Here is a 72,089-nt window from a genome sequence, read left to right on the forward strand (position 1 = left end):
CATTCTCCCTTTTCCACTCCCAATGTTCTCTCCTTCCCCAGAGCATTATATTCCATCTTCTTGGGTAAGTCATCCTGGGCAGTAAGCCAATATTCTTTTCCTTCTGGAATATTGCATACAAAGTTTCTAGCTCCTTTATACAGGAGGCTCCTAAATTAAGTGTCATCCTTATTATGCTTCTTAGTACTTGAATTTTTTTTTTTCTGGCTGCTTGCAACATTTTTTCTATGACTTCAAAACTTTGGAATTGGGGTATGATGTTCCTGAGAGTTTTCATTTTGGGATTTCTTCCAGGAAATGACTAGTGTGTTCTTTCTATCTCTACTTTGCCCTCTGGATGTAAGAGATCCAGGCAGTTTTTCTTTTAAGATTTCCTTAATTAGCATGTCTAGAGGCAGAGCCAAGATGGCAGAGTAAAGGTAGGAAGTAGCCTGAACTCTCCCAAATTCCCCTTCAAATAACTTTAAAAGAACATCTCAAAATGGATTCTGGAGGGGCAGAGCCAACAAAAGGACAGGGTGAAACAATTTTCCACCCCAAGACAATTTAGAAGGTTGGCACGAAAGGTTTAGCTCACTGGGATGAGAGTGGAGTGCAGTCTAGCACAGGTCATTCCTGATAAATGAGCAGCAGGTTTTAAGGTTGATTGAATTGGCAATGGAAACTTCCTGAGATGGTAAAGGGATTAAACAACTGGTCAGTAGAAGATTGCAAGGACTGTTTACTGGCACTGGGTGCAGGACTCTATTGCATTGCTTATATGCAGTTCTGGGTCACAGATCCAGGATGAGGAGGAGCATGACTACAGGGCATCAGGGACAATGGTCACAGTTCCAGGGTAGAAAGGAATGCTTGTGGTCACTCACAAGCCAAAGTGCAGGCCAGGAGAACAGTGACCATACCTCTCCTTAGACCATACCACCTGGGAAAAACTGAAAACTTACAGAACCCTCAATCTAGCTCTGAAAACAGCTGCACAAAAATCCTGAAGCTTGGAACAGTTCCTCTTCCCCACCCTCACCCCCTACCCCAGTTTCCTGGAAACAGACTCCAAATTTAACATTAAGTTAAGAGTCAAGAAATAGGCTAGAAAAATGAGCCAACAACAACAACAACAACAACAAAACCCTGACCACAGATAGTTATTATGGTGAAAAGAAAGATCAAAACACAAACTCAGGAGATAACATTGTCAGAACAGCTACATGCAAAGCATCAAAGAAGAAAAATGTGGATTGGTCTCAGGCCCAAAAAGAATTCCTGGAAGAGCTCGAAAAAGAGTTTAAAAATCAAATGAAAGAGGTAGAGGAAATATTGGGAAAAGAAATTAGAGTAATTAAAAAAAAGATAAAAAAGTCAACAACTTAGTAAAAGAGACTCAAAAATACTGAAGAAAAATACATTAAAAAAACAGAACAGGCCAAATGGTAAAAGAGGCACCAAATCCGTTGATGAGATGGAGTACTTAAAAAGCAGAATTAGCCAAGTAGTTGTGCAAAAATTCACTGAAGAAAAGAACTCTTCAACAAGTAGAATTGGCCAAATGGAAAAGGAGGTACAAAAGCTCACTAAAGAAAATGATTTTTTAAAAATTAGAATGGGACAAGTGGAAGTTAATGACTCCATGATACATGAAGAAACAAAAACACCCCCCCCCAAAAAAATCAAAAGAATGAAAAAATATAAGAGAATATGAAATTTCTCATTGGAAATACAACTGACCTGGAAAATAGATCAAGGAGAGATAATTTAAGAATTGTTGGACTATCTGAAAGCCATGATAAAGAAAAAGATTCTTACCAGAATATAAAATGGAAATTCAAAAAATCCACTGATGACCTCCTGAAAGAGATCCACAAATAAATATTCCCAGAAATATAATTACAGAGGTCTCAGGTCAAAAAGAACATATTGCAAGCAGCTAGAAACAATTCAAGTATTGTGGAGCCATGGTCAAGATAACACAACATTTAGCATCTTCTTTATTAAAGGATCAGAAGTCTTGTGATTTGATATTCCAGAGGGCAAAGGAGTTAGGATTACAACCAGAATCACCTACCAAGCATAACTGAGTATAATCCTTCAGGGGAAAATGGATATTTAATAAAATAGAGGACTTTCAAGCATTTCTGATGTAAAGACCAGAGATGAATAGAAAATTTGACTTTGATGCAAGACTCAAGAGAAGCATAACAAGATAGGTAGGAAAGAGAAATCATAAGCAATTCAATGAGGTTGAACTGTTTACATTCCCACATAGGAAAATGATATTTCTAACTCCTAAGAACTTTATCATTATTACTCTAGCAAGAATGAATATACATACACAAAGGACATGGACATGATTTGACTATGATGATATGATATCTAAAAAAAATTGAGGGGTGAGAAAGATGCATTGGGAGAAGGGGAAAAAGGTAGAATTGGGTATTATCTCACATCAAAGAGGCACAAAAGAGCTTTTGCAGTGGAGGGGAAAATGGGGAAAAGGTGGCTGACAATTCATGAACTTTACTCCCATAAGAATTGACTCAAAGAGGGAATACACACACACACACACACACACACACACACACACACACACACACACACACACATGCTCAGTTGCCCTACAGAAAAGTAAAGGGGGAAGGGTATAAGAGAAAGGGGGCTGATAGAAGGGAGGGAAAATTGAGGGAAGTGGTGATCAGAAGCAAAAAAATTTTGAGGTGGAACAGGGTGGAGAGAGAGAGAGAGAGAGAGAGAGAGAGAGAGAGAGAGAGAGAGAGAGAGAGAGGTACAAATGGGGGGAAATGATGAAGGGAAATAAAGTTAGTAAGTATAACTGAAAAAAATTTAAGTGCTATTTTATTTTTCCAATTACACGTAAAAACGAATTTTAGCATTCATTTGATAAAAACTGAGTTCAAAATTTTCTCCCTTCCTCCCTAAAAGGGTAAATATTTTTAAAAATAGTATTTTACCCCCCCCAATTACATGTTAAACAATTTTTAGCATTTTAAAAAGTTTTGAGTTCCAAATTCTGTACTTCCATCCCTTTCTCCCCTTCCCCCTCCCTTAGATAGCAAGGATTCTAATATAGTTTATACATGTCCAATCATATAAAACATTTCCTTATTAGTCATTTTGTATGAGAAGACTCAAACAAAAACCAAGAAAAAGAGAAAGAAAGTGAAAAATAGCATGCTTCAGTCTGTTTTTAGACAATATCAGTTCTTTCTCTGGAGGTGGATAGCATGCTTCATCATGAGTCTTTTGGAATTGTCTTGGATCATTGCTGAGAATAGCTAAGTCATTCACAGTACTTCATTGTACAATATTGCTGTTACTGTGTACAACATTCTTCTGGTTCTGCTCACTTCACTTTGCATCAGTTCATTTAAGTCTTTCCAGGTTTTTCTGAAATCATCCTGCTTGTCATTTCTTATTACACAATAATATTTCATCACAATCATATGCTACAGCTTGTTTAGCCATTCCCCCAATTGATGGGTATCCCTCCAATTTCTAATTCTTAGCCACCACAAAAAGAGCCACCATAAATATTTTTGTATAAATAGATCCTTTTCCTTTAAAAACAAATCTCTTTGGGATACCGACCTAGTAGTGATTTTGCTAGGTCAAAGGATTTGCACAGTTTTATAGCCCTTTAGATTCAATAATAGGTAAGAATTTTAAATAGGTCATACAAGTATAATCACGTAAAACATATTTCCATATTAATCAGGTTGTAAAAGAAGAAACAAATGAAAAGGAAAAAAACCATGAAGAAATAAAGAAAGCATAGATAGTATGCTTCAATCTACATTCAGACTACATCAGTTCTTTGTCTGGATGTGGACAGCATTTTCCATCATGAATCCTTTAGAATTGTGTTGGATCATTGTATTATTGAGAAGAGCTAAGTTATTCATAGTTGATCATTGCACAATGCTGCTGTTACTGTGTATAGTGTTCTCCTGGTTCTGCTCATTTCACTTTGTTCATGCAAGTCTTTTCAATTTTTTTCTGAAATCCTTCTGCTTGTGATTTCTTATAGCCCAATAGCATTCCATTACTTTCATATACCACAACTTGGCCAGCCATTCCCCAGCTGATAGGCATCCTCTCAATTTCCACTTCTTTGCAACCACAAAAAGGGCTGCTATAAATATTTTTGTATGTGTAGATCCTTTCCTTCTTTTATGATATGTAAAAAATTTTTTTACAGTATGTTTCTCTGATAAAGGCTTCATTCCTCAAATATGTAGAGAAATGAGTCAAATTCATAAGAATACAAGTCATTCACCAATTGATAAATGATAAAATAATACGAACAATTTTTAGATAAAGAAATCAAAACTATCTATAGTCATATGAAAAATAATCTAAATTACTATTAATTAGAGAAATGCAAATTAAAACAATTCTGACGTACGACCTCACACCTACCAGATTAGAGGAGATGTGGGAAAATTAGGATACTAATACACTGTTGGTAGATTTGTGAACTGATCCAATCATTCTGGAGAACAATTTAGAAGTATGCCTAAAGAGCTATAAAGCTGTGCATACCCTTTGACCCAGTAATACAACGACTAGGTCTATGAGCCAAAGCGATTGAAAAAGGGGAAGGACCTACATGTACAAAAATATTTCTAGCAGCTCTTTTTGTGGAGGCAAATAATTGTAAATTGATGGGGGTGCCCATCAATCGGGGAATGGCCAAATAAATTGTTGTGTATGATCATGACGGGATACTATTGTGTTATAAGAAATGATGAACAAGATGGCATCAGAAAAACCTGGAAAGACTTCTGTGATCTGATGCAAAGTGAATGAGCAGAACCAGAAGAACAGTAATAGCAATATTGTATGATAATCAACTGTGAATGACTTAGCTATTCTCAGCAATATAATGATCGAAGACAATTCTGAAGGACTTATGATGAAAAATTCTTTCTACCTCCAAAGAAGAATTGATAGAGTCTAAAGGCAGATTGAAGTGTATTTTTTCATTTTCTTTTTTCGTCTGTGTTTTCTTTCACAACATGAATAATATGGAACTGTTTTGCATGACTGCACATGTATAATCTATGTTAAAGTTCTTGCCTTCTAAATGAAAGGTGAGAGAAGGAGATAGGGAAAGAATTTGCAACTCAAAAATTAAAAAAAGAATAAAATTATTTTACATGTAACTGGAAAAAAATATTAAAAAGAAATAGCATGTCTAGACTCTTTCTTATTGCATTCAGATTGTCCAATGATTCTTTTTTTCCCTCCTAAACCTGTTTTTCAGATTATTATCATTTTTCTATTAGGTACTTTATATTTTCTTATATTTTTTCCATCTTTAGACTTTAACTTTTCCTTGTCTCATGGAGTCATTGGCTTCTGTTTGATCCATTATGATTTTCAGGGGGTTTATTGCTTTTGTACCTCTTGTGCCAAGGTATTCAAATCACTTTCCAATTCTTTCTTTCATGGCTCTTATTTCTTTTCCATTTCCCCCATCAAGTGCTAAGAATTCTACTTGAATTTCTATCTAAGCTGTGCTTTTCTGCTTGTTAGATATTTTGGAGTCATTCTCTTCTACATTTATGTGGTGAGCTTCCATGTCACCATAAGTGCTCTTTAAGGTGGGATTCTTTTTCTGCCTGCTCAGTATTCCAACCTACTTTCTGACTTTGCAGTTCATCTTAGAACTGGGCTCTTTGGCACTTGTAAAGGGAAGGTCTGGGCTGATTGTGTTGCTCCTTTCTTGGAGTATTAAGTGTTGTGTTACTGCAGGTTGGGGTACCAAGGCTACAAGCTTTCAGTGCTTCAGACAATTTCTGATTGAGGCCATAGTCCACAGTCTACCCTTGTCTGAGCTCTGCAAGTTCTTGAATTGGGTTTGGTTCTGAACAAGAGGAGATTGCTGCTGACCTCTGCTTCTATGAGCCAGCTGAAAAGCTCTGTTCATTCAGAGTTATAATATTGTAGGTTTTCCTTTTGTCTGGATTTCTGCCCTGGTTATTCTTCTGCAGACTGGACTTAGATACTAGAACTGAGACTTCTCTCTTATTAGACCTCGCAGACTATGGTCTGAGCCATATGGCTACTGGGACTTTGGAACTTCCTCATTTCTTGATGTACCACCTAAGGCACCTATTCCTACCTGGAATGCTACCCATATATGCAAGTCCCCTCCTCATTCCAGTCTGCACCTGTGTCTCAGAAGTAAGTAGTAGGTGACAAAGCTGACAGTTCAATCCTTTCTCTGTCTTAGTACCCTAGTAAGAGTTTAGAATGACTGGGTATGGGTCTCAGATCTCCTCTTGCTCTCATGCATAACCTTTCCCTGGGCGCTAGATTGCTCACAGAGGGCATGCTCCTGGCCCCGTCCTGGCCCCAGTGTCTGTAGACCTGCTTATCTGTGTCCCTATTCTGAGCTGGATTGGACAAATGATTCACTGACTTTTTCTGGATTTTCCCATCAGGACTTATTTTAGTGCATTTCCTAGAACTGTTTGGAGGAGCTTATGGATGGGAACTTGTGTAATTATTCCTACCACTTTGCCATCTCGGCTGTCCTCACTAGCATTTCTGGAATTACCTAATAGTTGGGATATGGCATATTCTGACTTTTCACTTGTACTTATTAGGAAGGCATCCATTGTGATTGTGCAAGACTATAACATCTTTATGTTGAAAAACTCAGCAATGGTGATATTATTTTCTGGGCTTGCATGGTTGCCCAGCTTGTACATCTAGATTGAATTTATAGTACTCCAGAGTTGGAAGGTACTTTAGAATTTACCCAAGCCAACCCATACCTGAAGCACCAATCCTCCACATAGCTGTCAAAGCAATTAACAAACATTTGTGTCACAGTATTCAATAGAATGTAAGTGTCTTCAGGACAGATACTATTTTGTTTTTGTCTTTTTATTCTTAGTGCCTAGCACAGTGGATGGCACAGAGGAGATAATAAATGATTGCAATGACTGTTTAAAAATCATGATCAAAGGGGCGGCTAGGTGGTGCAGTGGATAGAGCACCAGCCCTGGAGTCAGGAGGATCTGAGTTCTTGGCCCCAAATGCCTCACTTAAAAAAAATCATAATCAAAAAGGGAAAAAAAACCCACTAGATTAGGTAGAATTGTAGGCATATTTTATCAAATGTTTAAGGAACAATTAATAAGCATTTGCATAAATTATTGTTAACTATTAAAAAAGAAAATAGTCCTTCAAATTTTTTTTGTTAGAGTAATATGGTATTGATATCTAACCCAGGAATAGAGAAAAAAAAGAGAGTTTTATATACCAAAATAATGAATGAATATTAATGGAAAAAATAGAAAGCTTCTCAAAAATACTGGGACACTAGTTCTAAAAAAATTCATTTTGTCCAGGTTGGATTTACGCCAGATATGTCAGAATTTCAGCATTAAGAAAACAATTTATACAGTTAGTTAATTATAACCCCAAATGAAATGATAGTATCAACAGAGGCAGTGACTTTGAAAAAGTACAATGCTTATTTATGTTAGAAAGTCTAAAAGCATAGCCAAGGAAGAACCATTACATACAATGAAAGCACATATTTAAAATAAAAAATTGGCATTATTTGTATGATGCAAATAGTAGATGTTTTCCTAATAAATATAGGTGTAAAGCAAGGATGCACTCTACCCAATGTATTATATGATGTGGTCTTAGAAATGCTACTTGACAAGAGCAAGAAAATAAAAGCTATAAAAATAAACATTGTAAAAGAAGAGATAACATTATCCCCACTTGCAAATGATATGGGAGTTTATTTAGAAAACCCCAAAGCATCAGCAAAGAGAATAACTGAGACAAGTAGTTGTTTTTGTAATGAAATGAGATATATAATAATCCCTTAAATCATTAGTATTTCTATGCAATTAAAATAAAATCCAGGAGAAACAATGGAAAGGGAAAATAATCATTGAAAAATAATTAGAGAAAGGTGGAGCCAAGATGGCAGAGTAAAAGCAGGGAATCTCTTAAGCTCTTCCTCAAACTCCTCCAAATACCTGTAAAATGACTCTAAACAAATTATAGAGCAGCAGAACCCACAAAAAGACAGAGAGAAACAAATTTCCAGCCCAAGACAACCTGGACGTTCTTAATAAGTGATTTATTCACTCTTTCATTTCACTCACTGCAATCAGATTAATCCTCTCAAAGGTCTCTACCCCTTCAAAACAAAGATCAATGGCTTCCTATAACTTTGTGAAAAGTCCAGGCTTTTTAGCCCAGGATTCAAGCACGTCTAGATCCCTGCCACCTCATTTCTTTGCAGGCATTTCTGCAATTGCCCTTACGTATATATCTCTATCTCTATCTCTATCTCTATCTCTATCTCTATCTCTATCTCTATCTCTATCTCTATCTATCTCTATCTCTATCTCTATCTCTATCTCTCTCTCTATCTATCTATCTGTCTATCTATCTATCTATCTATCTATTTTTTTCCAGGATAACTGAATTTTAAAATATTTTTCACATAAACTTGGTCTTTGTGATTTTGTACATAATGTTCCTTCTGCTAGGAATAGGCCCAAAGCCCAAGCTGTGCTTGTTCAATTACTTCTAATTTCTCAATGCTGAGCTTAAGTGTTACATCTTCTATGAAGATTTCTCTGAACTCAGCAGGAAATGATTAGTTCTTGCCACAAATACTTGACATTCTAATGAATGAGACAACAGGAGCAAATATATATATTCAACACTCATAAAAAGAAGATACAAGGTAAGCTTGGATAGGAAGGCATAAGCAGTTGGGCAGGAATAGGCTCCTGTGGTTAAATCTGGCTGAAAGCCAAGGATTCTATGAAGCTGCAATAACGAGGGCATGAATTCTAGGAATGGAGGAGAGAAAAAATAAGAGACGGAGTGTTCTCTAAGTAACAGCAAGTGGACTAACACTACAGATGTTGTTGAGAGAAGTCAGAAGGCAGACAGGTAACATTGTGTGTAAACTTTAAAGGATGATTCAAATGAGTTCTTTTCTAAAACCATTGGATCACTGGTGTCTTGTCTCTCCAAATTTCTGGGTACACTTCGTGAGGCAGAGGCAATTTGACAAACAAAAATTCAAAATGAAGAAACACTAAAGAAAACTGGAATCTAAAGCATAGTTGGGTTGGGGGCTAGGGACTAGTTGGTGATGTTAATTATTATGAGGGTCAAGAATGGTGAGTTCCTGAGTCATTTGCTTCTGAATAGCCTACTGAAATTGAGGAGGGAGAATGGAACGTGGAAGATACAAGGAACGAGAAGAGACAAACTCAAGAGAGGAGATTCCTAAGAGTGTTCTTTCCTGTATACACATGGAGAAGCATCCTTCTAACTTTCCCAACCAGATTAGCTGGTAGTCTGGGGCTACTTTACATAAGGTTCTTTGTATTCTTTTAAGCTGCATTACTTTTACTAAAGCCCCAAGGCCACCATCAGACAGATAAAACCTTGCTCAAAATGGGACAGACTGTCGGTTTCCCAGAAGCCAACATATTATCCAGCATCTTTGCAACCTTTGGTATATCTGCTGAATTTGAGGTCTTTTCCAATCCCTGAATCTGAAAATCTGATTAGGTAGGAGGAGGATGTAAGAAGTTCATATTTTCTGACTTCTTACTTCAAGACTTATCTGAGTGTTAGACCAAAAGGACCTGCTGATAACCCACTTTGTCCTTGTAGGAAGGGAGAATTTATCCCCTTACCCTGATCATCCATTAATTTAGTACCAGATCTATCTAAGCATTATGAACCTGAAGAGTGCCTTTAAATTGCACCTTCCAAAATAGTATGGAAAACAAGCCTTTTGTTTCCTCTAAACCATAGAGGAATAGATTTATATTCTAAAACTGGAGTGAAGCTGTTTTTTATTAAGGGGGGGGCTTTTCCTCAATGATTTATTATAGCTCGTTTTCCAGTCTCTGGCTTACTACAGGAGTTAGGATTTGGACAATTGGTGTTGGTCCAAATTTCTATTTGGAAGGCTCTATAAGATTATTTACATTTATTTATTATTTTTGTGTTTCACAAGGTACTTTATATGAATATATATGAATATATACATTATACACTCACATATGTACACATATATCTACATGCACACTTATACATACATAATAGTCTTGCTCAGAACAACACCATAAGATGTGAGGTCACTTAGTCAAATAGCATTTCTTTAACACTTATTATGTTCTAGGCATTGTGCCAGTCCCTGTTCACAAGGAGCTCATAGTTTAATGAGTAAGATAATGTGCAAACAACTGGGTACAAGCAAGATATAGGTAAGGTAAATTATAGGTAATCTCAGGGAAGACACTAAGATTCAGGAGGATGTAGACATACATTTAGACTTGGAGGAAGAGACTCTTAGAGGCAGTTATAGACAAAACTCCTCATTTCAAAGATGAGCAAACTGTGAGAGTTTAAGTGATACTGAGTTTCAGTAGATAGTCAGGTCCCATGGGGAGTGACAGACCTGGGATTTGAACTCAAATGATGCCAAATGCAGTATTCTTTCCACCATGACTTCTTGTTCCTCAATACTCTCAAGAAAGTATTGCATGTATTTCCACTCCTATTTTATTGACCAGAAGGTTTAGAATCAGATGGGTCATCAGAGATCACCTAGTCAAATACCCTGATTTTACAGATAAGGAGACTGAGGCCCAGAGAGTTTAAATGACTGTTTTACAGCATTATAGGTAGTAAATAGAAAAATTGTGATTTGATAACCTTTCCCGTGATAAACCCAGTGATATTTCCAAATACTCCCTTGTGGAGAGTTAGAAAGGTTTAAATGACCTGACAATGTCCATTAAGTTAATAAACAAGTGGCAGAAATAGGAATTGATCCCTAGTTCTTTATCTTCACATCCAGTGTTTTTGTAGCATGCAAGGTGGTATCTCCACGTGCTTTGTAGACTTTTTTTTTTCTTGAGAGCAAAGCCGTTTTGATGCTAATTGTTCATGAAGATCACTGACTGGGCATGGGGCTGAGGTTGAGAGTATGCTGTTAAATAATGTAGCAATTTAGAGTAATGCTTCATTTAGAAGTAATCTTGAGGAATCTCACCATGTCAAGAGAAAAAAGAGGCAAGAAGAGCTACAAGTCTGAGTTATATGTGGACCTGCCAGTAAAGCACACTCCTTGGGCAAGCCCAGGAAACAACAAAATAACCACTTAAAACAAAGACCCGATGTGTGTAATTGAATATGAAAAGAGAGTAGGATGTTATCATTGGACACAGAATTAGGATTTTTTAAGCCTCAAAGACATATCCTCTCATCTCTCTCTGTGTTTCCTTCTGTTTCTGTTGCTTTCTGTCTATCTGGCCATCTCTCTCTCTTTCTCTCTCTCTCTTTCTCTCTCTCACTCTCTCTCTCTCTCTCTCTCTCTCAACACACACACACACACACACGCACACACTCACACTCACACTCACAAAGCCCTTTCACTCCATCTAAATCCCTGTTTCTCCTATTTCTCTTCCATGGTATTGCATATTCATAAAGTTCCTTAGTTTGCTTTCCATAGTAAAAACACACAAAACAGCAAGTCATTTGTGGAAGAAAGAAGGCCTAAATGTTGCAGTTTCTATGGAAGGTCTCTGGGAAGGCTTATTGCTTCCAGTGTTTGCACAGAGTCAGAAATCCTTTTAGGGTGAAAGTTATAATTGCCTGATTGTTTTCTAATAAGCTTGGTGCCTTTTGATCAACCGCAAAACAATTTGTCTCTTTCTAAGCACTTTTAAGTTATAAAGATTTTGAAGGATCCTCCATTGAAGGTGTTTAGAGTTGCAAAGGAATTTATATGTTTCATTTAATTTAGTCCTCTCCTCATCCCAGAGAGGTAGTCCAGATATTTGTTATGCTTTACCTTGGGAATGTTATCATCATTTCCTTTATTGTCTCCTTATACTTCAAAACAATGATATTCTTACCATGAAGTTTCAGATATCTGGGTATATGGGTAGCAGTAGCACCAACAAAAATGAATAGAAAAAACCTAAACATCATTTTTATGTGATTAAGAATATATTTTATGATACTCTTCTTATTCACCCCTCTTCATGATTCTCTTTCTGTCAGGTTAAGTTAAAAATGAGACTGTAAGTTACTGAGCCTATAGCAATAGATGATGGTCCTGGGGAAGGATGAGACAGTTGTTTCAAGAGTTTGAATAGGTAAGAGACAACCTTTGTAATGCAGAATAAAAAAATAGGCTACTAAAGGAAAACAGAAACATTTATTGCCTAGTAATCTTTTATTATAACTGACTGTATGCATCAATGAGACTGAGGAAAGAGGGGTTATAAAATGTGGGAGGAAGAATAGGTCTGGGAGTCCATCTCACAACAACCATTATCTCAGTGGTCAGACAATATGAGAAAACACATCAGTGAAGTTACTTCTTCAAGAAGGGCTTTTTGCTCTCTTCTTCAAGTTATACAGGTTACTATATGTGTGTTCTGTGTCTTATCTTTCTTGATAGTGATGGTGAAGTCATCCTGTTGGTGTTCAGTTTAATTCAGTTAGTTTGATTAAACTCCAAAAATATTTATTAAGCTTCTATCACTTGTAGAGGACTGAGGCAGGTGCTGGAAGAGGACTAAAGTTTAAAAAAGTCATGGACCCTCTTCTCATGAGGGTCCTGTTCTCATGAGGACCCTATTCTCAGTCTCTAACTCGTCTACACACTGTTAGAGGTGTTACGATTTCTTCACACTACTTGAGGTTGATGTCATGGAGAACAGGAATCACTGTCCCATGTTTTGGGGCCATTTTTAGCAACAGAATTCTAGGCTGGATCAACCACAGGTTATAGACAAGATAACACTTCTTACCTTTTTTATGTTCTTTTGCAGCAATGCCTAACTATACCTCGGTGAATGAGTTTCTTCTTCTTGGAATAACAGACACTCAGGAATTGGAACCTTTCCTCTTTGCAGTTTTTCTCAGCATCTACATCCTCATCCTTATTGGGAATGGTGCGATCCTGGTGATTGTCATCTCTGAGCCTCAACTCCATTCCCCCATGTATTTTTTCTTGGGTAACCTCTCCTGTCTGGACATCTGCTACTCCACAGTAACACTGCCCAAAATGCTAGATGACTTCCTCTCCACCCACAAGACCATCTCCTTTGTGGGCTGTATTACTCAGCTCCACTTCTTCCATTTCCTTGGTAGCACAGAGGCCATCCTTCTGGGTGTCATGGCCTTTGATCGCTTTGTGGCCATCTGCAATCCGCTCCGCTATACAATTCTTATGAAGCACCAAGTGTGCCTCTGCTTGGCTGCTGTAACCTGGATCACTGGTTTCTTCCATGCCTTGCTCCATTCTGTTATGACTTCCCACTTGACATTCTGTGGATCCAATCACATCCACCACCTCTTCTGTGACATCAAGCCACTACTGGATCTGGCTTGTGGGAATACAGAGCTCAACCAGTGGATGGTCGAAACAGTCACTGGCACCATTGCCATCAGCCCCTTCTTCTTTATACTCCTCTCCTACTTCTACATTATCAGTTTTCTCCTTTTCAAGAGTCGGTCTTGTAGTACGCTTCAGAAGGCGTTATCAACCTGTGCTTCCCACTTTATAGTGGTTATATTTTTCTACGTACCTGTTGTTTTCACCTATATTCATCCTTCCTCAGGCAGCTCCATGGATCAGGACCAAATAGTGGCCATCATGTACAGTGTGGTCACTCCAGTTCTGAATCCACTGGTCTATACCTTGAGGAACAAGGATGTGAAGGGGGCACTGAGTAAAGCCTTTAGAAAGAAGATGTGGCCTGAACACTTTTAAAGAACTGTTCTGGAGACATTTTTAATTTGTAGGGGAGAAGACTAATAAGCCTGATTGAATTTCTGATTTCAGGTATATAATGCATTTGGCTCATCCTGAGGTACTGATTTTTTGAATTATAAGACAGATATGATAGAGGTGCTTTTTATGGTTTAGGAACTATAAATTCAAAGAGTGTGGATGTCAGTTGATTCCTACTCTAAACCCTACCCTTCTCTTCCCATTTCCCATTAATGTTCAATTAGAACTTTATGACTTTTGGAACATTCTTGCCTACTCTGGCAGTTATGGTGTATTAAAAAACAGAATCACAATACAATTTTATAGTAGAGCAAGAATGGACTCTTCAAGATCATTTTAATCCACACTTCTGATTTTTCATGTTGGAAAATGGAACCCTGAGATGATATGTGCTTTGTTCATGGTTGAGTAAGTGGAAGAACAGTGGTTTGAACCCTTGTCTTTTGTTTGTAACTCTCATACTTTTCCCAGAATGTTACATTAACTTCTTCAAGGACTCTTTCATTGTCATTTGTAACAAAAACTCTGGCTCTGACAAAACATCAAAAATATAATACCCTTCTAGATGGAAAAGTTCCTTTTTTCTTTTTCTTTTTTTTCTCCCCCTCTTCATTATTTATTATGTAATTAACAAAAAGTCTGGAGGACCAGAATTTAGAGTTGAAAATTTTTTCTTTTTTCTCCCCCACCCTCCCCAACACAGCGCACAATCTGACATAGGCTTTACATTTACATACCCATTAAACATATTTTCACATTCGTGAAGTTGTAAGTAAAAATTAAAACCAATAGGAGGAACCATCAGAAAGATGAAACAAAATCAACAAGGTAAAAATAAGTGAGAGCGATTCGACTTCCATAGTTCTTTCTTTGGATGTGGACAGCATTTTCCATCCCGAGGCCTCTGGAGATGTCTTAGAATTCGTAATGCTGAGAAGGTTCAGTTTAACAATTAGTCATTGCATAACGTGGCTGTTATTGTACAAAGTCCTCTTGGTTCTGCTCACTTCACTCAGCATCAGACCATATAAGTCTTTCCAGGTTTTTCTGAAGTCAGCCTGTTCATCATTTCTTATAGCACAATAGTATTCCATTACATTCATATACCACAACTTGCTCAGCCATTCCCCAATTGATGGGCATCCTCTCAATTTCCAATTCTTTGCCACCACAAAAAGAGCTGCTATGAATATTTTTGTACATGTGGGTCCTTTTCCCATTTGTTTGATCTCTTTGGGATATAGCCCTAGAAGTGCTATTGCTGGATCAAAGGGTATGCACATTTTTGTAGCCCTTTGGGCATAGTTCCAAATTGTTCTCCAAAATGGTTGGATCATTTCACAACTCCACCAACAATGTATTAGTGTTCCAATTTTCCCACATCTTCTCCAACATTTATCATTTTCCTGTTTTGTCATGTTGGCCAATCTGATAGGTGTGATGTGGTACCTCAGAGTTGTTTTGATTTGCATTTCTCTAATCAATAATGATTTAGAGCATTTTTTCATATGACTATAGATGGCTTTAATTTCTTCATCTGAGAACTGTCTGTTCATATCCTTTGACCATTTATCAATTGGGGAATGGCTTGTGTTCTTATAAATTTGTCTTAATTCTCTATATATTTTAGAAATGAGGCCTTTATCAGAGAGACTGGTTGTAAAAATTCTTTCCCAATTTTCTACCTTCCTTCTAATCTTAGTTGCATTGGCTTTGTTTGTGCAAAAACTTTTCAATTTAATGTAATCAAAATTATCCATTTTGCTTTTCATAATGTTCTCTATCTCCTGTTTGGTCATGAATTCTTCTGTTCTCCATAGATCTGATAGGTAAACTATTCCTTGTTCTCCCAGTTTACTTATGGTATCAGCCTTTATATCTAAGTCTGAACCCATTTTGACTTTATTTTGGTATATGGTGTGAGATTTGGGTCTATGCCTAGTTTCTGCCATACTCTTTTCCAGTTTTCCCAGCAGTTTTTTTCAAAGAGTGGGTTCTTATCCCAGAAGCTGGGGTCTTTGGGTTTATCAAATAATAGATTACTATAGTCATTGACTACTGTGTCTTGCATATTTAACCTATTCCACTGATCCACCTCCCTATTTCTTAGCCAGTACCAAGCAGTTTTGATGATTGCTGCTTTATAATACAATTTAAGATCTGGAATTGCTAGGCCACCTTCCCCTGCATTTCTTTTCATTAGTTCCTTTGATATTCTGGACCTTTTGTTTTTCCAAATGAATCTTGTTATTATTTTTTCTAACTCTATAAAATAATTTTTGGTAGTTTGATTGGTATGGCACTGAATAAGTAAATTAGCTTAGGTAGGATTGTCATTTTTATTATATTAGCTCGGCCTACCCATGAGCAACTGATGTTTTTCCAATTATTTAGATCTGATTTTATTTGTGTGAAAAGTGTTTTGTAATTGTGTTCATAGAGTTCCTGGGTTTGTTTCGGGAGGTAGACTCCTAAATATTTTATAATGTCTACAGTAAGTTTAAATGGGATTTCTCTTTCTATCTCTTGCTGTTGGGCTTTGTTGGTAATATATAGAAATGCTGATGATTTATGTGGGTTTATTTTATAGCCTGCAACTTTGCTAAAGTTGTTTATTATTTCAAGTAGTTTTTTACTTGATTCTCTAGGATTCTCTAAGTATATCATCATGTCATCTGCAAAGAGTGATAGCTTTGTTTCTTCTTTGCCTATTCTAATGCCTTCAATTTCTTTTTCTTCTCTTATTGCTAAAGCTAAGGTTTCCAGTACAATATTGAATAACAGTGGTGATAATGGACATCCTTGTTTCACCCCGATCTTATTGGAAATGCTTCTAGCCTGTCCCCATTACATATAATGCTTGCTGAAGGTTTTAGATAATGCTATTTATTATTTTAAGGAAGACTCCATTTATACCTATGCTTTCTAGTGTTTTTAATAGGAATGGGTGTTGTATTTTATCAAAAGCTTTTTCTGCATCTATTGAGATGATCATGTGGTTTCTGTTTTTTGTTGTTGATATGCTCAATGATGCTGATAGTTTTCCTAATATTGAACCAACCCTGCATTCCTGGTATAAATCCTACCTGGTCATAGTGTATTATTCTTGTGATAAGTTGCTAATCTACTTGCTATATTTGTTTAAAATTTTTGCATCTATATTCATTAGAGAAATTGGTCTATAATTTTCTTTCTCTATTTTGACTCTTCCTGGTTTAGGTATCAACACCATATTTGTATCATAAAAAGAATTTGGTAAGACTCCTTCTTCACCTATTTTCCCAAATAGTCTATATAGTATTGGAATTAATTGTTCTTTAAATGTTTGATAGAATTCGCATGTAAATCCATCTGGCCCTGGAGATTTTTTCCTAGGGAGTTCATCAATGGCTTGTTCAATTTCTTTTTCTGAGATGGGGTTATTTAAGTATTTTACTTCCTCTTGGTTAATCTGGGCAATTTATATTTTTGTAAATATGTATCCATTTCACTAAGATTGTCAAATTTGTTGGCATATAGTTGGGCAAAATAATTCCTAATTATTGTTTTAATTTCCTCTTCCTTGGTGGTAGCTTCACCCTTTTCATTCTTGATACTAGTAATTTGGTTTTCTTCTTTCTTTTTTTTAATTAAATTAACCAAAGGCTTATCTATTTTATTGTTTTTTCATAAAACCAGCTCTTAGTTTTATTTATTAGTTCAATAGTTTTCTTAATTTCAATTTTATTAATTTTTCCTTTGGTTTTCAATATTTCTAATTTGGTGTTTAGTTGAGGATTTTTAATTTGTTCTTTTTCTAGTTTTTTTAGTTGTATGCCCAATTCATTAATCTCCTCTTTTTCTATTTTATTTATGTAAGCATTTAGAGATATAAAACTTCCCCTAAGAACTGCTTTGCTGCATCCCATAGGTTTTGGTATGTTGTCTCATTATTGTCATTCTCTTGAATGAAATTATTGATTGTTTCTATGATTTGTTGTTTGACCCAATCATTTTTTAGGATTAGATTATTTAGTTTCCAATTATTTTTTAGTCTATCTTTCCATGGCCCTTTATTACATATAATTTTTATTGCATCATGATCTGAAAAGGATGCATTTAATATTTCTGCCTTTCTGCATTGGATTGTGAGGTTTTTATGCCCTAGTACATGGTCAATTTTTGTGTATGTGCCATGTACTGCGAGAAAAAAGTATATTCCTTTCTATCCCCATTCAGTTTTCTCCAGAGGTCTATCATACCTAACTTTTCTAATGTTCTATTCACCTCCTTAACTTCTTTCTTGTTTATTTTGTGGTTAGACTTATCTAGTGCAGAGGGGGAGGTTCAGGTCCCCCACTAGTATAGTTTTGCTGTCTATTTCTTCCTGTAACTCCCTGAACTTCTCCTGTAAGAATTTGGATGCTATACCATTTGGTGCATATATTTAGTAATGATATTACTTCATTGTCTATGGTGCCTTTTAGCAGGATGTAATTTCCTTCCTTATCTCTTTTGATTAGATCTATTTTTGCTTTTGCTTTGTCTGAGATCAGTATTGCTACCCCTGCTTTTTTTACTTCAGCTGACGCATAATATATTCTGCTCCAGCCTTTTACCTTTACCCTGTATATGTCACTCTTTTTCAAATGTGTTTCCTGTAAACAACATATTGTAGGATTATGGTTTTTAATCCATTCTGCAATCCGTTTCCATTTTATGGGAGAGTTCATCCCATTCACATTCACAGTTATGATTACTATCTGTGTCTTTTTCTCCATCCTTTCCCCCATTTATGCTTTTTTTCTCCTTTTTCCTTTCTCCCCTTCACTAGTGTTTTGCTTTTGACCACGCCTCCTTCAGTCCCTTCCCCCTTTTATTATCCCTTTCCCTTTTCTTCCCCTTTTCTTACTGCTTCTTCCCTCCCTTCTTTCCCCCTCCCTTTTCTTTCCCCCTCCCTTTTCTTTCCCTTTTCCCTCCCACTGCCTATAGGGCAAGTTAGATTTCTATACTTAACTGATTATATTATGCCCTTCTTGAGCCTAATCTGATGAGAGTAAGGTTCAAACAATGCTTGTAAGGTTCCTGTATCTCTTAATAGGTCAAAGAACTTGGGCAATATTTTAAGACTCACCTCTTATACTTACCTCAACAGGCTTCGGACGTCTCCAGCACCAGCTTCTTTAAGCTGGAGAACACCCTCCACAGAACACAAGGGACAAAACAACTTTCAGTAGCTCTTCTTTATTCTCCTTTTTTCTCCTTCCCCTCTCTCCCCTTCCCTTGCTCTTTTCATATCTTTTTCTCCTCGTAAGCTCCAAATAAGCTCCCATTGGTCACCCTTTCTTACCTCTGCCCAGGCAAGCCACTGTATGCCGCCCCGAAGATCTTGGCCTTGTGAGGAGCGTGTATCCAGAGTAGTGCTGACCAATCACTTACCCAGGAATGCCTCCTTCACCTCATGTCTTTTACATGATACCAGAGGTCCTCAGGCGACTACGTGCACTCCCTTAGGCTAAAGGGGCAGGGGAGTCCGGGTCAGTCAGAACACACCCTACAAATGCTCCCCCCCCTTTCTCTCTGCTGTGATAGGATTTTGTTTCTTTTCCTATAATGTAATTTACTCTTGTCTGCCTCCTCCTTTTTCAGTACCTTTTCTAAGATTAGATTGATCCACTTATTTGGATCCATTTAAGTTGATCAGATTTTTTTTATCATTACATCAAAGTCAACTAATATCCACCCTCTTTATGTATACTCCTTTAACAAGGTGTAATAACAATACAGTTCTCAAGGGTTGCAAATATCATATTCCCTTGTAGGGGTTTAAACAGCCTCCCCCCCCTTATTAACAGCATATTGTATCCTTCTGTCCCATTTACCTTTTTAAGTCCTTCTTGAGTCCTGTACTTGAAGATCAATTTTTTTTTGTTGAGCTCTGGTCTTTTTATCAGGAAAGTTTGGAAGTCTCCTATTTCATTGAATATCCACCTCCTCCCTTGAAAAATGATGCTCATTTTTGCTGGGTAATTAATCCTTGGCTGCATTCCAACCTCCTTTGCCTTTTTGGAATATCATGTTCCATGCCCTGTGGTCTTTTAACGTAGAAGCTGCAAGGTCCTGTGTAATCCTGACTGTCTTTCCATGATATTTAAATTCTTTCTTTCTGGCTGCTTTCAGCACCTTCTCTTTCATCTGGTAATTTTGGAATTTTGCTATTATATTTCTTGGTGTTGTCAATTTGGGATCTCTTTCAGGTGGTGATCGGTGGATTCTTTCTATGGTTATTTCCCCTTCTGGTTCTAGGACTTCTGGGCAGTTTTCCTTTATGATTTCCTGGAACATACCGTCCAGGCTCTTTTTTTCATCATGATTTTCAGGTAGTCCAATAATTTTTAAATTGTCTGTCCTGAGTCGATTTTCCAGGTCGGTTGTTTTACTGATGAGGTATTTTACATTTTCATCGATTTTTTCATTTTTTTGTTTCTGTTTGACTGATTCTTGCTCTCTCGTAGAGACATTAGTTTCCATTTGTCCAATTCTAGTTTTTTACAGATTGTTTTCTTCTGTTAGTTTTTGTACTTCCTTCTTCAATTGGCCAATTGTGTTTTTTAGGGACTTATTTCCTTCAGCATACTCTTCTGTTAGATTTTGTACTTCCTTCTTCAACTGGCCAATTTTGTTTTTTAGGGATTTGTTTTCTTTAGTGTATTTTTTTCCAACTGGCCAATTGCATTTTTGAAGGACTCTTTTACCTCTCTCATTTGACTATTAAAATCCTTCTTCAGCTCTTCTAAGAAGGCTTTTTGGGCTTCAGACCAGTTCATATTCCCTTTTTTTGTTGCAGATGTGGGTTTGTTGACAATGTTGTCCTCTTCAGAATTTCTGTCTTGATCTTCACTCTTCTCATAATATGAGTCTATGGTACGTTTCTTTTTACTCATGGTGTTTCCTTATTACCTGGCCTTTAAAGAGATTGAGCTCTCCTGCTGGGGAACAAAGGGTACTGGCCCAAGCTTCTTGTGTTGGGAGCCTAGGTCTTGGTCACTGGCTTTGCGTTCTGGGGCCTCTTATGCTGGGATTTGGAAGCTGTAGGTTTCTGGCAGCTTACCTTGTGTTGGGCTGGAATCAGGAAGGCTGGAACTTTCAGGCAATTCTAGGTTGCCTGCTTTTCCTTTACTTTCGCTTTCTTCTGCTCCTTTTAGATGGCTGCTGCAGGATGTTTATCTGCCTGGGGCCCCCCTGCAGTGTTGTCTCCCTCGGTTCTGCTAATGCACCGGGAGATTCCTTTGCAGTGGAGTGTCGAGGCTCCTGGTGGTTTTCTGAGCTGGTTTCCACCGGTTCCCCCACCCTCACTGAGGCACTCGGAGGTCCAGGTGTTGGTGTTTGCCTGCTCTACCACCTGGGCTTCAGGATTTCTTCACAACTGGGGTCTTCAGGGCTCCTACAGCTCACCTGGTGTTGGGTTGGAATCAGCAAGACCCGGGCTTTAGGAAGCCTTTAGGTTGTTTTCTTCACCTCCTTTCCGATGAATGCGGCAGGGTACTTATCCGCCTGGGGCCCCTTGTTTTTGCTGAGGCACTGAGAGATCCGTTTGCTGGGCTACTGCACTGCTGTTCCTTGTCTTTCTTCTAGTTCAGGTGTTCCAGGGTTTTTTTTTTTTCCTGGGCTGATATTTTCTGGGTTTGCAGAGGTTGATAGGGGAGAGAGAGAGCGACTACCTTTTCACTCCGCCATCTTGGCTCCCCAATTTGCTTTTTTCTTGACAGATATTCAATTCTTATTTTGTTTTTCTTTTTTTATATTACTGTCACCACTTACCACAGAGATCCTGTCCTTGCAATAAATAAGTATACTTAAGCAAAACCAATCAACATATCGATTATATTGCAAGGTTTTTTAAAAAAAACAATATAATTTATATTTTAAGATGTAAATAAAAATATAAGCCATTAATATTGCTTCCCTTTTATTTTTAGATTGTGATGAGTACTTATAAATTGAGAAGAAAAAACTAAATTCAGACACTATATGTATCAGGTTAGAAAGGAATGGCTGTGCTCCATTGCCTGCATGTGTAGGCAATATTATGAGATATGGCTAATCTCATTTTTATGTCATCCCTAAGCCTTCCACTTGACTCATTTTTCTATTTACTGTCATCTTCCTGAGCTTTAGAGTGATCCAGGGCTATTTGGATAATTTATTTTAATTAGCAAATTTGTAATGTTTCACATTAATTAATTTAACCATCATCTGAGTTTATTTTAATAATTTTTTAATATACCAGAGAAACCTTCCTATAATTATTACTCATTTCTCCATAATGAAACAAATAATAAAGAACTGAACATATACAATTTATTAACAAATGAAATCAATAAAAAACCAGACACATATAATTATTTGCAATATTTTGTCTTTGAGAGAGTTTATAGCCAGAGTGACCTTCAAATCTTAATGTTGTCCTTGAGAAAGTTTATAGCCAAAAGACCTTTAACTCTTTTTCACTTATCTGAAAATTCAATTTCACACCATTCAATTGAACTCAGAAACTGATTAAAGTCTCTTAAGAACATAAAATTTTTTTTTCTGAGAAAAATATCAAATTCAGTTTCTTGGCAAATAAGCTAGCTTAATTCTTTCTCTTTGAGCTCTCATAACTAAGGACAGGAAATAATTTTTCTAGAATATACTGTATTTTCTAGCTGTTCATAGAGTCCTCACAGAATTTTGTTTTTTTTCTATAGAACACATAAACTTCTTAAATGAACATAATTTTATTTATAAAGTTTCTTCATAACAAATCAAAACATTTATGACCAAAAAGAAATTTAATTCACCTTCTTTTTCTTTGTCTTCTCCACAGATTGTTCATAGAACCTCAAAGATCACAAATAAAATACATACATTCTCCCTGGTTCCATGGGGAGAAGCACTTCATAATTGTATATTTCTTTTTTTTTTTTGTTTAATCTTTTTATATGAAAATATATTTTATACAAAACGCAAACTTGATAAGATTAGCAAATATAGAGGGATTTAAATTCAGCAAGGTGTTCAGCTATATCAGTACAGACCTTTCAATTTATACCCTGTAATGTGTATTTCAAAGGAGTGGTGTGTTTATAAAAAAAAAAAAAGAACAAAACAACAAACCTGTGGTATTAGCTTCACACCCTGTTTGAATTTTATGCATTGGTATTTCCATATGTACAAATGACTTATAAAAATCTTTGCATCTGTAGCATAAAGCATGTTGTCCTTAGGAAGAAGGTCCTGGATCTGAGTTGGTTTTTAGCAAGGTCAGATAAGAGGAACTCTGACTTGCCAGTTAGTGAATTACTAGACATTTCCTCAGTTATGGAAGGCAAAAAGTGTTCCAAGTAATCTCTTGTGGCCAAGTCATTGTGACAAGGCCCTTCCTTCGTTCCTGGTGAGATGAGAATCTTGAAGTAGAGAAACTTCCAGTTGTGACAAGCTAGGTGTCAGAAGCATAGAATCTGTAGTGGTGCTGGTAACCAGTTCATGTAAAGCATCAATTTGTCTCTTCAAACTGTGTAAGGTGCCTTCTGTTTGTTGTTTGCCTTTCATTAAAACCTCTGCTTGCTTAGATGTAGGGCAGTGAAGTTGGGTCTTGAGCCTGTCTTCATGGTAACTTAGTTACTCTCTTATTGTTTCTCCATGTCAGTGCTCCTCCACAATGTGAACTTTGAATAAGTTTAGCTTCTCTTCAAAAGACTATTGACATTCCTTGCTGGTGGAAAATTGAAAGTTCTCTTTCAAACTTTCCAATTCATTGTCTAGGGTTTCTGCTTTTTCAAACATGGTTTCTTGATCTTCTAGCAACTCTGCAAGAGACTGGTTGAAATTCTTAATGCCAGTTCTGAGTTCACTTTTCACTTCTAATTATTGTTGCTTCATTGTGCATTAATTTCCTTATGTTGTTGATCCAAATCCTTTTGATTTTTCAGTTGCTTCTTGAGCTGCAGATAATCACACTCCATCTGACTAAGCATCTTCATTAGGCACTTGGCTGGCTCATGGTTATTATGTGCAATATATTCAATTGCTGCCATTTCCTTCTGTGTACAGCTGTTCTTATATTTTTGATCAAGAAGGACTTTTTCCAGTTGGGCCTGCTGGGTTCTGATTGCTTCTTTCATGCCTGTAATTTATTTTTCAGCTTCCTCTTTCTCAAACCTGAAACTATTTTGAAGGTGGGTCATATCAGTCTTGGAGAGGCCCATTTTTTGCTGTAGAGCCGAGTTCACTCCAAATTGCCAGTACAAACTGCCTTAGTCAAGATTTTATTTAGCTTCTGTTCTCTTAAAGAGACAACAGTCTCTGCAGTGTTTGTGAGACACAGACATTTGAAACAAAGGTTACATATATATATTAAACAGTAACAAATATTAAATTAAAGGGTAATGGAAGTAATGTTCCACAAGGGCTCAGTCCTTGAAACTCAGGCATTCTCTGCCTGATGCCAATCCAACATGTAGAACTTTGGAAGCTACCTCTGGCCATGATGAATTCAGGAGTCTGTACTATGTGGTATTAAAAAGTATTGTGATTGGCTTCTGAGTGCAAGGACTGATGACTTGGAAAGCATGGAGATGGAATTGAGTTTGCATACAAAAGGACAATAGACTCTGCCTTTGGTCCTTTTTTGCTTTTCTCTTTCCTGGAAGCAAGTGAAGCAAGATCTATTGTGAGCTATCTGCGTAGAAGTGAGGTTGGGGGCAATGGCTGCCTTATCTCTCTACCTAGCTATCATATATCTGTGAGCACATATGCTTCTTTTTGTTTATCCTTTCATAATCTTAGAGTGAGTCTCTAGAAATATCATCAATCAGGTTACGACCTTGTGTGCTTTGAAAAGTCAGAAGAGCCATTAGAGTTTCCCTCATCAATCTGAGTCAGCAGCAGAGACCATTGGAAGCAGAAGCAGCAGTAGCTAAATCTTGTGAGGAGCTAGAACAGTAACTAGGTGATCTGCTTGAACCCCTCCCAGAAGTGAATTGATCCATTGTGTGAGACACCATATCCTAAAAGGAGATAACCCAGATGAGCAAGGAAGAGAGTCTTCAGTGATACTATTTTGCTTTTGTCTTTGGATTCCTACTGCCTAGCACAATGTACGGCACAGAGGAGGTACTTAATAAGTCGTGGTAGTGGTTCTTAAAGAGCTGTGATAAAAATCCAAAGGAAGAAAGACACTGGTCTAGATGGATTTGTAGGCAAATTTTAGCAAATATTTATGGAACAATGAATAACCATATCATACATATCAAATACTGACAAAGAAAATGGCAAAGAGGGGCAGCTAGGTGGTGCAGTGGATAGAGCACTGGCCCTGGAGTCGAGGACCTGAGTTCAAATCTGATCAAATCAGTTATTTGACACTTACTAGCTATGTGACATTGGGCAAGTCACTTAACCCCATTACCTAGCCCCCCCAAAAAAGAAAAGAAAATGACAAAGAGAAAGTCTAATAAACTTGAATAAAACATATGTAAACAAAACCCCCAGCACATATAATACAGTATTATTTTAAAAAAATGTTCACTTTGACCAATTTGCATTTGTACCAGACATGTGAGGATGGTTTAACACTAGGAAAACAATTAACATAATTCATCATGTTAAAAACCCAAACCATATGATTACATCATATGGTTTGAAAAAGTCAGAAAAAGACTTCAAAAAGTACAATGCTTCTGGGAGCTGAGATGGCAGAGTAAGAAGTAAGTCACTCCCAACCTCCCTCACTGACCTCTAAAAACCCAGAAAATATCACCCCAAGAAAAACCCTGGAACATCTGAGCCAGCAGAAAGATGGGGTGCAGCAGTCTTGTAGCCCAGAAAGCTTGGGGGATTAAAGGGAAAGGTCCTTCACACTCTGGAAGGGGAACAGTACAGGATGGGAGGTGTCCCAGCAAGTCAGGGGCAAGCCCAACTCATTAAACCAAGGGAAGATCCTGAGCCCTGGGGTGGTGGAGCAGGCAAGCACCAACACCAGGACCCACTGGGTGCCTTGGCACAGGCAGGGGAACTAATAGACTCCAGCTTTGAAAACCAGCATGTGTGCTGGTGGGCAGGCATCCTGCAGCAGCCAAATGTCCTGGTCCTTCAGCACAACTCCAAGAAGCACAACTCCAGGAGGCACAACTCCAGGAGTCACAACTGCAGACAGCCAAGCATCCTCCAGCAGCCAAAACTTCCAGTGCTTCAAAGCAGCCTGGGTAAGCAGGCATCCACCAGGGGCTAAACCTCCCCCCCCTCAACCCCAAGAGCTTCATTGTTGGTGATCCTGGCTCAGTACCAGGTAAGCTGCCAGACCCCTACAGCCTCCCCCTCCTAGCACCTGAGGCCCCAGCACACAAAGCCAATGACCAGGTCCCTGGTCCCCAGCACAAGAAGTTTGAGTCAGTGTCCCTTGTGCTCCAGCATGAGAGCTCAATTTAAAAGCCAGGAAATAGGCAAACACCATGAGCAAAAAGCAGAAATGGACAGTGACCATAGATTCTTACTACGGGAACAGGTAAGATCAGAATACAAATTCAAAAGAGGACAACATTGTCAATATACCCACATCCAAAACCTCAAAGGGGAACATGAACTGGTCTCCATCCCAAAAAGCCTTCTTGGAAGAGCTTAAGAAGGATTTTAAAAGTCAAACAAGAGAGGTAGAAGAAAAATTGGGAAAAGAAATGAGAAATGTGTAAGAGAGAGGCAATAGCTTGCAAAAGGAGGGGCAAATATTGACTGTAAAAAACAATTCCTTAAAAATACAATTGGCTAAATGGAAAAAAAAAGTGCACTGAAGAAAACAACTCCTTAAAAAGTAGAATTGGACAAAAGGAAAAGGAAACACAAAATCTAATTGAAGAAAGCAATTCATTAAAAATTAGAATTGGACGGGTGGAAGCTAATGACTCCATGACATCAAGAATCAGTCAAACAAAATCAAAAGAGTGGAAAAAAAATAGAAGAAAACCTAACATACCTCTTTGGAAAGACAACAGACCTGGAAAATAGAACCAGGGGAGATAATTTAAAAATTATTGGTCTATCTGAAAGCCATGGTGAAAAAAACAGCTTGGAGAGCAATTTCCAAGAAATCATCAAGGAATACTGCCCAGAGATCCTAGAACCAGAAGGTTCTAGTCTTTGAAAGAATCCACCCATCATCTCTGGAAAAAGATCTGAAATTGAAAACAACAAGGAATATTGTAGCCAAATTCCAAAATTATCAGGTCAAGGAGAAAATACTGCAAGCAGCCAGAAAAAAACAGTATAAATGTCATGGAACCACAGTTAGGATTATTCAGAACTTGGAATATGATATTCCATAAGGCAAAGGAGCTTGGATTACAACCAAGGATCCAGTGAAATTGAGCATAATTTTTCAGGGGAGGAGATGGACATTCAATGAAATAGGGGGCTTCCAAACCTTCCTGATGAAAAGACCAGAGCTCAATAGAAAATTTGATCTTCAAATATAAGACTCAGGAGAGGCACAAAAAAGTAAATGGGAAAGAAAAAAAGTTATTCAATAAGGGCATACTGTTTACATCCCTACAAGGGAAGATGATACTTGTAACTCGAGAACTGTATCTTTACTATGACATTTAAAAGGGGTATACATAGACAGAGGATGTGGATATAAATTGACTTTGATGTGATAATAAAAGAATCTAATTAAGTAGTGGAGAGGGATTGCATTTGGAGAAGAGAAAAAGAAGGAGGCAGAAAAGGGTAAATTACATCACATGAAAAGGCACAAAGACCTATTACAGTACAGGGAAAGAAGGGAGGAAGATGAGCATTACTTGAACCTTACTCTCATCAATAGTCAAAGTATATCTAAAATCAAAAGTTAGAACTGTTTGCATTATTCATTTATAGGAACTCTAAGGAAAAATGGAAAAAAAAGGAATCAAGGTGTCCTTATCATATCCAGACCCCAAAGTATATAATAAAATAGTGATCATCAAAACTATTTGGTAGAAGCTAAAAAACAAACAAGTGAAAAAAAGGTCAGTGGGTCAGAAAAGATAATATGGTACTAGTTGTTTCTAGTACACACACCCAATAAACACAACATCAAAATACTTAAACAAAATATTAATCAAATTAGAGAGAAATAGATAGTAATAGTGGAGGATCATAATGTAGTCCTTTCAAACCTAGATAAATCTAACAAAAAGATAAATAAAAAAGCAGTTAAAGAACTGAATAGAACTTTAGGAAAAATGAGAGATGATAGAGCTCTGGCAAGTGACAGAACATTGTACATGGTAATACATTCATTTCCCTTTATAATGCCTTTCCCAACTCCCACACATTGAACCACAATTTCTCCTTTATCTCCCATAACTCTAAGCTCCATGACTCATTTTCATAATGAATATAAACATAAGCTTGAATTTGGAAATAGGAGTGAGCTATCTGACTTGACCCCACATCCTAGCCACTTGATATTAAATAATGGTTACTCCCTTTAACACTGAAGAAAGTAGAAAGCATATTTTAAGTCCTTTAGCAGGGCAAGACTGTGCCCATGTCACATATTATTTCGGTGGGTTGGTTATGGGAGAAGAAAATGAAACTATCATGGAAACAATTCAGAAAAAAATAAAGTAGTTTTGACACAATAGCATGAAATGAATTTTCTTCTTTTTCAATTAAATTCATTTATTTTTAGTTTTCAACATTCACTTTTATAAGTTTTTGAGTTGTAAATTTCCTCCCCTCCCCTCCTCAAGACAGTGTGCAATCTGTTATAGGCTATATGTGCATAATCATATTAAATATATTTCCATATTAGTCATGTTGTGAAAGAAGAATCAGAACAAAAGGGAAAAACCATGAGAAAGAAAAAAAAAGAGAGAGAATAGTATGCTTTAATCAGCATTCAGACTCCATAGTTCTTTCTCTGCATGTGGATAGCATTTTCCACCATGAGTCTTTTGGCATTGTCTTAGGTCATTGCATTGCTGACAAGAGCTAAGTCTGTCAAAGTTGGTCATCACACAATGTTGCTGTTACTGTGTACAATGTTCTCCTGGTTGTGCTGACTTCACTAAACATCAGTTCATGTAACTCTTTCTAGGTTTTTCTGAAGTCCCCCGTTCATTATTCCTTATGGAACAATAGTATTCCATTACATCCATATACTATAACTTGTTCAGCCATTCTTCAACTGATGAATATCCCCTCAATTTTTAATTCCTTGCCACCACAATAAGAGCTACTATAAATATTTATGTACATGTGGATCCTTTCTGCATTTTTATGATCTCTTTGGGATACAGACCTAGAATTGGTATTGGTCAAAAGGTATGTACAATTTTATAGCTCTTTGGGCATAGCTCCAAATTGCTAAATTGCTGAAATGGTTGGATCATTTCACAACTCCACCAACAATGTATTAATGTTCCAGTTTTCCCACTTCTTCTCCAACATTTATCATTGTCCTGTTTTGTTATGTTAGCCAATCTGACAGGTGTGACATGGTACCTCAGAGTCATTTTGATTTTCATTTCTCTAATCAATAGTGATTTAGAACATTTTTTTTTCATATGACTATAGATAGCTTTAGTTTCTTCCTCTGAAAACTGCCTGTTCATAGCCTTTGATCATTTATCAATTGGGGAATGACTTGTATTCTTATAAATTTGACTCAGTTCTCTATTTTTAGAAATGAAGCCTTTATCAAAGACACTGGCTATAAAAATTGTTTCCCAGCTTTCTGCTTCTTTTTTAGTCTTGGTTACATTGGCTTTGTTTGTGCAAAACCTTTTAAATTTAACGCAATCAAAATTATTCATTTTGCATTTCATAATATTCTCTCTCTTGTTTGGTCATAAATTCTTCCATTCTCCATAGATCTGATAGGTAAACTATTCCTTGGTCTCCTAATTTGCTTATAGTATCACCCTTTATGTCAAAATCTTGTACCCATTTTGACCATGAAACTGTTTTTTGACAATTACATAGAAAATCATGTAAATATATAGTAATGAGGTTAGTGACAGTGACACATTATACAAAACCTTGATAATAGCCATGTTAATGATCCAGTAGTAATAAATACTATGCTGTTCATTTTTCAATTTGTATATAGTCTTGTAGTAGTTGCAGATCAATGCCAACCATTAGGTCAAAACCTGCTACATGAGAGAGGGTAGCATTTTTATGCCATTATGAGCAGGCTGTGTCAGAGTTTTTGTTAATTTTTGGTAAAATGAGGTATCGAGATTGTTAAACATAACTTACTGTTGTTCATTTGTTTCGGTTATGTCTGACTCTTTCTGACCCATTTGAGATTTTCTTGGCAAAGATGTTAGAGTAGTTTGCCAATTCCTTTTCAAGCTCATTTTACAGATGAGAAAAAATCAGGCAAACAGGATTAAGTGACTTGCCCAGGGTCACACAACTAGTAAATGTCTGAGACTTGAACTCAGACTTGACTTGACTTGAAGTCAGGAGGACTTCAGGCCCAGTGTTCTATCTACTGCACCACTTAGCTGCCCTTGTTAAACATAATAATCCTTTATAAAAATTTGAATATTGCAAAATGGAGAATTATTAGTATCATGAAAGTTCAGTGTATTTGATACTTGGCATTGCAATGGTGGGAGCAAGGTTGGTGTTTGGATTTTAGAGAAATGCATTCTAATTTAGTCAGGGCTGGTGTTCTCTTGTGGGTGCCTCAGATAATCTGTCTTCAAATCAAATGGCACCTCCTATAAGAGGTACCTGACATCCTCAGTTGTTAGCTTCCCTTTTCATTACTTTGTGTTTAATATATATGTGTGTAACATACATAGATATATGATCAATTATATATTTAACAATATATATATTGTTATATATACACAATAATACATGTAATATACACAATAATATAATATATACAGTATAACATATAATGAATAAATATATAATATAAATACTAGATACATATATTACATATAACATTCATTTATCAATCTTTTTACATGCCACCCTCTATAACCTTACTTTCAGTAGACTATAAACTCCTTGAGGACAGGGAAATTTTCCTTTTTGCCTTCTTATCCTTATCATAATGTCTGGAATTTGCTAGGCTCTTATTAAATGTCTGGTGAATTAAAGTCTTGTAGACACTCCCTCTGCCAATGCACTTTTCAGTCTATGACTTAATGTATGGTTCTTCATGAGTTGCCATGATCATAAACATTCATGAAGTGGGTGACCTTTAGGTGATAAATATCTCTGTACTTATGCTTGTTCTCGGGTAACAGATATCCAAACTCTCTCTGAGCCCTTACTAAAACTCTTTCCAGTCTGATAGGAGTTTCTAGAGCTTGTGCACTCTGGGTATATCCTTTAGAAATTTCCACACCATGGTAACTCATTAGGGTTGGAATTTAGTGGAAGTTTGCTCTTGACATTCCTAGTAATAATATTGACAGCTTCAGCATATGGCTATCGGTAGGCACAATTATGTGACTAATGCTAATAATGTACACCAAAAGTTAGCCTCAAATGTCAATGAATAAAACCCACATCCCTCATTCCAATTATGTTTTTAATTTTGCATCCCTTCAGACTACTCTGTGGTCCTTTTAAACTAAATGTACACTCTATTTTCCTATAAGTTGCTAGGTTTCTAAAAAGGATTTTCCCACATACATGTTATCTCTCCAACTAGATTATAATCATCCTGAGGGCAGCATCTTTGTCTTTTTTTTTTTTGCTTCTTCCTGTGGTATTTGGGGAAGATATTTGTGGCTATTAACAAGGAAAGTAGAGGGGTGAAGTATTTCTTAATGGAGGAGAAAGGGAGATAGAGAGACTAGGGCTTTGGGGAGAAGATCCCAGGATACCTCTATCTGTGATATCTCCATGGAGGTTCATGGAAAGACTTGGTTGTTTTATTCATAGACCAGGACAGGCAGAATGGAGATGGATATAAACACATATCAGTTCAAGTTGCCTCAAAGAACTGCTTCTGGGCTCTGGTTATTTGATTTCCCTTATGGAGCTAAAGAGTTATCACCATTTTCAGGTATGCATGGAATGGAGGAGAGTGAATCCAAAATGGATTTAGAAGGCAGTAGATGGGATTGAAATTAATTTAGAATAAACTTCTCCTAAAGATAAGGGTAGGAAGAGTCATCAGAAATAGGTGAATGATAGTATTTTGGGAGTCCCCTTAGTCATGAATTCACAAAGGAACAGAATGAAGGACCCCAATGCTATCCAGGAGAACATTGCAATGTTTTCTTTTCCATCTACATAATGTAAATCTAGGGTGTATTCAAAGTGTGTGTGTGTGTGCATGTGTGTGTAAACACATATATACATATATGTATATACATGTAAAAAGAAGTGATAAGGATTCTGTTTCTCTCTCTCTCTCACACACACACACACATGACACACTTGGTTATATAGGTAGCTGTGAAAGAAGTTGTCTAATTCATAATGCTGATATTAAAATTTCCATTCTTGCCCTATTGTTCATTGCTCCTGTTGCTTTGCAGCAACTTTGATAAGTCTCAGACAATGAAGGATGAAGCCATTGACTGGGACAATGAAAAAGATAGTTTATCTCTGACTTAGAGCAGGAAGAATTGATTAAAGTTAGACCTTGTTGAAGAATTTAGTCTTTTGGAGATTAGCCTTCCTATGTTATCAGGGTGACCATATAGTAGAAGCCACAGCATGCATGGGAAGGGCACTAAAAAGGACTTGGATTCCAATCCTCACTCTGACATTAATTCACTGGGTGCCTTTAGGCAAGTCACATAACAGTTCTAGGTCTCAGGTTCTTTATCTGTAAAAAGAAAGGGTGATGATCCTGTGATTTTATACTCTATGATTTAATGTTTAGGATTTTTAATAAAAAGAACTAAGTTCAAATTTTAGTTTTTCCTTACTATGTGCTTGACCTTAGTCATAACTCTACTTATCACATTAAGTGGTAAGTCACTCAATCTTCTAGGGTCTCAGAGTACCAACTATAAAAAAAGAGGGTTGAATTAATGATCTTTAAATTCTTTTCTATGGCTAAATCCTATAATTGGTCATGTTTTTTAGTCAGTGCATGTCAATCAATCAGAGTTTATTATTGCCTCCTACCCTTAAGCGATGTGTTAAGTATAGGAGAAGCAAAAAACAAATAAACAAAAAATCAGTCTTTGCCCTCAAGAAGCTTACAGGGAGATGACATATATATATATATATATACACATACATATATATACACATATACATACACACACACATATATGTATATGTATATGTATATGTATATGTATATGTATATGTATGTGTATGTGTATGTGTATGTGTATGTGTATGTGTATGTGTATGTGTATGTGTATGTGTATGTGTATGTGTATATGTATATGTATATGTATATGTATGTGTATATGTATATGTATATGTATATGTATATGTATATGTATATGTATATGTATATGTATATGTATATGTATATGTATATGTATATGTATATGTATATGTATATGTATATGTATATGTATATGTATATGTATATGTATCTCAGAGCTTATGAAGAAGCACAATGGCATATTAGATAGAGAGCAGGTCTTAGAGTCAGGAAGACCTGAGTTCAAGTTCTGACTCTGACATACACTGGCTGTGTGAGAGGCATGCCATTTAAAGTTACACTGCTTCAGGCCACTCTCTAAGCCTGTAAGTTGCAGAGCAGTTCCAGAACTACATTGGTCGAGGTGATTTCTTCAGTGGCAGTACCCTAGTGTAGGGCCTACAACAATAAAATCCCAGATCCAGACCAAAAATAAAAAGTCAGCGCATATACCTGTAAACATTTGACAAGTGTAGGAAGAAAAACTTATTAGAAATAGTAAGAATGATAATTAGCTTGGGGCTACTGGGCCTTTGCCCCAGGGTACAAAATTTAAAGGGTACCAACACCAGCATTCCAGGGTTCACTTGCTCACTATCCTTCAACTCCACTTCAGATAATCTCCTCTTTTGCCCGGCCCCAGCCCCTGCCCCAGCCACTGTTAACATTTAACCTAGAGCAGAGAATCTTAATTTTTTGATAACTGCATTTCAAATGCTTGTATTTCATTTTATGCATTTAAAAATAGTATTCTAAGAAAGGTTCCATAGGCTTTACCACACTCCCCAAAGTGTCCATGACACAAAAAAGGTTAAGAACCTTTTCTCTAAAGTGTGCTTCCTGTGCTAAGTAGTAACAAGCCCAGACCTCACATCCACAGCAGTGATCAGGCCTTCAACAATGAAGAAATTGGCATCCCAGGATGTCCTTCTTTCCTATGATAGCCACATCCCACATATTCACTCCAGTTGCTTACCCCATGTGCAAAAAAGGCTAGACACCTCCCTCTCTCCCTTAAAGTTGCAATTGCATTTTATGTGTCAAACTTGAGGCTAATGTAAAACATGAAGCAAGGAGGAAAAGGTATTTTGGTAACTTTAAACAAGGATTTTCCTCCCATTGACATTATTACAAAGGATCTTTTTGTTATTATTCAGTCATTTCAGTTGTGTCTGACTCTTTGTGACCCCATTTGAGGTTTTCTTGGTGAAGATACTGGAATGGCTTACCATTCCCTTCTCTAGGTCATGTTTTACAGATGAGGAAACTGAGGCAAATATGGTTAAGTGACTTGCCCAGGGTCACACAACTAGTTAGTGTCTGAGGCTGGTTTTGAACTCAAGTCTTCCTGATTCCAGGTGAGATACTCTACCTACTGAGCCACTTAGCTGCCCCAACAAAGTGTCTTGCATGCCTCCTTCCTCAGTATTTTTTTTCAGTAGCAAGTAGTAATTTTAATCAGTAATTTTAAATGTAAATTTGATTTTGAGTTTTGCCTTGTATTGCATAGTCAACTGTTATGAGTAACAAAATTAAAAAAAAATTCCTACCTTTCTTGGCTCCTAAGAAAATAAAATTGGTTGAACACGTGGATGAAAGAATTATCAGAAATGAATAAGAATAGAAAAATGATAGAAATATTTTTAAGGGTGATGGAAAACAAGAAACTGATACATTTGCTATATTGCTAAATAAACAAAAATTTAAAAAAATATGAAATTTTGTTCATGAGCTGCTGATTCTTCCCTTTTCCCAATCACCTTATCTACCAAAGTATTGGCAAATGTGTTTTTCAAAAAAGCATTTGATATTTCCAGCTCCAAAATTCTAGTTTTTTTCTGTCTGTCTAGGGCTTTATTCTTGCTTTTGTCCTGCTGTGAAGTCAGAATACAATTTTGATTATTCTTTTCTTTTATGCTGCTATGTTTCCCCAGGCAACCATAGTTATTTTAGCTTTGAACTTAGCTTACAACTAATCAGAACAAAAAGAGAGAGTTCTAGAGAAAGGAAACAAAGCAACAAGTATTTATTATGAACTTACTCTGCAGCAGGCTCTGTGCTAAGCCTCATGTGTTTAGTAGAAGAGCTGTTCTTGCTCACTTTGAATGCCTAAACCTGTTTATCCTTCTTGGGAACAGCTAAATGATGCAATGGGCCTGGAGTCAGGAAGACCTGAGTTCAAATTTGACCTCAGACACTTACTAGCTCTGTGACACTGGGCAAGTCACTTAATCTTGTTTGCCTCAGTTTCCTTATCTGTAAAATGAGCTGGAGAGGAAAATGGCAAACCACTCTAGTATCTTTGTCAAGAAAACTCCAAATGAGTTCATGAAGAGTTGGACATGACTGAAATAACAGCAACAACTTACCCTACTTAAGGAGAAGAAATTCCTCCTTAAAACTGAAGTCTCAGTACTAGCTCATTGCCAGTATCTGGATATCTGCTTAAACTTCACAATAATGAAAGTATTACATCTGTAAAACACTTTTATATTCATTCCTTGTTTATTTGATGGCTTCCTCAGGTGTTTGGCTCTGGACTAGTATGTGATGTTCAAAAAAGATGCAAAACAAATTATGGAGCACTTCAATTTTTGCGAAATGCTCATCTTAGCTCTGTGGGGTAGATAGTATGAACGTCAGTATCTCAATTTGCAAATGAGCAAACAAAGGCCTGAGACTTTTTTGACCTATCATCTCACAGCTAGTAATTACCTGAGAGAAAGATTTGAACTCAAGCCCACTGTCTCTAGGTTGACCATTTTATCCATTTCTAAGGAGTAGATCTGACCACATCCTACCAAATAAATTCTAGTGCCTCCCTATCACCCATAGGATCAAATATAAAATCCTCTATTTTGTATTCAAAGCCCTTCATAATCTATCTCCACTCCCAGATCTTTCCAGTCTTCTTATACTTTATTATCCACCACGTTCTCTTTGATCCAGTGACACTGACCTCCTTCCTGTTCTATGTATAAGACACTCCATCTCTTGGCTCTAGCGTTTTCTCTAGCTGTCCTCCACACCTGGAATGCTTCCCTTCTCATCTCTACCTACTGCCTTTCCTGGCTTTCTTTAAGTCCCAACTAAAATCTCATCTTCTACAGGAAGTCTTTCCCTACCCTTCTTAATTCTAATGCCTTCCCTCTATTAATTATTTCTTGTTTATCTTGGGAATGGCTTGGATGTATTTGTTTGCTCATTGTCTCTTCCTTTAGCTTGTGAGTTCCTTGAGGGCAAGGACTCTCTTCTGCCTCTTTTTGTATCGTCAGTGCTTGGCACTGTGCCTGGCATGTAGTAGAAATTTCATGAATGTTTCTTGTCTGAATGGCTTACCTGAATTTCAGTGTTGATTCAGAAAATTATTAGCTGTGTGACCCTTACAAATTACTTAACCTTTCCAAGTTTCAATTCCCTTATCTATAAAATGGGGATAATAGTTGCCCTATCTACCTTACTTCATATTTATGCCAGGTTGTTCTATTAGGAATCTAAAAATACTTTTTCAGATTATTTTTCTCTTTCCTTTTATCTTTATTTTTTAAAAAAATCATTATTTGTATATCTTTAACATTAATTTTTTTCTTTCTTATTTTTTTTGTTTTGTTTTAGGCAATTGGGGTTAAGTGACTTGCCCAGGGCCACACAGCTGGTAAATGTCAAGTGTTTGGTCTGAGATCAGATTTGAACTCAGGTCCTCCTGACTTCAGGGCTAGTGCTGTATCCACTGCACCACCTAGCTGCCCCTATCTTTAACATTAATTAAATTTTATTTTGAATTCTGGATTCTCTCCCTGCTACCCTTTCTCCACACGTTGTGAAGGCAAGAAATGTGACATCAATCATACAGCTACTACTTATCAGGAAGTTTCTCCTTGTATCAGAGCCTTCCCCCTCCCCCCTTATTTCTTCAGTCCATTTTTGGCAAGATTCTCCCTATAGGGAATTTTTTTCTTTTGTCTTCTTTTTGTGTGATTCCCTCCCCCCCCATTTATTTGTTTTATTTCTTGCTGTACTGAGATGATAAAGGGGAACTAGGCTTATACATGACCTCTCAGTGATTCATCTTTCCAGAAGTCTAAGGTTAGCTTCTACTTGGCATATCATCATTCCTTTTTTGCCCCACATCAAACATTGCTTAGCTCTAATAGCTCTAACATCAAACCTTCATACAGTAGATATGAAAAGAAAGCACACATATGTAAGATATATGTGAATGTATGTATTTTAAAACCCACAACAGAAATGATCTATTCATCTTTCAGCCTCACTTAGCACTTCCTTGTATGTTTGTTCCTTATACTTAACTTCGTTTTTGTTGGTGGACTGGCGTACACTACCTACTGGGGTTCTTGTTCCCATTTTTCACTTGGTTGAAAACTCCTTGAGAAAAGGGGCAGTTGAAAAAACCTTTTATCTATTTCTGATACTAGCACATTGTTCTCACATGGTAAAAGTTCATTAAACTGACTTTATTTCAATAGATCTTGAAAAGATGTAAAGAAATTTTATAGTCCATCTGCTTGTTCCTGGACAACTGGCTTGGAGTCAGGAGAACAAAACCTGAATTCCATCTCTGACACTTATTAACTACATGTCTTCATCCAGTTACTTTACCTCTCTGAGTCTTAATTTCCTCTTCTGTAAAGTTAGGATTATTATCTCTCACTGGGTTGTTTTGAGGAAAGCATCTAACCTTAAAGTGCTATTTGTGAGTTGAGGTGATAATATTGGTGATAGTGATGACGTGACTTCTCAAACCTATTAGGTAGTGCATATAGAATTAGAGACCATGTCTTCTATCCTTTATTCCCTCAATTCAGTGCTCTTTTAAACACACCACACTATTATTTCAAAAAGATAGGAGTCACTATTTTAGGGGTAACACACCTCCGATATTCCAATAACTTGTAAACTTATAAACTTATCACTATTGATATATAAGGTACTTTACCCTTAGGCTTTTGCATTGGAGCAGGCTGGTGAAGAAAAAGAAAGAAAAAGTATTTTTGTACAAATATAAGGCATTCTAGCAAATGTTAATTGGTACAAGGTATTGCTTCTTTCATAAATGAACATTTTTATACCAGAAGTAAATAGGAAAATAGCTTTGGCTTAATAAAAACTATTCAAATATGCTTAGAAACAACACAGTTTCCAAGTGAGATGAATAGTTTTGGACAAAAAATGAATTGTAGCATAAATGTTATATTATGCTATGTTATGAATGTTACGTATGTTATGTTATAAATTCTTAATAGGAAAGATATAGAATGGTGCCTCATTGGTGTGTAAACATTTTGGTGCTTTAAGGAGGTCAGAGAATAAACTTTTTATTAGTCAAAAATTCAAAAAATGAGTGCAAAGAAATGTTATTTTAGGGGCACAAAATGAGATGGTGAATCATATTCTGACTTTAAGAGTCTCATGTTTCATTTACAAATAACTTGTAGATTTAAAAGGGCAAAATAAAACAAAACAAAAAACCAACCCTTGGAAATCATAAAATTATTTGGAGACTGAATGATGATTAAAATGTCCTGTTGATTTTATAGCAAATTCTATTAGGTGAAAGGTGAGTCATTGAGTGCTGAGAGGTTTTGTTTTTAGCCATTGAAAAATGTTAGGAGATTGAGGCTAAAGAATAAAGAACTTAGTAAGTAAAGATTGAAGAGACAGAAAGGAGTTAAAAACAGCTTTGTCTGACTGCAGAAGTGGCAACTGCAACAATCACTTGACAGAAGACTTTAGCAATGTGATTTCTGATTGGTTGGAGAGAGACTCAACCCCATTGAACAGCTGCTTCAGTTCTAGGCATTATTCTTAATTTCCTCCTAGGGTAATGTTTAAGAGAGATGAAACTTTTTGGAAGTGCCTGTTGCTCTTTGATGCTACCTCTTGTTGTGAGATGGGAAGGCGGAAAGGGAATAAAAAACCGAGTAATACAATTTCTGTGTTAAGAAGAGATGCTGAGTTCCTTTCCCTTCTCCTCCTTTCCCCTCTCCTCCTTTCCTTGTCCCTCCTTTCCCCTTCCCTCCTTTCCCTTCCTCTTCTTTTTTAACTCTTCCCTCCTCTCCCCTCCTTTTCCCTTCCCTTCCCCTAGTGTAAGATGATAAAACTTCTAGAGCTAAACTCAGCATGATTAATATAATGTCCAAGATCAGAGGTCAAAAGAAAGGACCAGGCTATCCTCAGGCTGAGGCCCTGCTTGCAGAAGCCATGCTGAAGTTTAGAAGGGAGCTTGAAGACGAATACAATTTCAGCCCAGCCCTTGGTGATGTCGGGGAGTCCATGAGGAAACTTTCAGAGGTGAAAGATTCTTTGGACATGGAAGTGAAACAAAATTTCATTGATCCTCTCCAGAACCTCCATGACAAGGACCTAAGGGAAATACAGCATCATCTAAAGAAGTTGGAGGGTTGAAGCCTGGACTTTGATTACAAGAAGAAAAGGCAAGGTAAGATTCCAGATAAGGAGCTTTGCCAAGCTCTAGAGAAATTTGATGAGTCTAAAGAAATTGCTGTGTTGACCATGTTCACCCTCCTGGAAATGGATATTGAACAGGAGAGCCAGCTTTCTGCTCTGGTACAAGCCCAGCTGGAGTATCACAAGCAGGCTCCCCAGACTCTGCAGCAAGTTACTGTCAGGCTTGAAGAAAGGATAAAAGAAGCTTCATCCCAGCCTAGAAGAGAGTATCAGCCTAAACCTCACATGAACCTGGAGTTTTCATCTGACAATACTCAACATAATGGAGGCCTGTCCCATACCAGCACTCCTAAACCAATAGGTGTCCCAATGTATCAACCCTGCTGCTGAATTTGGTACAGCTTTGAACCTGAAAATGAAGGTGAGTTAGGTTTTGAACCTGAAAATGAAGGTGATGTCATTACCCTCACCAACCAGATTGATGAGAACTGGTATGAGGAGATGCCCCATGGTCAGTCAAGCTTCTTTCCTATCAATTAGATTCTGGTTGCTCTGCCTCATCAGAATGTCTTGCTGGCTGGCTCACCAACTCTTGGCCCTGGGAATTCAGTTTAATGCCACTGCTTTGGAAATGCTGCTTTAAGCACCTCCCAAGTACAAGTGGCAGTGGTCAATGTCACACAGTCCCATTGAATGCCTTTGGTTCCCATTGGCTGCCCTGCTCTGCCTATGGTAATAGATGCTCTTTTCCTGTACAGTGAATAATAGCACATGCTTCCTGACTGCCAAACTAGGCCAGTCCATGGTCACAGCCAGCAGCTATTTGCACACTTCAGGGAGACATGTCTCCCTGAGGTGTGACCAGAAGGTGCAATGCAGTCATTTTCAAGCCTTTGCTCTCCATTCCAAGAAAGAAATGGTCTTGCCACTCTGTTGCCCCCTCCCTAGGATCCCCAGCTCACTAAGATATCTGATATTGCCTCACCAGCACATTGTCTTCTGCTCAGAAGGAATAGTCTTGAGATGGGGTCAGTAAAAAAAGGTACAATGGAAATTCAAAGGTTTCTCTGAAAACCTACTGTCTTTTATAACCATTTATATTCTCTACTGACACACCACAAATTTTCCTTCCCCTTTCTGTAAAAGAAAAACCACATTTGATTTCCAGGGAAAAGATGTCTAGGGATGAGAAAAATGTCTTTGTAGAAACATCCTGCAAGGAACCAAAAAAGGAATTTAGGCTGCCAAATCCAGTGTGCTTGCTCTGCAGAAATAATGCATGAGATCATAATGTTTCTATAGGATAGCTGGGCACAGAGCTGGTACAGAAGGGAAGAGGAAGCAGGGAAGTGAGGGGTGATGCCATTTCATTCATGTGTTCCCTGTGATACTTTGGTACAGAAACAAATAAGAAAAGCACCAAGAATTATTTATCTCGTATTCATAGACTGAGAAATTAGTCTACTCTATTTTTTTCTCTTTCCACTGTCACCTTGTAGTCTTTGAACATCATTTGTGTATATTCTGTCCTTAACGAGGACTAAATAATGATTTTTTTGTGAGCACTGAGCAATTCAAGGTATGTGTCTCCAGTCTCTCTGTCACTTCACACTTCTTCTGGCCTCATTGTGTGTGTGTATATAGTGCTGTGCACAGCTTTATTGGCATTCTTTTTGTAATGGCTGTAAGAGTCCTCTTAGTTGAATTCCTCAGAGTTCTATTTATACAAACTGTACATCCCCTTTCAGAGATTTAATGTGCCACTTCGGATGTGCCATGTCCATCCTGAATCATGTGAAATGAAAGACCAGTACTCTTGCTTCATGTATAAACTATCAAAGAAAACATTTCTGTCTCCAATAAATGATACAGACAGACAAAAAAAAAAAAGAGATGCTGAGATGTAATTAGATGATGTAAAATCACAGTGAGTGAAGAGCTGGCTATGTTCCCTTGCCTTGCCCGGAGAGCCAATTTAAGAATGCTTTAGAGTGTTTGCTATAATTTGATTGGAGAGCACAGCATTGTGGTAAGCCCATAAATGACAACCTAATGAACTTTGTAGTTCTTTGTCTTAAAATAGTTTGACATTTTAAAAACATACCCTTTTAAGGATGACTGCAAGTTGAAAGAACTTATAAATGTTACAATATTTTGTGAAGAGAAGAGGATTTGTCTGCCTGTATAGTAGTGATGATCAGTAAAAACAGCTTATGAATGGAACATTGACATCAAAGCTTGCAATCCAGAGTAGCAAGTTATTTCAAGCATATAGAGTCAAATTGTATGCATATATAATTTTATAACACTCAATTTATTTGCCCTTTAACATGCTCATGTGTTTTCCTGAAAGATTTCTATAAGTACTTTTCCTCATAGATACTGAGTACCTTGGGAGAGTGTGACCCAGGTTTGTGTGTGGATTATTTATTATTTTTGTATTTGCATTATTATATGAGTACTTGTGTTATCATTTTTTAAGTTATTTCTAAATAAATGGTTATGTATAAGATTTTAAGATATTATTGTGAATGACTGATGAGTGCAAATGAAAATACAGTGGTGAGTAGGGAGATTGTATTACTTCACAGTAGGGTGACCTCTAGCATAGAAAATTTGAGCAGAACTATGTAGTGGTGGCCCTTCTCAGTGAAACTAGACTTGCCAGTATGAGGGTAGGTAGGAATGCATGAACCAGTCCACAGAGTGAATGGGTGTTCACATATCCATGTGAGTGGTATAAAGTAATTTATAATGGGCATAGCTACCCCTTGCACTCATTACAGATATTTCTCCCAATGAGGCAGATTGTAACCCAGTCATGCCTGCTTATGCTATACAACTTTTGTCCATGTCCTCCTATAAATTCAATACAAGGGAGTCCACTCAATGTTCTGACAATCTTACTTGAGGTCTTTTGACTTTGTGTGTATGTCAGGAGAGTAGGCCAGTTATAATTAATTGTCCTGCATCCTACATAAAGCTTTCTTTTTGCAAAAATATAGTCATTCTAGAGCTGCTTCTTTCTTATTTGATTTTTTTAAAGTGGAAATAAATTGAGTGTTATGGAATTATACACACATACAACTTGATTCTATGATCTCATTGATTATGATTTTGTTCTGCTCAGTTATGTGACCGTGAACATACATCAATCCCTACCAAAATAGGTAAAACTGTTACATTTTTGTTTCTTCCCTAGAATGAAACTATAGTGAATGAATTTCTCCTGCTGGGCCTGACCAATATTCAGGAGCTGGAAGCTATTTTGTTTGTGATCTTCCTTACTCTCTACCTCATCAGTCTAGCTGGGAATGGTGCCATTGTGATGATTATCATCTCTGAGCCATGTCTCCACTCCCCCATGTATTTCTTCTTGGGCAATCTCTCCTGTCTAGATATCTGCTACTCCACAGTGACAATGCCCAAGGTGCTAGAGAACTTCCTTTCTACCCACAAGGCCATCTCATTTCTGGGCTGTATCACCCAGCTCCATTTCTTCCATTTTCTTGGCAGCTCAGAGGCCATTTTGCTGGCTATCATGGCTTTTGAACGCTTTGTGGCCATCTGCAACCCACTTCACTATTTGGTTTTCATGAAACATCAAGTATGTCTTCAGTTGGTCACTGTGGCCTGGGTTATCAGCTTTTTTTATGCCTTGATGCATTCAATCATGACTTCACAATTGAACTTCTGCCAGTCCCATCAACTCAACCACTTCTTCTGTGATGTCAAACCCCTCCTGGAACTGGCCTGTGGAAATACAGTGCTCAACCAATGGCTCCTTTCTGTCATCACTGGCAGCATCTCCATGGGAGCCTTCTTCCTGACCCTTCTCTCATACTTCTACATTATTGGTTTTCTCCTTTTCAAGAGCCACTCCTGGAACATGCTGCAGAAGGCTCTGTCCACATGTGCCTCTCACTTCATGGTGGTCTGTCTCTTCTATGGACCTATGGGCTTCACCTACATCCATCCTACTTCTGGCAGCTCCATGGCACAAGACTGGATAGTTGCCATAATGTATAGTGCTGTCACTCCAGTATTGAATCCATTGATCTACACATTGAGGAATAAGGAAGTGAAGTTTGCTTTTAAGAAAGTCTTTGGAAGGAAATGTTTTTTTCTGAAAAACTGTAAGATGTATCACTATTGTGACCTCAGGCTTTCCACTACAACAGACCTTCATTAAGTTTTATTCCTTTATCTCCACTTAAGCTGTACTCCTAGTTTCTACTTACATCTCAGGAATTTGTGACATCTAGTTTTTAAAAGTATTCTAGACAAAGGAGGATGACCACATTTTAATAGTACATTTAAAATGATTTGTCTTATTTATAACTATTTATAAAGAAAGTTTGGTTTAATAGATAAGCACTAGATTTGGAATCTGAGGACCTGGGTTAAAATCAAAGACCTATTTACTATCTGTGTAAATTTGGGCAAGCCACTCCACCTCACTGTGACTCAGTTTCATCATTCATAAATTGAGGTGGGTTGGATTAGATGATCTTTAATGCTGTTTCCAGCTCAAAAACCATATGGTGATGTGAGTTCAGCATTAGTGGGGCATGCATTTTGAGTTGTTTTCCAGTAGTGTGGATGAGTTTTGTCAAGCCATTCATATTCTCTTGGTCCATCCTCTTTGAGAGCAAAGCTGTGTGCTTTCAAGATAGCTAGTTGGGATTATGATATAGTCTTTGTATGATAAAATAACTAACATTCATATAATGTTTATTAAAAAGCCAGGCACTTCAAGAATATCTTCTTTCATCCTCACAACAACCCTGGGAGGTAGATTTGTTATCCCCACTTTACAGTTGAGGAAACTGGGGCAACTAGAGGATAAGTGCCAGGGTCACATGGCTATTAAGATTCTGAAGTTGGATTTGAACTCAGGTCTTCCATATTTCAGAACCAGTGTTCTATCCACTGTGCAGACCAACTGCCTCTAAATTCCCCTCCCCCAAATCATTTCTACCAGACTGTAGATTTTATCAAAGATATGCTCTTTAATTGTAGTCTATACAGAAACCAAAATAATCAGTTGAAAATTTCAGTTAGTTGGTTCCTTTGTCTTGTTGTTTAGCTGTTCAGTTGTGTCTGACTTTTTGTGATCCTGTGGACCATAGTATGTCAATACTGTCCATGGGGTTTTCATGGCAAAGATACTGGAGTGGCTGGACTTCTGGGAGCCAATATGGTGGAGTAAACAATAAATTGTTGCAGTTCCCCCTTATTCACCTCCAAACAACCAACTCACCATAAAATAGCACCCCAGAACAAATCGTGGAACAGCAGAGCCAGCAGAAAGATAGGATGGAGTGATCTTTTAGCCTGGGAGACTTGAAGGATCTGCAAGAAAGGTCCATCTCACTCAGGTAAAAGGGGAGTGCATTCATGAGACCTTTGTCAATATTTGGGTAGTTGGAGAAAAAAAATTATATGTATGTATATATCTATATCTGTATCTATGTGTAGATATAGATAGATAGATAGATAGATAGATAGATAGATAGATAGATAGATAGATAGATAGAAGGCACAGAGTGAATTGAAGATGAAGGGGTCATATCTGGAGAATAAAATTAAGGGGTGAGAGAGGATTATACTAGGAGAAGGAGAAAGGGAGAGGTAGAAAAGGGTAAATTATCTCAGAAAAACAGAAAAGGCTCTTACAGTGGAGGGGAAACAGGGGAAGATGAGAGGGACTAAGTGAATCTTATTCTCATAGGATTTGACTTAAGGAGGGAATAACACACACTTAATTGGGTATGGAAATCTGTCTTACCCTACAGGCAAATAGGGGGAGAAGGGGACAAAAGAGCAGGGGAATGATAGAGAGGAGGGCAGATTGGGAAGGAGGGTAATCAGAAGCAAATACTTCTGAGAAGGGACAGGGTCAAAAGAAAGAATAGACTAAATGGGGGGACAGGATAAGTTTAAGGGAAATAGAGTTAGTTTTTCACAATATGACTACTAGGTAAGTGTTTTGCATGACTGCACATGTATAACCTATATTGAGTTGCTTGCCTTTTCAATGAGGGTGGGTGGGGAGGGAGGAAGGGAGAAAATTTGGAACCCAGAGTTTTATAAACATGTTTTAAAAAAATGTTTTCACATGCAACTGGGAAATAAATATAGGAAATGGGGTACAGAAATCTATCTTGCCCTACAGGAAAGTAGAAGGAGAAGGGGATAAGAGAAGGTGGGGGAAGAGATAGAAGGGAGGGCAGATTAGGGGAAGGGATATTCAGAATGTATGCAATCTTGGGGTGGGAGGAGGGGTGAGATGGGGTGAAAATTTGGAACTCAAAATCTTGCGGAAGTAAATGTTGAAAACTATAAATAAATAAATTTAAAAAAAGGGGAGTGAATTATAGACAGGAAACATCCCAGCAAGTCGGCAGCAAGCCCTAGCTCAACAAACCAGTGAGATATCCTGAGCCTCAGGGTAGTGGAACAGGCAAATGCCAACACCAGGACCCCTGCTGCACCAGCAGACTCCAGCTCCAAGAATCACTACATGCCTTGGTACATTCCTGGGTGAGCAGGCCTACTGCAGTGGCCAGATCTTCAAATGCTTCAGCATTGTCCTGGGCAGGTGTATTATGGCAACTGGACCTCCTTATGCTTTGGCATGGACAGGTAAGCTGCCAGACCCTTACACCCTCCAGCAGCTCCAGCCAACATCCACATCATCCCTGCAGCATAGCACCAGACATGAGGGTCCTCTGTGGGCCTCAGGGCAACATCAGTGCAACACCAGGTAGACAATTAGGGTGTGCATCCACTGGCACAAGAAGCCTGAGACAGAACCCCTTCCACCCCGGGGGAAGAGACCAAGTTTAAAAGAGAGGGGAAAGACAAAAAAGGAGGGGATGAGCAGAAAACAACAAAAAAAGAATCTGACCATAGAAAGTTATTATAGTGACAGGGAAGACTAAGACACAAACTCAGAAGAGGACAACAATGTCAAAACACCTATGGACAAAACCCTCAAGAAAAATTGGAAGCTATTTCAAGTCCAGAAAGAACTCATGGAAGAGCTAAAAAAGGAGCCTAAAAATCATATAAGAGAAGTAGAAGAAAAATGGGGAAAAGAAATGAGAGAGATGCAAGAGAATTATGAAAAAAGGACTCAACTGCTTGGAAAACTGCTTAAAAATCAGAATTGGCCAAGTGGAAAAGGAGATACAAAAATCCACTGAAGAAAACAACTCCTTAAAGAGTACAATTAGCTAAATGGAAAAGAAAGCATAAAAGCTAATTGAGGAAAACAACACCTTAAAAATTAGAATTGGGCAAGTGGAAACTAGTGACCCTGTGAGACATTAGGAATCAATTAAACTAACTCAAAAGAATGAAAAAATGGAAGAAAATGTAAAATACCTCATGGGAAAAGCAATTGACATGGAAAACAGATCCGGGAGAAACAATATCAGAGTCATTGGACTACCTGAAAGCCATAACCAAAAGGAAGACCTGGACAGCATCTTTCAAGAAATTATCAAGGAAAACTGTCCAGCTGTCCTGGAACTAGAGGGCATAATAGTCCTTGAAAGAATCCATTTATCTCCTCAGGAAAGAAATCTCAAAATAAAAACCACAAGGAACATTGCAGCCAAATTTCAGAACTATTAGGTCAAGGGAAAAGAAAATACTGCAAGTGGCCAGAAAGAAACATTCAAATATTGGGTAGCCACAATCATCATCACGCAGGACTTGGCAGCTGCAACATTAAAGTACCAGAGGCCATGGAAAATGATATTCTGGAGGGCGAAGGAGCTAGAACTACAACCAAGAATCACTTCACAGGCAAAATTAAGCATAATATATCAAAGGAAAAATGGTCATTCAATGAAATAAAAGTATTTCAAGCCTTCATAAGAAGACCAGAACTAAACCAAAATTTGCCCTCTAATATCAAGACCCAAGAGAAGAGTGAACAGGTAAAAAAGGGAAAAAACCCAGAAGGAATTCAATAGAGCTAAGCTGTTTACATCCCTACATGGGAAGATGATACTTGTAACTCTTAAAAATTGTATCACTAACAGTATATATAGAAGGAATAAACATATAGGGTATGGGTATCAGGTGTATTTGAGGGAATGACATAAAAAGGATAAAAGATAAGAAAAAGGAGTACAATGGGTGCAAAAGGAAAGGAGAGGTAAAATGGGTAAATTATCTCACATGAAGAGGCAAGAAAGACCTGTTATAGTGGAGGGGAAGATGGGAGGAGAGTGATGAGTATTGCTTGAACTTTACTCTTAGCAGTATTAGCTCAAAGAGAGAATAATATACACAATCAGATGAATATAGAAATCTATCTTACCTAACAGGGAAGTAGGAGAGGAGGAGATTAAAATAAAGGAGGGGTTGGGGACTGACAGAAGAGGGCAGATCAGGGGAAGTGGTAGACAGAAGCAAAACATTGGTGATGTGGGAAAGGGTGAAAGGAGAGAGAGACAAACAGGAGGAAGAATAGAATGGAGGGAAATACACAGGTAGTAATCATAATGGTGAATGTGAATGGGATGAACTGTCCCATAAAACTGAAGCAGATAGCAGAGTGGATCAAAAACCAGAATCCTACAATATGTTGCTTACAAGAAACACACTTGAAGCTGAGAGAGACATACAGAGTAAAGGGAAATCTGGAAAGATTTGTATGAACTGATGTGAAGTGAAATGAGCAGAACCAGGAAAACATATCAGCAACATCATGTGATGATCAACTATGAATGACTCCACTTTTCTCAGCAACACAATGATCCAAGACAAGTACAAAGGACTCATGAAGGAAAATGCTATCAATATCCGAATAAAGACGTGATGTACTCTGAATGCAGATCAAAGCATATTTTTTCACTTACTTTATTCTTTCTCATGTTTTTTTTTAACTTTTGATCTGTTTCTTTTTCCACAGCTGTGATGAATATGTAAATGTTTTACATGATAGCATGTGTATAAACTATATCAAACTGCCAACTGTGTTCAGAAGAAGGGAGGGAAGGAAGGGAAAGAGGAAAATTTGTAACTCAAAATTTTGTAAAAACGAATGCTAAAATTTTCTTGATTTCTAATTGTGGGAAAAAATAAAGTACTATTTAAAGCAAAAAAAAAAAGACACTGGAGTGGACCACTCTTTTGATGTCCTGACATATAATATCAATGTATCACTTCAATTGCTTATGTGCTATTCTTCATTGTCACTACATAATTGATGTTTTCCAATCATGCATCTCCTTAATGTTATCTTTTTTAAAAAATATCTTGGACAAATACTAAAACAAATGCACAATAAGAAAAAGAAACATAAACTTAACTATTGAAACTTAAATGCGAAATAAGAAAAGAAACAATGCATTGTCATGAGAGGATTCAAAATATATAGCAATAAATTTCCATTTCAAGAAAGACTATATAATAAATTCTATGCATTGTGTTGAGAGCTGTCCATCTTTTCCTTGCTTCCTTGTAAGTTTTTTTCATTCTCTGCTGTGCACTTTATACTTTATACTTTCTTCTCCCTTCCTCTTCCTCCACACCAAACACTACAATTAAGTGTGGATGCGTATATATTTACATACATACATGCATGCATACATACATACATACATGCATGTCTGTCTATGTATATACACACACATTCATACATACACATACATGAATATATAGACATATACTCACAAGTATTTATATTTACATATGCATACCGGTACATACATAAACTTACTTATACATACATATACTTGGATATCTATAACTGTACTCACATGTAGACATATACATACATATGTATCTAGGTAAGACCATACTATATTTATTGGTCCTCTGTTTCTCTGAGGGTGACTAACCTCTTCCTAAGTTCAAGTCTTTCCATATTTTTACAAGTCCACCAACTCATCATTTCCTATACCATAGCAGTACTCTAACCTTATATTATCTAGTTATTTTAAATAATCCAAAACAATGCTGACTAATATGGCTGACATATAGTGCAGTTTCCCTATTTTTTCTCTTTTGATTAAATCTGTTTTAGCCTTAACTTTGTCTGAGATCATGCTTACCACACCTGCTCCTTTTTCCCTATCAAATTCTACTCTTGATCTTTATTTTATATTTGTGTATATCTCTTATTTCCTATACCTGTTGACTCCTCTACTTTACTTGTCACCAGCAATCAGATAGTGCACCGAACGGGAAAGCACGAAATAAATGTGAGACGTGGGCCAGGCGGAGCAGTAAAGAATGATTCAGTTTATTCATCTGAGGGTACAGGATATATAGAGAAAATCTAGCCTAACTTTAAAGAGTCCTCCCCGTGAGATATTCCCCAAAACATCTGCTGAGGATGTGACAACATACATTTCTTCATTATCAGGGTTCCTAGATTGGATTGTATTTTCCAAGGTTTTCCCAGGTGCCTTGGCACCACCTGCATAGAAAAGTGAATGCGTAAATCTAAGGTTCAAAGAGTGAAAAGGAATGTCTCAGGAGCCTCCCTTACAGGGGGAGATTTGGAGAGCCCTGCTTCCTAAATGACTGAGCCCTGTGGGTTAAGCCTGGGCAAGAGTCAAACTCTGTCCTGGATCTTAAACCCAGATCAGACTCTTTAGAGCCAGCCCTCAACATTTACTTCTACTTTCTACCTTGCCCTCCTGTTACTTAACTTAGCCCCTCTCCAAGGATCCCTCCCTTATTGTCCCATTCCCATTAATCTAAACACCCTTCTATACCCACCTTTAAACCTATTCCCTCACTTTCCCCTCTAAAGTTCCCTCCCTTATCCTCTCCCCCCTCCCTTAGTGTTTTCTTTCTTTCTGAATTTAGAAGACTTTTATACATATATATGTATATATGTATGTATGTATGTATGTATGCATGTATGCATTGTTCCCTCTTGAACTCATTCCTGCTGAAAGTAGGTTTCTGAAACTACCAGCTCTCTTTCTCCACCATCTAATTCCTCTATGTTGGTTTTTCCTCTCACACATTATTTGTGTAAGATAATTACTCTTTTTAGCTAAAAATGGTTTTACTTTTAAAAATTGTATCATACTCAGATCTACTTCATTTTTTTAATGAACTTCCTAATTACTAGTAATAATGTTAGACATGCATTTTACATTTCCTCATATAAAAGGTAAATGGGCTGTCCTTATTGAGTCCCTTTAATATGTATCTTATATTTCTCTTGGTTCTTGTATGTCAAATCTTCTACGAAGTTCAGGTTTTTTTTTTAAAACAAAATCCTGAAATTCTGACCATTCATTAAATGCCCATTTTTTCCATTCAGGACTATGCTTAGCGTTGCTAGGTATGATATTTTCAGCTGGAACCCCAGTTCTTTTGTTCTTCCATATACAGTGTTCCAAGACCTGTGGTCTTTTAGTGTCATTGGTGTTAGGTCCTGTGTGATTCTAATTGTGGCACCTTCATATTTAAATTGTTTTTGTCTTGGCTGTTTGTAATATTTTATCCTAGAACTGGGGGTTTCAGAATCTAACTATGATATTTCTGTGTTTTACTTGCAGGATTTCTTTCGGTTGGCGATCGGTGGATTTTTTTTTATTTCTACTTTCCGTTCTTGTTCTAATGCTTCAGGATAATTTTCTTCAATTATTTCTTGTATTATTGTATCAAGATTTTTTTTTCAATAATAGCTTTCAGGTAGTCTGATCATTCTTATGTTTTCTCTTCTTGATCTGTTCTCCAGATGAGTTATTTTTTTTGTGAGAAGTTTCACATTCACTTCTATTTTTTCATTCTTTATATTCAGTTTTATTATTTTTTGGTCTCTTATGACTTCACTGGCTTCCCCTTGCCCAGTTTTGATTTTTAAGGCATCATTTTCTTCCTTAAGATTCTTGATCTCCTTTTCTAATTGGTTGACTTTCTTTTCATAATCTTCTTGTTTTTCTTGGATTGTTCACATTTATTTGTTTATTTATTTATCTATCTGTTGATTTATTTATTTACCTACCCATCCTTCCATCTATCTATCTATCTATCTATCTATCTATCTATCTATCTATCTATCTATCTATCTACTTACCTATTTATTTATTCCTCAATCTTTTTTCATTTGATTTTAAAGTATTTTTAAAGTTCTTCTATAAATTATTTTTTGAGCAGATGACCATTTCATGTTACTTTTTGAGGATATAAGAGGGTTTCTTTCCTTCAGTATCCTCCTCTGAAGATGAACCTTGATCTTCTGTATACCCATAGTAACTTTCTATGGTTGGATCCTTTCTCCTTTGCCTGTTCATTTTTTAAAAATATGTAACAGCTTACTTTTTGTCATCATCTCTACTCCTGGGGTACAGGGGATGATACCTCTGGCTTCTTATCCTCCTTCAGTTCTCCCTTATGGCCTGGAACTGAAACCAAGACCTCCATACTCTTGTAAATGCCCACAGCCAACAGTTTCCCTGCTTCATTGCTTCTGCACTCACCCAGTGTATGTTGGTTCCTTATTGACCAGGGCTGAGTCTCTGCAGCATATCTGGGCCTGGCAATCCTTGTTAGGAGAGGTTCCCTTCATCTTCCCTGGCTCAGATGCCAAACTTCCCTCACTGTCCCAGGGGTAAAAGTTCCTGTGGCTGGAACTTTATACAATTTTGCATATGAAATCACTGCTCATAATATGCCTTAATCTATTTACTCTCAGGCAACTTTTTAAGACTTAAAGTTATAGGGCAAGTGCAGATCTGCACTGGAAGAGTTTCCTCATTGCAGGTTCACTATAGTCATGATATTTTAGGTCTGAATCAAAATACAAAATCTGTCCTTTTATTTCCTTGGGGCTGATCTACCATTTTGATGACTTGGAAATTATAGTATTCTTTTTCAAAAAAAATTTTTTTATTATTTTTAGGCAATTGGGGTTAAGTGATTTGCCCAGGGTCACACAGCTAGTGTCAAGTGTTTGGTTTAAGGCCGTATTTGAACTCAAGTCCTCCTGACTTCAGGGCCAGTGCTCTATCCCTGCACCACCTAGTTACCCTGGAGATTATAGTATTCTATGAGTAGCAAGAATATGGTATTACTAGAATGTATCTATACCTATACTTATACCTATATCTATATCTACATACACATATATACACACATACATACATACATATGTTTATGTTACGGGGGTATGTATGTGTATACACAAACATACACATGCATATGTATACACATGCATACATACAGACACACATACACACAAATTTTACACACATACATGTATATGAGATGTGATTTTCTTTCAGGTAGAAGTTTAGGTTATTGAAACCCAGATTCCCAGAGGTAATCCAACTAGCTCTCTTATTTTTATTTAATTCTGAATCTGGCACAATTCCCACATGTAATATCTGTTCAAAATATATATGCTGACTGATCACTTTTACAAGCTACCTAACATAAAATGGACATTAGGAATTCTTCATCCATTCCTTTTTTTTTTTGTGAAAAAGGTAGACCAGATACACTTGAATTATTCCTTATCTGATTTTGGAGGCTTTACATATTTTGAGGTTTGACATAATAAGTCTAGTATCACTGTAAACAGGAGCAATAAGAGGACCATGAGAAATTCTAGGGAATTCGTCGTATATTTAGATACTTTTCTCATGGACATCCTTCAAAACAGTGACATTTTTTGTAAGAAAGCAGTTTGATACTTCATTGGATATTACTATCAAGAGATTGTTTATGATCTTAACATATCCTAAAACTTGTTGAAGAAGAGCCTTTGAGAAGACATTTTACTCTGTCAAATTTTTTTTTTGTAGTTAGCAAATAATATAATGGTTTCTTATTTTCTTTGTACCTTTCAGCAAATTTTGTGTTTGTAAAGGTACAGTCTTCTGTAAAATATTGTTTATGAAAGCCTATGTGTACCCTTAAGATATTTTCATCAACGATGCCCTTTACTAAAATAAATTATTCTTATAAATACTTTCTAGAGATATAAAAGAAGATATATATATATATATATATATATATATATATATATATATACATATATATATATATATATATCTGAAATTACTGATATTCTCTCAGTCGCCAATAAGGTCTCAATAATATTTGTGGCTTCTTTTGCCCTATCCCCAAAACATTAATATAATCATAGTATCATAAATAAAGAGTTAGAAGAGACCTTGGCAATCATCTAGTTGAACTCTTTCATTTTACAGGTTGGGAAAATGAGGCCCAGAATGAATGAAAGAATGAAAATCTTTGAAGCACTTACTTGTGCAGAACCACTGTGCCAAGTGTTGGAGATATTGTTGTTGTTGTTGTTTGTCTTTCATTTTCAAAAAGGACCATGATATCAGGACTTGCCATGACTTGCAAGTGAATAAGAGAGAGGGTTGTGTAAAATCACCAGCCTCACTTTCTCCTCTGGAGCCATCTGGGCCCAGTGGCAAGATTTAGATCAGGATGACTGGAGATCCCTTTGCTCACAGAGATCACATTTTAATAGGAGAAATAATATGTATAAGAAGTTTCAGATGCAAGTCAGATGGAAAGGTCCAGTGTCCCCAAGGTGCACTTGAAAAGCAGATATTAATGAATCTTATTTAATCTCATTTCCATTGATAAAACTAGAGTTATTTCTACAGTTGAACCATTTAATGGTGCTATGGACTTCGGTGGTGAGAACCTTCTTTTACAGGTCCCCAATAACTTTGGTTATTGAGAATACAGCATCTTCAGGAGTAATTAACACATTGCATTTCCACAACTTACTCCTCTGGATAAGGGGCCGGACTGGTAACAGGGTTGATGGTGGGAGGAGAGAAGTACTGGGTTTAATGGCCCATCAGTGGCATTGGATGTTTGTGACAGAAATGGCAGGCTTCTTCTCCAAGTGTTGCTTCTCCCCAATGTTGACTCTAGTGGCTGATCTGTAGTCATTATCAGTGATCTGAAGGACACTGAAATTCCATTGGCTATTGGACTCTGTGACCTGAGAAGTCCTCACTGAGGTCTCAGCAGAGTTGTTGGTTGAGGTGGTGGCGGTCCAATACTCCTGATACATGACAAACAGACTTTCTTAGGTCTCCCTCAAGATACCATGGTGCTTCAGCTTTGCTGGCTTATATGCCCAGTAGGTTGAAGATCATTGGTTGGCAGTTGGTATTGGTAGGTATGGAGGTGCTGAACACTTCCTCCATAGAATTAGTTTCCTCCGTGATGGCTACAGGGGAGAAGCTGGAAGCAGAGTTAGTGTCTGGTGGGCTCTAATATTCCTGGGATTGTGTGACTCTTGGACCCATCAACGGCAGTTGTTTGGAGGTAGATTTTTAGTGGTGGTGGTGACTTTGGGCACCTACTTCATACAAAAGTGAAGTGACTTGCTCAAGATCACATATACAGTAAGTCTCAGAGCCTTCCTTTGAACCTAGGATTTCTGATCCTAAAGCCAGCACACTTTTTTGTTTCTTAATGCTATCAAAAAGGCCTCACTTCTATCATGGATCTTTTCTAGTCCAGGGTTTATGTTTTACCTTTGATATAACCTGAATAATCTTGGAGAAGTCACTTAGCTTCTCTGAGTCTGTTTCTTCATTTATAAAATGAGGAAGTTGGACAAGACGGCTTCTAAGATGTCTTCCATATCTATGATTTTGTGATCTTGGACAATGCTATAGATGTATGCTCTTTTTATCCAGTGATATCACTAATGTGCATATACTATAAAGAAGTCAAAGGCTTCTGGAAAGGATCCACATTTATAAAACATCATAAAATATTTATAGTAGCACTTTTGTTGTAGCAAAGAAATAAAGTGAAATCATCATTTGTGTACTGACTAAGCAAATTATGGTATATAAATGTAATAGAATATAATTGCGCTATAAGAAGTGGTGAACATGACAGATTCAGAGAATATTGGAAAGACTTGTATTAACTGCTGCAGAGCCAGAGCCAGGAGAATAATCTATACATTGACAAAAATAACATAGATGAAAACAACTTTGAAGAACTTCAGAACTCTGCTTTATTCATGGCCATTCATGACTTCAAAAGACATGTTGAATCATGCTTCCTATTTCTTGATAGAGAGGTGATGGAATAAGATATGAAGAACAAGACATACATTTTCAGAAAGAGCTAATATGTTTATTTATTTTGCTTGCTTATGCTTTTTTTTTGTAAAGAAAAGCTTCTATTTTGGGGGGAGTGTTGGTGGGGAGTGATAGTGTTGCAAAAAAAAAAAAAGGAGAAAAGAATGTCAATGAAACAGTTAAAAAAAAAACCCACCCAGAATAGAGCAGAAGGAAGTTTGGAAGGGGTATAAAGAAATAGGAAACTTTTGTTACAAGCACATTAAATTTAATATACATTATAAAAGAGACTACAACAATTTATGGCTTCATATATATCCCCTTTTTGTTCTTTATATATTGAAAAGAAAAATTTTAAAAATTATGGTTAATTATAAACCAGGTAATCTCTACAATCTCTTATGCTTCCTGCAAGTTGAATTAATACTACTTTCAAAATAGAGCAATTAGGGTTAACTACCTTTTAAAACATGGGATGATTAAAGATTACTGACTCACAAAAATAAGAAGTGATTAAATTCAAGATCATTGCATCTTAATTTAAAAATACACTGCTTTTACTTTTCAACTCTCATAGGGTTTGTGACAAACAGCACTGATCTCATTTCAAAGTATGCTAAATATAGTGCATTCTCTGGAGAAAAGTGTTATATATATTTACTATAAATAAATCATGTTTAGATATTAAAACTTTAAGATGTTTATCAGAGTAATAAAATTTGTAGGATGTGAGAGTTCTGAGGTGACTGGTGTAATGCTAAAATTTGGAAAGTATTGTATATATAGCATGATAAAACACACCCACAAACACAAAATATAATCCTGTTTCATACAAAGAAAGTAGAAAGAAAATTATTTGCCATTAAAATCCACAATCTAAGTCCACTACATAATGGGAATTGGAGAGGGGAAAGGGTCACAATTACTTGTGAAGTTGAGTACTTATTAGAAAACACACAAGCAGCGTAAGAATAAGTTCTAGTGTTCTTTGAGATATTGTCTGGCTTTCACTGCTACCAAATGTTTAGGGGAGAAAGGACGTGATGCCCTTTGAGAATGAATGGGTAGATAGTGCAATATATTCATGTTTGTCCTTTCTGCAGAGAGAGGATTGCAAAGGTAAAGCCTACCTATCAAATATATTTCATCAGCCCGAATCTTTAGATCATTCTTACAAAGCACAGCAGGGAATTTCACTTTCTTATAGTTTTAAAGACAAGCCCTCTCTGAGGAGACAAGGATGGAAAGAGTTCAGATTCAGCAGACTGTGCTAACCTGGATGTCTCTCAGAGACAACCCATAGGGCTGGTAACTTGTGCTGCGGCTCTGTTCTGAGGCCCAGACCAAGAAAATAATTATTCAAATTGTACAAAGCAGCATAGAGCTCTTGGCTCCTCCAGAGTCATCAGTTTTCAGTTTCCATGTAATTAAAACAGTCTTCTTGGAAATCAGCTGTTGCCAACACCTTCTTGTTAATATGTCGCTTGGGGGCTCATTAAAAGGAGAACAGGTAATTGTGTTATTAAAAAGTTATTAATTTGTCATGATGAAAGAGATATGTATTTCCATATACATATTAATTTGGATGCATGGAGACTGTTTTCTCTGAAGAGCACAATGCCGTGACAGGGTAGAACAAACTTTTAGACTTGCCTCCAGAGGTGCCAACCTTGTTAGGAAGTGTTTATAACCAAATCTGCCTGATGGTCTTAACAATTGTTACCTACAGTGGCCTCTGGAGCCAGCCACATAATAAACAAAGTTGAAGGAAACTTTTATGCAAAGTTTGAGGCCTCCCCAGGGTAAGGGTGATTGGTTCTCACTGGCAAAGCATTTATCTTGCAAAGGAAAAGGCAAGAAGACAGTAATAACTCTTGAAGGAAAGGGAGTTTGGGAAGCTTTACAAGTAATTTAGAATTTTTCTAGGGAAAAATTTTTAACTCTTTTTTTTTGGGAGGGGAGATGAGGAAGGAAAGAAGAAGAGGAGTAGGAGAAGGGGAGAAAGAGAGAGAGACAGACAGACAAACTGTGGTACCTCCCCACACTGATGCAGATTGGAAACTTCTCTATAACTTAATGTCTTAGAGACTTGCTTGGGGCATTGAGAAGTCAAGCAATGTGTTTATGGTCACACATCCACTGTCAGAGGCAGTATCTGAATCCAAATTTTCTGTACTCTTAAGGCCTACTCTTCATCAACTAAGCCATAATGCCTCTCATACTATTTCATGAATTATTTCATTTCATTATTTCAAATATAGATGTCTCTATATTTATGTTTAACTATCTTAATCATATTATTCCATTGCATTTATAGGCCACCATTCTACCATTCCCCAATAGTTGGGCATATAGTTTGTTCTCCAGTTGTTTTGTAATCCTAAAAATGTTACTACAAATAATTTTTGAACAAAAAGCATTATTTTCCTTTTGGATAATATATGTTTAATTTAGTAACCTAATAATGTTCCTATAATTCACTTCACTGTTGTTTACCCACTTCCCACAAAGGTGGGTGTTTTACATTTTTGTATATAGTCTATCATAGAATATATTGTTGTTGTTTGTCCTCTTTTTTTTTTCCAAAGAAGATGAATGGCATCTAAAATGAGTGTTATCTTGACTTGCATGTGAACTGTATTTAAATGACGTGAAGTTGCACAAATCATCAGCCTCACTCTTCCAGTATTATCAACATCTAGTCAGTAAGATAAAAGTCAGGAAGACTGGCAATGACCTGGGATGCAGCAGATAACTTTGGCGTCTTCAATAAGGATGATAAAGGAGGGCAACGATGCAGATAATCTGTAACTGAAAGATTAAAAAATCATTCCTATTTTACTCGAGGAATGTATTTTACATTACCTTACAGTAATCAATAATGAATATTGAACATGTAGGGAAACTTTTTTTTGTTTTACTGATCCTGCAGTTTCCTTTGTATAGGTAGCTCTTGGTGAGGAACTTCCTGTATCAATGCAACTTCTCTGCAATATAATAGAAGGGAGTTGCCTAGGGAGCAATTTCAGAATTGAGACTTGAGTCAACTCAAATCAACTTGAGTCAACATCTTCTTGACATAAAGGTGAACTCTCTATCAATTATACTCTCTTTCTTCTCACTTAATGGAATTTGGAAGGGTTATTATGTACATCCAAGCAACTAGAACCAGGAGGACAGTTTATACAATGAACAAAATAATGTAAATGTAACAACAACAACAAAATTAAGGAACATCAGGAAGTAATACACCTCTAACTTTTCTTAGGGAAGTGAGGGAATATGGGTCTGGAATGTTGTAATACTCTCAGACACAGTTAATACATTGATCGGTTTTGCTTAACCATTTTCCTCTTCTCCCCTCCCTGCCAAGATTCATAGCCTGGAAAGTAACTAGAGTGTAGGAAGAAACTATCAGCAGAAACACAGAATTTCATAAGTTAAAAAAAAATCTAAGAATGGATGCAACAATAAAGGACATTGTCTTAGTTATTTATGCAAAAATTCACAAAGTATGGGTAACAAAATAAGGAGATAAATTTTGCCTCATGAAACTTGAAAATCCATGAAACTTGGTGGTATGAAATTCAAAATTAGAATATGACCTTGGATGTAACAACCCTTATTCAGAATGAAAAGGAAAGGTAGTAGTTGGGATCATAGGGTAGATAATATAACATATTGAGATAATTTATTCATGTAAGGAAATATAGACACCATAAGTCTGGTATAGTGAATTGGGTGAAGAACAACTGAGGAAGAAAAAAAGCAATATTGTCAATGAAATTTACTATAAACCTCTTGATAAGAAAGACAAAATAAATCATGAGATAGGGAAAAATTTCATAGCACTTTCATGGATGAATAATAGTGTAATTATAGAGGGGAGGACTCTTTAGGCATACACTGCAGTTCTCTGCCAAAAGTAGAGCAGCTAATAATTTATTGACTTGACCTAATAATTTTACCCTTCAAAAGGGAGAGGAAAAATTGAAGGAACATCTGGGGAGTCAGGGAGGTACCGTTTAAAGAAAATTGAACTTGGAATCATAGGATATAAGTCTCAATTCTAGCTCTGGCACTCACATAACATATGAGAGTTGGGCAAATTGCTTGATCTTTCTGAGCTTCATTTTCCTCATTTGTAAAACCTGGAGGTTTAAATTAGATTACTTCTAAGGGCCCTTCTAGCTCTAGAACTATGTTCCCATGATAACACTTTCCTTGTGAGAAAGAGGGGTAGTGGTATTTGGGAATGATTCCTAAAAATGAAAAGATATCAGTAAAACTTAAAAAAATAAGACAACCAAACTAATAAAATCAATCATTAATTGCACAGCTAGTGCTGTGAATATAGGTGAAGCCTACTTTCTTTCTCTTTGTAAGTGGAAAGTTAGTGTGCAATAGTTGCAGACTGGGGCATATACTTTCAGACATGGTCAATATCTTTGTTTTGTGTAGCTTTACTTCTTTGTTGTGAGGTAATGTTCTATTGGAGGCCAGAGATTCACTGAAAAATGAATTATTTAAAAAAAGAACTAATAAAGCATTTAGATCAACTAAAAATAAAAAGTACGTTTGGTTAAGTGATTTTTAAAGTTCCTTTAGTAGTCTGTGATATGATCAATATAGGTAGTCTTGGATCCACAGATATTGACTATAGCCCCCCTAAACCTTAGTAGATATTTTCAATCTTTTGGTACGAAAAAATCATTGGATAGTCATTCCTAGTGATGGCTAGTAATAACTAAATCAATCTAGGCAGATTCTCAGAAAACAGACTGAATAGTTCATTGCTGGAGCAGGCAGGGGAACGGGAGAAATAATAGTATAGAAGTTTAAGAGATAGAAGGATTCCAGTGGTATTTAATTCAATTCAATATATATTTATTAAACACCTATAATGTATGGGACACTATACTAGGCAGTAAGGATACAAAATCAAAGTGAATCAATGTTCTCAAGGAGTTCATGTTGTGGGGGGAAACAACTTGCACACAGATAAATGAACATAAAGTAATTTGAGAAGGAATTGTAAATAGCTAGGGGGATGAGGAAAGACTTTAAACATCCATTGGCATTTGAGCTAAGTCTCGAAGGAGCTTAGAATTCTAAGAGGCAGAGATAAAGAGGGAGTAAATTTCTGGTATGGACCTAGGAGATAAACTGCTGAGTTGTGTGCATAGGTAGTAGTTCTGTTTGGCTGAAATGTAAGACTATGTGAAGGACAGAAGTATAAAATAAGCTTGAAAAGAAAGATTGGATTGAGTTAACAGTCTTTGCATTTTATCCTAGAATCAATAAGAAGCCACTGAAGACACTTGGGCAGGGAGTCTATGCTTTAGAAACATTCTTTTGGAAGTTGTGTGGAGGGTTTGGTGTGAAGAGAATGATTGGTCAAAGAAGGATCAATTAGGGTGTTAACACAATCTAAAATGTAACAAGGATCTAATCTAAATTTGTGGCTTTCTGAGTGGAGAGAAGATGGATTTTGCAGAGAAAAAATGGATTGGATTTGTCAGTTAATTGAATATGGTGGTGATATTTGGGGTGCAAAAGAGTTATACATCAAGGATGGCTACGAAATTGTTTACCTGGGTGGCTGAAAGGATTCTTCAAACATAGTAAATTTGAGGGAAGGGCATATGAGAAGATGGTATGTTCAGGTTTAGAAATGTTGAGCCTGTGGTGCCAGCCAGCCAGCTAGATGGAAATATCCATCTGGCTGTTGAAGAGAAAAATTATAACAGAACATACAGGCTACAAAGATTTGGGAATCATCTTCTTCAACCCATGGTAGTAGATGAGATTACAAGGGAGACAGTATTAGAGAACATTGGAAACATGGTCCTAAGGGACACCAATATTTCTGGGGTGGGAAAATGATGAACCAGTGACACAGATCAAGAAGGAGAGGACAGATGGGAGTACTAGGATAGAGTGTCATGAAAACAAAGACGAGACAGAGTACCCAATGGGAGGGATTAATCAACAGTGATAAATGCTTCAGAAAGGTCAAGGAGGATAAGGACGAAGAAGGCCATTGGATTTAGAAATTTAGGTAACTGATGACATTGGAGAGTACAATTACAGTAAAGTGAAAGAATTAGAAGCTAATTTATGAGGGATGTAAGAGTGAATTTGTGGCGTGGATGTAGAGCTAGAGAATGTAGATGACTTTTTCTGGGAGCCTATCAGTGAAGACAAAGTTATAATGAACGATAACAAAGGGTTTGCAGGGTCAATGAACAAAAGTATTTTTTTTTTAGATAGGAGGGGATTGAAGTATATTTGTAGTGGAAAGAGCCAGTACAGAAAAAGAATGACGGTGAAGTAGAGGGAATAATAAATGGAACAAGATCTTTGAGGATCTTTGAGAGAATTTTATGAATTATAACTTCTTCTTTCTCAAATACTGGGGCAAAACAAGATGGATAAGGATGTAAAGGGATTTAAATACATGGAGGATGGGAGATGAATGACTCATGATGGATAACCTTAGTTTTAAAAATGAAGGGGGAAAAATAAGTAATATTGTAAGAGGGTTCTACATAAGAGTTTGAGGAAACAGGAGCTTTGGAAGATCTGCTCTGGAAAGTGTGATAGTGAGTCCACTAGGGTAGAGTAAAGGATTTACATACAGCAATAAATGCCTTGTGGAGGTTAAGCATAAGGGACATTCCCTGATTAATATGATGTGCAGTCACAGTGGTGACTTTTTTTTTTTACTTTTTCTGATTTTTGCTGTTGTTGTTGAAACTCAATTCACCTGTCTGTGCTTCCTCTCTTTTGTTGATGAAAGTCTGTTTAGAAATATAAAAATTTCACTTGAGGATGGTTGCGGCATCATCTCAAAAGTTTTGACATGCTTTCTCATTGTTATTTTCTTTGATAAAATTAACTGTTTTCTTCTATAATTTCTTCTTTGACTTTTTGTCTTTTTAAAATTAATATTTTATTTCCTCCAATTACAAGGAAAAATAATTTTTAAAATGTTTCTTAAAATTTGAGTTCCAAATTCTCTCTCTCCTTCCTCTTTGTCCCTCCCCCATTGAGAAGGCAAGCAATTTGGCATTGGTTATACATGGACGGTCATGCAAAACATATTTCCATATTAGTCATGTTGTGAAAGAAAACACAGACCAAAAAAAACACTCCAAGAGAAATAAGAAAAATTTTAAAAAAGCATGCTTCAATCTATATTCAGATCCCTTTCTGTGGATATAGATAGAATTTTTCATCATAAGTCCTTAAGAATTGTCTTGGATCATTGTATTGCTGAGAATAGCTAGGTCATTTGCAGCTGATCATCATACAATATTGGTATTATGGTGTACATTGTTCTCCTGGTTCTGCTCACTTCACTTGGCAGTAGTTCATGTAATTTACTTACTATTTCTTTAAAAACCTTTCTTTGAAGTCTCTCAATTTATCATAACTTCTGTTGTTCTGATCAGTAAAGTATGTGCTTAATATATTTGCTTTTTTTTGCATTTGTTCATGAGATTTTTATGCTCTAGTACATGTTTGATTAATGTAAGGTTACTGCTGAACCATGTGTATATGTATTGCTGAAGTATATGTATATTCCTTTCTATTTCCATTCAGCAATTACTTAAGAGATGTAGTGTATCTAGGTTTCATAAAATTCCATTCAGACCCTTAACTTTTAGAATCTTTTAGTTAAATTTGCCTAGGGCTGAAAGGGACACATTGAAGTCTCCAACTGTTTTAATTTTGATATTTGTCTTTGTAATTCAACTTTTTCTTAAAGAACTGATATATTACTACATTTCGTGCATATATATCAAGCATTGATACTATTTCAATATCTATGTTACCTTGAAGCATAATATAGTTTTCCTACTTTTCAATTACATATATTTATTATTATGTTATCTGAGATCATGACTGCTCTTCCTGTTTTTAAAAATATCTGAAGTGTAATGAATTCTGCTCTTTGTAAACAGCATATTGTTGGATTGTTTCTTATTTCCAATTCTTTCTGTTACCCTCCTCACATTTGTAGGTGAGTTCACCCCATCGTCCATGTTCACTATTATTATTGTTAATTGTGTATTTACATTCATAATATTCTCTTATCCTTTTGTGACAGTGCCTACTCTGACTCCCACCGCCTGAATGCCAGTTATGTTACATTCCATCCCTCCTCTAGAGTTTTCATGTACCCTTAAGGGGATTTGGGAATGTTTAGGATCTTTGTCACTGGCTCAAGACTCCACTATTGATTTTCCCCAATTTTAGAGATCTCTTTTGCCCCGGTTCCATTTAACCACTTACCAGCCAGATTAGCTTTTACAAAATATATTTACTTTAAAGATACATCAAGAACAAACATACAATTACCTCCTCCCACCCCTGGTTCCTGGGCATAATTCATTATTACACCACCTCAGTCTCTGGGGAAGAAAAGGGGATTAAATTCATACCTTAACTCACTTCTTATATAGTCCCATAAGGTTCTAAGTTCAAACCCCACCTCCGCAAACCCCAAGTATGCATTTCAGCAACTTAGATTCTCAGGGGCTCCATACTTGATTGGAAGTAACAACTGACCTTGCTTCCTAACTCCAAGGTTATACCTTGAGCTCCTGGGTTCAGGGACTACTACCTACACCTAGAACTGAAAAGGATAAATGAGACAGACCAAAACCCCCAGCCTGTTTCTTATGGCCACAGGGCCTAAAGTTAAAGGTAAGAGAAGGTATTTCTTCCCTAACGCACAGCACATGACATCCATGCTTTGGGTGAACAGGACCCTCATCCCACTAGATGCTGTTGGAAAGAGAAAGAGACTGTCCCAGTCTCATAGTTTTAAAGATTCAGCCTATTCTGGCTCTGCAGCCAATAGAAAGAACTGCTTTTACCCATGTGGTAGGGGACTATAGGAGATCTTTCCCCAGAAGCAAGTCATTGCTGTTTCCTATGTGGATGCCTTCTTAGGTGATCTGACCTTGCACAAAAGCCCTCCAACATTTCTCCACTCTGTCAGCTTCTTCTTTACAAAGTAGAAGGGAATAGAAATGGAGAATGAATCTAATCAATGTTAATAATGTATAAGTGAAGTGCTTGGATTCTGCCAACTAATTTGTGCCTCTTCATCAAACAAAGACCCTAATCTCTGTTTATCACACTTTTTCTTTTTAATCATCCCTTTATGATCAATCGTCCTAAAGTGAAGTTTGTTTTGTTCAGCAATTACCTCTAGGACTCTATTCCCCCCATATCATTTTGTTGTTTATTACTATTTCTCTACTGAGTTTAATTTATTCCATATGTATTTCTATACTACACTTTTGCAAATGTGTGTGTACATTCATATTCATAATGCACATTCGACCTTCCTTTATCCAGCTCAGATAATAATTGATATCATGAGGTACTTTCTGTCTCTGTCTCTGCCTCTTATGATATTAAAATTTATTCTCTTCTTATTCTCTATTATATTCCCATTTTACTTTCTTTCCTTTCCTTTTTTAAAACCAGCAAAGCAAAACAAAACCAGCACAAGCCCTCTGTCTCATTTAACTTCCTCTGTGACCACTGAAGACATTAAGATTCTGAAGAGACATGTGATCCTCTAATAAAATGTACATGTTTTAGTATCATTTAGCCTCTTGTGTTTTTTGTTGTTCAGTGGTTTTTTACTTGTGTCTTACTCTTTAGGACTCCATTTGGGGCTTTCTTGGCAAAGATACTGGAGTGACTTACCAATTCTTTCTCCAGCTCATTTTATAGGTGATGAAATTGAGGCAAACAGTGCTAAGTAACTTGCCCAGGGTCACAGCTAGTAAGTGTCTGAGATTAGATTTGAACTCAGGAAAATAAGTCTTTTAAACTATGGGCCTGGTACTCTATCCACTACACTACTTAGCTGAACCTTGTGCCTCATGCTTACTCAAGCATATTTATTTTTTCAAATTTTTCTTGACTCTTTTGTTTAAATTTTAAAGTTTCTTTTCAGCCCCAGCCTTTTCATTAGGACTGATTAATAACCTTCCATTCTATTGAGCTGATTTTCTCCTTCCTATCATCAATTTTGAAAGACACATTATTTTTTATTATAAGCCTTTATATTTCCCTTTTTCTGATATAATTTTCTGAGATTTTCTCTCAGTTAACATAGTTGTTGTGTAATCCTGATGATAGCCCCTTCATACTTGAACTCTTTCTGGTTGTCCACAGTTTTTAAAACTGGGAAATTCTGTATTTTGGGTAAGACATGCCTTAGTGTTTTCAATTTGGATCAGTGGATTCTTTCTATTTCTCTGTCATTTGATTCTAATGAATCTGAGCAGGTAACTTTTGTGACTTTTTGAGAATGTGATGTTCACAGGTTTTGTTTGGCCATGGTTTATTAAGGGAGCCTTATAATTCTTAAATTATCTCTTCCATATTTTTTCATTCTTCTTGCTTCATCTCTCCACACTCCATTTGGCTGCCAAAGTGACTATCCTAAAATGCACTTCTAACTGTATTGCCTCCCCACTTGATGAACTTCAGTGGCTCCTTATTAACTCTGGAATAAAATATAAAGTCTCTGTTTGCCATTTAAATCTGGACTTTCCTACCTTTCCACTGTCCTGCATTTATTTCCCTTCATACATACTATATCCATTAATACTCTCATACTTACTGTTCCTCACACATGATATGTTGAATGTTCTTCACCCTCCTTCCCTCATCTTCATTAATTTTCCTTGACTGTCTGTCATTCCTGTGATGCTCATTCTCCTCACCTTCATTTCTTAGGGTCCCTACCTTCCCTCTAGACTAAATACCACCACATTCTGCAGAAAGCATTTACATGTTATTTCCTTTGCTAGAATGTAAACTCTTTGAGAACAGTGATATGTTTTTGAATGGTGCCTGTTTCATAGTAATCACTTATGTTGATTTAGTGATGTGAAGTTCTCTCTCTTGGACCTATTTTTCAGGTCAATTTAAAAAAATAGGTTTCTTACACATACTTCTTTTTTATTTTTTGATTTTGTTCTAATATTTATTTTTAAATTATGGAGTTATTGAATTCTATTTGTCCCATTCCATTTTTCAGGAATTCTACAACTTGGTGAGAGATAACTTAAGGTTTGTAGGTCTCCCAGAATAATACTAATCAAAAAACCTGAACATCATAATGCAAGAAATAATACAATAAAACTTGCAAAAACTTTTGAATATAAAAAATAAAATGTTAGTCAAAAGAATCCTCATCTACAGAAAAAAGGAAAGAAAAAACTATTCTGCAAAGTCCAAGACAGATAAGTTAAATTTAACATTTCCACTGACAAACAACAACTTCTGCAAGTGACCTGGAAAAAGACCTTCAATTATAAAGGAAAAGAAATTGAAATAACACAAGACTATTCTAAAATCTCCAGGAAATATGGGAGGGAATGGAATAATGTATTCTAAGATGCAAAGAAGCTCAAGATACAACCCGAAGTGACTTATTCTACAAATATTTAGAACCAATAGCTGGGTATTCTCGACTAGTAAATGTACTTAGGGATAGTCTTCTCTTTCAATAATTCTTCTTAGCAGGGAACTGCTCATCTATATCAGAGACCTTCCCCAAACTTCTTAAATGTTTATTTCTGAGGGCTAGGCTATTAATCAAGTAATAGTTATTTACTAAATAATTATCAGATAGTTCTGGGCTTTGCATACATTACTTTTAAAAACCTAAGTCTCTCTCATTTGTCCAAAGAGATGAATGGTGAAAAAAAAAAGTATATGTAATAAATCCACGTTGATTTCTTAGTTCCTAGTAAAATACCCAAGGCAGCTAAAAAGTGGCAGGAGAGGGGATGATTAAGTAAATGAAGCAAAACATTAGAAGCCTTGATCTCCAAAGTTTAGCCCCTCTTAATTTTTTGTTTGTTTGTTCATGATTGATCAGCCCAAGGGAATTAATATCACTAAGTGTCCTCCCAGAAGAGATTGTAGCTATAGAGAAGTTATGTGCCATATACTAAAGGCTTTATATATTTTCTCCTTAAGAAAGTCACAGAGAGGGGGCAGGTAGGTGGCACAGTGGATTGAGCACCAATCTTGGAGTCAGGAGGACCTGATTTCAAATCTGGCCTGAGACATATAACACTTACTGTGTGACCCTGGGAAGTCATTTAACCCCATTGCCTAGCCAAAAAAAAAAAATAATGTCACAGAAAAACAATATATCTGCATAAGGAAGAGGGAGAGGAGGAGGAAGAGAATTTACATCACTTCTATTGGTGACTCACCTTGCACTTTGTTCCAGTTCCACTTGAAGTATAGAAACTGAATAACATCCTCATGAAGATAACTCTTTCTAAGCCCTATTAGTTGGTTATTCATTCAGTGGCTGTTTATTATATAACGAGACTATATCTATTCATCTTGTTGATGTTTCTGCTTGGTAGACGAAATGTCTAATACCTTTTCTAGGAAGCACAGTGATTAGAGTGCTATTCCTGGGGTCAGGTAGATCTGAATTCAAATCCAGCCTCAGTTACTACCAGCTGTGTGACCCTGGGCAAGTCACTTCACATCCATTTGGCACAGTTTCCTCAACTGTAAAATGTGGATAAGAGCACCTATCTCCCAGGGTTGTTGGGAAGATCAAACGAGATAGTATTTGTAAAGTGCTTACTTAGCACAGTGTCTGGCACATATTGGATGTTTAAAAAATACTTGTTTCCTTTTTCTAGGATCAAATTGCAAAATTATTTTTTAAAACCACAGTGTTATGAAGGATAATTAGAAGTATCTTGCTCCCAATTAATTGTTCGGTAGGTGTTATTATGATACCCATTGAATAGTTGAGGAAACTGAGGTAAGCAGAAGTTAAATGACTTGTTCAAGGTCATACAGCTAATAAGTGCTTGAGGGTCAGTTTGAGCTCAAGTCTTTCTGATTACAAGATTAGGACTGCTCTTCCTAGCTCCACCTAGCTCCAGATGGATGATTGATAACTGAGTGTCAGACTCTTTTCAAAAGCAACTTCCCTCCTTGGGGACATAAGACCACAGATTTTAAGCTGGAAGGGACCTTAGAAGTACATTGCGTTCACCCTACCATTTTACAAATGAGGAGACTGTGACACAGGTTAAGTGAATTTATAACAATAACCCAACTTCTTTTTTAAATGTTTCTCCATTTCTGCAATTTTTCTCTTGGACTTCTAGTTAATGTACACATTTAGTCTTGTGAGAGAAGGTCACATTTTAATAAAATTACATATCCTGAAATCTTAGCACAGTTCCTGGCACTAAGTAGGTGTTAAATAATTTTTTTAAAAATTATTATTATCTTCCATAGAACCTCTATCACTTTTGACTCTAGTAGTTTTTTGTGTCATCCCATCAAGGGGCTAAAGAATTTGTCTAATTCCATGGGAAATGCCTGTAGGGCCTAGAATTCCTCCACCTAGGGAACTCTGTACCTCTCTCTCAAACAGTGGGGCAAATTCGATACCAAAGGAAGAGGCCAAAGAGCTCCAGATTGATTAAAGGTAGCAGTTTGATCAATTGGGTGCTTACATTGGGACAGTATGATGGATCCCTGCCAAGAGTTTGATAGTCGTCAGTCTGGGACAGTGGCTAGACCACAGGTTGGATCTCTGCTAAGACCTCAGGAAAGCCCAGTGGTAATCATAGAAATCAAACAAAGGGAGGTGGGGCTATAAACTGCATCACTACTGGTTGGTGAATATTTTGGGTTTCTGCTTAGTAATGAGCTCATTTTCAAGCTTGGATACTAAGCCAATGTTATTGGGTAAATGCCCAAACACAGGTTTGTGTACTAATCCCATGTACTGGTTATGAACTGATCACTGTGTCCATATTACGATTATTGCCTAGTCACATTATCTGAGTTATGATTCAGTGTCTGAATTATGATTTTAACAGGTCACCATGTCCAGGCTTCAACCTTTCACAAAGTTTAAATTATGGCTTTTACTTTTTACTGTGTTTTATGACTTTTCCCCAGTTGGGACCCCACAGTGCCCATTTTTTTTAAAGGGCATTGATCTTTATTATATACAGCTTATTTTAGTAAAAAAAATATGATAAATTCAACATGTTATTTTAAAACCCATCTTGCTCATCTGTTTTCCTTTGAACTCCCTTCTGTGTAGTTTTATTTGTTTATTTTTCCTTCTGTGTAGAGTTAAAGATTCTTCCATGTACCCTCTTATTTTTTTCCCCATTTCTCACAACCCCATCCCCAAAAGGTTAAAAAGAAATCACAGTCTTTGTAACAGGTAATCAGAGTTGAGCAAAACAAGTCCACAAAGTGATCCTGCCCATAATCTACACATCACCTTTTAGTCATGAGGTGAGTAGTATACATCATCATCAACCTTTAAAGTTGTGGTTGCTCACTGAGTTAATCAGAATTCTCAAGTCTTTCCAAGTTGTTTTTCTTTAAAATGTTACAAGAACCATTTTTTCCTTTGTATATGGAAGAATTACTATTATTCCCATTTTACATATAAGATGACAAACTCAGAGAATTTCATAATGTGGTCAAGATTTCAGTAAATTGTAAACTGTGGGATTAAAAAGAAGTTCTTGATAGATGGGAAGTGCCCAACTTTTAACAAAGCTCCTTATCTAGCAATCTCATCAAATTGATTAAAGGAGTCATCAAATTGAGCTAGGGCTCTCCTGATCTCCCTGGCTGAGCTTACACTTAGTTCTGCTGTAGTACAACATGTGTGTTTCCAAAAAACATCTTTCTGTGCAAAAAAATCACACAATGAAAGCCACAGGGGTCATGTGAAAAATATTGTTAGGGACACAATGCTCAAAAATTTTATCAGTGACATGTATAAAAAAGAGGGGAACCTGATAAATAATATGATGGTAAAAATTTATATGCGTTAAATGGTTAAGAAATAAATACTACAATAAATAGTGCCTGCTTCTCAACCTGAAATCAGTTCCCATGCAACCCTTGATTAGGGATGGGCTGGCAAGTTGGAAATGCTACAGTTCTAAGTTTTGGGTGTTGGAGGCCATGGTAGAAGATTGAAGAGGACAAGTCCTTCTCTGTCTGTACCTCCTACTGCATCAGAAAATATTCAATAAATATGGCACTTAATCTTGAAAAAAACATGAAGTTTGCTTGTGGAAGTGGCCTCAGATGGCATAGAGCTTGGGAGTTATTATGAAGTGCTTCTTTTTTCTGCATTATCACAGCCTCTCTCTATGAAGTTATATATAAGTAAATGCAAAATACATGTTGGGCTCCTATTGTTCCCTAATATATCAGTCATGTTAGAATGAATTTTCTTTTTCAAAACATGTGTCATAGCATGTTGTTATTGTTGTTCAGTCATTTTAGTCATGTCCAACTCTTTGTGACCCAATTTTGGGGTTTTCTTGGTGAAGATACTGGAGTGGTTTGCCATTTCCTTCTCCAGCTCATTTTACAAATGAGGAAACTGAAGGAAACAGACTTGCCCACAGTCACAAGCTGGTGTATCTGAGGCTAGATTTGAATGCATGAAGATGAGTCTTCCTTATTCCAAACCCAATGTTCCATCCACTGCACCACCTAGCTGCTTCTGTGTTTTAGCATAACTGACTACAATTTTTTTTTCTATTTTCAAGTGTAAAGGGGAATTTGATCCCCCATTCCCAGACAAATTGGTGTAACCACATGCAATAAACTGTTAACATATCAAGGTGTTAGCATCCTACTTTCTAAAGTATGAACATCTTTCTCTGAGTCAATCAGAAAGGGCAAGGGTATTGGCTGGGCTGAAATGCTTCAGCAGGTTTTTAATAGGTAAGCCTTGGGGAAGAATTTGGAAAAGTTAAAGTCAGGAGCTGTTTGTGGAGGAGACCCCTGAAAGGTGGGGCAGGAAGGTATTTCTCTCTTTTCTCCCTCATTCCCATTGGCTGTTGTGTCTAGTAGTGGAGCTACTTCTCCAGAAAGAAGCACTTCATTCACCAGTTAAAGAACTTTGAATAATAGTTGAAGGAGTTAAGACTCATACTTCAGACAGATGCAGGTGACCTCCAGGTCAGAAGCAGATTCAAAGAGACGTAACTTCTTACAGTAGGGAAGAAAGCTGGCTATGAATGAGAGAGAGAGAGAGATTAAGAGAGAGCTTTGGAAATCAAGACTAGTGCTGCAGAAAGGAGGAATTCCTGGGAGTCTAGCTGAGCAATTTCCCAAGCAGAAGTGTGCTCAGGGAAAGAGTGGGGTAGCCTTCAACATGATGTCACAAAGAGAAAAAAAAGGGCATCAGTGCTTTGCAGTACCACAATTATAAGTTGACACAACCACATATGTTCCTTAAATATGTGCCTCAGTACTATTGTACTCTGTGTGCATTATTCCCCACAGACCGTTC

General features: G+C 36.8%; 2 protein-coding genes and 1 pseudogene across 2 annotated transcripts; all 3 read left to right on the forward strand.

Annotated features, from left to right (window-relative positions):
* The first annotated feature begins 12,874 nt into the window (after window positions 1-12,874).
* OR12D2 (olfactory receptor family 12 subfamily D member 2) lies at window positions 12,875-13,816 on the forward strand. Its single transcript, XM_020978852.1, has one exon. It carries the CDS (start codon window positions 12,875-12,877, stop codon window positions 13,814-13,816), a length of 942 nt encoding a protein of 313 aa, XP_020834511.1.
* A 25,534-nt stretch (window positions 13,817-39,350) lies between these two features.
* Window positions 39,351-40,253, forward strand: LOC110202622 (endophilin-A1 pseudogene; annotated as a pseudogene).
* Window positions 40,254-40,440: 187 nt separating this feature from the next.
* Window positions 40,441-43,830, forward strand: LOC110202621 (olfactory receptor 12D3-like). The gene is made up of 3 exons (XM_078155692.1): window positions 40,441-40,506; window positions 42,841-43,428; window positions 43,513-43,830. The coding sequence occupies exons 1-3, from the start codon at window positions 40,441-40,443 to the stop codon at window positions 43,828-43,830; spliced, it is 972 nt and encodes a 323-aa protein (XP_078011818.1).
* The last annotated feature ends 28,259 nt before the right edge of the window (window positions 43,831-72,089 follow it).

The sequence above is a fragment of the Phascolarctos cinereus genome, unplaced genomic scaffold (assembly GCF_003287225.1).
Source record: "Phascolarctos cinereus isolate Bilbo 61053 unplaced genomic scaffold, phaCin_HiC Scaffold_5;HRSCAF=322, whole genome shotgun sequence".
Lineage (NCBI taxonomy): Eukaryota > Metazoa > Chordata > Mammalia > Diprotodontia > Phascolarctidae > Phascolarctos > Phascolarctos cinereus.

Coding starts and splice junctions, on each gene's coding strand:
- OR12D2 (XM_020978852.1), top strand. CDS start 12,875: ATGCCTAACTATACCTCGGTGAATGAGTTTCTTCTTCTTGGAATAACA.
- LOC110202621 (XM_078155692.1), top strand. CDS start 40,441: ATGGTCACAGCCAGCAGCTATTTGCACACTTCAGGGAGACATGTCTCC. Junction 40,507..42,840: donor CCCTGAGGTGTGACCAGAAG/GTGCAATGCAGT, acceptor TTTCTTCCCTAG/AATGAAACTATAGTGAATGA. Junction 43,429..43,512: donor TCAACCAATGGCTCCTTTCT/GTCATCACTGGC, acceptor CTCCTTTTCAAG/AGCCACTCCTGGAACATGCT.